Here is a 62,166-nt window from a genome sequence, read left to right on the forward strand (position 1 = left end):
CAATTATGGCTTTTGTTGCCATTGCTTTTGGTGTTTTAGACATGAAGTCCTTGCCCATGCCTATGTCCCGAATAGTATTACCTAGGTTTTTTTCTAGGGTTTTTATGGTTTTAGGTCTAACATTTAAGTCTCTAATCCATCTTGAATTAATTTTCGTATAAGGAGTAAGGAAAGGATCCAGTTTCAGCTTTCTACTTATGGCTAGCTAATTTTCCCAGCACCATTTATTAACTAGGGAATCCTTTCCCCATTTCTTGTTTTTCTCAGGTTTGTCAAAGATCAGATGGCTGTAGATGTGTGGTATTTTTTCTGAGGGCTCTGTTCTGTTCCATTGGTCTATATCTCTGTTTTGGTACCAGTACCATGCTGCTTTGGTTACTGTAGCCTTGTAGTACAGTTTGAAGTCAGGTAGTGTGATGCCTCCAGCTTTGTTCTTTTGACTTAGGATTATCTTGGCAATGCAGGGTCATTTTTGGTTCCATATGAACTTTAAAGCAGTTTTTTCCAATTCCGTGAAGAAAGTCATTGGTAGTTTAATGGGGATGGCATTGAATCTATAGATTACCTTGGGCGGTATGGCCATTTTCACAATATTGATTCTTCCTATCCATGAGCATGGTATGTTCTTCCATTTATTTGTGTCCTCTTTTATTTCACTGAGCAGTGGTTTGTAGTTTTCCTTGAAGACATCCTTTACATCCCTTGTAAGTTGGATTCCTAGGTATTTTATTCTATTTGAAGCAATTGTGAATGGAAGTTCATTCATGATTTGGCCCTCTGTTTGTTTGTTACTGGTGTATAAGAATGCTTGCAATTTTTGCACATTGATTTTGTATCCTGAGACCTTGCTGAAGTTGCTTGTCAGCTTAAGGAGATTTTGGGCTGAGATGATGGGGTTTTCTAAATATACAGTCGTGTCATCTGCAAACAGGGACAATTTGACTTCTTCTTTTCCTAACTGAATACCCTTGATTTCTTTCTCTTGCCTGATTGCCCTAGCCAGAACTTCCAACACTATGTTGAATAGGAGTGGTGAGAGAGGACATCCTTGCCTTGTGCCAGCTTTCAAAGGGAATGCTTCCAGTTTTTGCCCATTCAGTATGATATTGGCTGTGGGTCTGTCATAAATAGCTCTTATTATTTTGAGATACGTTCCATCAATACCGAATTTATTGAGAGTTTTTAGCATGAAGGGCTGTTGAATTTTGTCAAAGGCCTTTTCTGCATCTATTGAGATAATCATGTGGTTTTTGTCTTTGGTTCTGTTTATATGCTGGATTACATTTACTGATTTGCGTGTGTTGAACCAGCCTTGCATCCCAGGGATGAAGCCCACTTGATCATGGTGGATAAGCTTTTTGATGTGCTGCTGGATTCGGTTTGCCAGTATTTTATTGAGGATTTTTGCATTGATGTTCATCAGGGATATTGGTCTAAAATTCTCTTTTTTTGTTGTGTCTCTGCCAGGCTTTGGTATCAGGATGATGTTGGCCTCATAAAATGAGTTAGGGAGGATTCCTTCCTTTTCTATTGATTGGAATAGTTCCAGAAGGAATGGTACCAACTCCTTCTTGTACCTCCGGTAGAATTCGACTGTGAATCTATCTGGTCCTGTACATTTTTTGGTTGGTACGCTATTAATTTTTGCCTCAATTTCAGAGCCTGTTATTGGTCTATTCAGGTATTCAACTTTTTCCTGGTTTAGTCTTGGGAGAGTGTAAGTGTCCAGGAAATTATCCATTTCTTCTAGGTTTTCTAGTTTATTTGTGTAGAGGTGTTTATAGTATTCTCTGATGGTAGTTTGTATTTCTGTGGGGTCAGTGGTGATAATGCCCTTTATCATTTTTTATTGCATCTATTTGATTCTTCTCTCTTTTCTTCTTTATTAGTCTTGTTAGCGGTCTATCGATTTTGTTGATCTTTTCAAAAAACCCAGCTCCTGGATTCATTGATATTTTGGAGGGTTTTTTGTGTCTCTATCTCTTCAGTTCTGCTCTGATCTTAGTTTTTTCTTGCCTTCTGCTAGCTTTTGAAAGTGTTTGCTCTTGCTTCTCTAGTTCTTTTAATTGTGATGCTAGGGTGTCAATTTTAGATCTTTCCGGCTTTCTCTTGTGGGCATTCAGTGCTATAAATTTCCCTCTACTCACTGCTTTAAATGTGTCCCAGAGATTCTGGTATGTTGTGTCATTGTTCTCATTGATTTGAAAGGACATCTTTATTTCTGCCCTCACTTCGTTGTGTACCCAGTAGTCATTCAGGAGCAGGTTGTTCAGTTTCCATGTAGTTGAGCAGTTTTGATTGATTTTCTTAGTCCTGAGTTCTAGTTTGTTTGCACTGTGGTCTGAGAGACAGTGTGTTATAATTTCTGTTATTGTACATTTGCTGAGGAGTGCTTTACTTCCAACGATGTGGTGAATTTTCAAATAAGTGCAATGTGGTGCTAAGAAGAATGTAAATTCTGTTGATTTGGGGTGGAGAGTTCTGTAGATGTCTATTAGGTCCGCTTGGTGCAAAGCTGAGTTCAATTCCTGGATACCCTTGTAAACTTTCTGTCTTGTTGATCTAATGTTGACGGTGGGGTGTTGAAGTCTCCCATTATTGTTGTATGGGAGTCTAAATCTCTTTGTAAGTCTCTAAGGACTTGCTTTATGAATCTGGGTGCTCCTGTATTCGGCGCATATATATTTAGGATAGTTAGCTCTTCCTGTTGAATTGATCCCTTTACCATTATGTAATGGCCTTCTTTGTCTCTTTTGATCTTTGTTGGTTTAAAGTCTGTTTTATCAGAGACTAGGATTGCAACCCCTGCTTTTTTTTGTTCTCCATTTGCTTGGTAGATCTTCCTCCATCCCTTTATTTTGAGCCTATGTGTGTCTCTGCATGTGAGATGGGTCTCCTGAATACAGCAAACTGATGGGTCTCGAATTTTTATCCAATTTGCCAGTCTGTGTCTTTTAATTGGAGCATTTAGTCCATTTACATTTAAGGTTAATATTGTTATGTGTGAACTTGATCCTGTCATTGTGATATTAGCTGGTTATTTTGCTCATTAATTAATGCAGTTTCTTCCTAGCATTGATGGTCTTACATTTTGGCATGTTTTTGCAATGGCTGGTACCAGTTGTTCCTTTCCATGTTTAGTGCTTCCTTCAGGGTCTCTTTTAGGGCAGGCCTGGTAGTGACAAAGTCTCTAAGCATTTGCTTGTCCGTAAAGGATTTTATTTCTCCTTCACTTATGAAACTTAGTTTGGCTCGATATGAAATTCTGGGTTGAAAATTCTTTTATTTAAGAATGTTGAATATTGGCCCCCACTGTCTTCTGGCTTGTAGAGTTTCTGCCAAGAGATCTGCTGTTAGTCTGATGGGCTTCCTTTTGTGGGTAATCTGACCTTTCTCTCTGGCTGCCCTTAACATTTTTTCCTTCATTTCAACTTTGGTGAATCTGACAATTATGTGTCTTGGAGTTGCTCTTCTCGAGGAGTATCTTTGTGGCGTTCTTTGTATTTCCTGAATTTGAATGTTGGCCTGCCTTACTAGGTTGGAGAAGTTCTCCTGGATGATATCCTGCAGAGTGTTTTCCAACTTGGTTCCATTCTCCTTGTCACTTTCAGGGACACCAATCTGATGTAGATTTGGTCTTTTCACATAGTCCCACATTTCTTGGAGGCTTTGTTCATTTCTTTTTCCTTTTTTTTCTCTAGACTTCTCTTCTCACTTCATTTCATTCATTTGATCTTTAATCATTGATACTCTTTCTTCCAGTTGATCGAGTCGGTTACTGAAGCTTGTGCATTTGTCACGTATTTCTCGTGTCATGGTTTTTATCTTGTCAGTTCGTTTATGACCTTCTCTGCATTGATTATTCTAGTTATTCATTCATCCATTCTTTTTTCAAGATTTTTAGTTTCTTTGCGCTGGGTACATAGTTTCTCCTTTAGCTCTGAGAAGTTTGATCGACTGAAGCCTTCTTCTCTCAACTCGTCAAAGTCATTCTCCATCCAGCTTTGATCCATTGCTGGCAATGAGCTGCGTTCCTTTGGAAGGGGAGATGCACTCTGATTTTTTGAATTTTTTGAATTTCCAGCTTTTCTGCCCTGCTTTTTCCCCATCTTTGTGGTTTTATATGCCTTTGGTCTTTGATGCTGGTGACATACTGATGGGGTTTTAGTGTGGGTGTCTTTTCTGTTTGTTAGTTTTCCTTCTAACAGTCAGGACCCTCAGCTGTAGGTCTGTTGGAGATTGTTTGAGGTCCACTCCAGACCCTGTTTGCTTGGGTATCAGCAGCGGAGGCTGCAGAAGATAGAATATTGCTGAATAGCGAGTGCTGCTGTCTGATTCTTGCTCTGGAAGCCTCGTCTCAGGGGTATACCCCACCATGTGAGGTATGAGGTGTCAGTCTGCACCTAGTGGGGGATGTCCCCCAGTTAGGCTACTTAGGGGTCAGGGACCCACTTGAGCAGGCAGACTCTCCATTCTCAGATCTCAACCTCCGTGCTGGGAGAGCCACTGCTCTCTTCAAAGCTGTCAGAACAGGGTCATTAACATCTGCAGAGGTTTCTGCTGCTTTTTTTTTTTTTTTTTTTTTTTTTTTTTGCTATGCCCTGTCCCCAGAGATGGAGTCTACAGAGACAGGCAGGTCTCCTTGAGCTGCGGTGGGCTCCACCCAGTTCAACCTTCCTGGAGGCTTTGTTTACCTACTTAAGTCTCAGCTATGGCGGGCGCCCCTCCCCCAGCCTCGCTGCTGCCTTGCAGTTAGATCTCAGACTGCTGTGTTAGCAATGAGGGAGGCTCCATGGGCATGGGACCCTCCCGGCCAGATGTGGGATATAATCTCCTGGTGTGCCGTTTGCTAAAACCCTTGGTAAAGCGCAGTATTAGGGTGGGAGTTACCTGATTTTCCAAGTGTTGTGTGTCTCAGTTTCTAAAGGGATTCCCTTCCCCCTTGCACTTCCCAGGTGAGGTAATGCCTCACCCTGCTTCAGCTCTCACTGGTCGGGCTGCTCTAGCTGACCAGCACCGATTGTCCGGCACTCCCCAGTGAGATGAACTGGGTACCTCAGTTGAAAATGCAGAAATCACCCGTCTTCTGTGTCACTGGTGCTGGGAGCTGGAGGCTGAAGCTGTTCCTATTTGGCCATCTTGCTCGCATCCCCTGCCCCACCCTGCCATTTGTGTCTTTATATTTAACAAGTACCTTTTCTGTAAGCAGCATATAGTTGCATTTTTCTTTTTTGTACAGTCTGACCATCTCTGCCTTTTAACTAGAGTTATTAGACTACTTATATTTAATGTGATTGTTTATGTGTTAGCCTGAAATCTAACATCTTGCTATTTGTTTTCTGTTTGTTTCATCTGTTCTTTGTTCCCCCTTTCCTCTTTTTCTGCTTCTTTCGGATCAATTGAGTATTTGAATAATCCCATGTATTCTTCTCTTTCAGGTGACTATAAATGCAAAGTAGAGCTTGCTTTGATATTTGATGGCAGGATGACATTATGCTACCACCCTTCTGTGGACATTCCATATGAACATACCAAACTTATCCCTCTAAACAGATCCTGAGCATAATAACTAAGAAACACATGACCAGGTGCTCAGAACCAGATTAGAAGAATATGAGCACCTTGAGCAAGGACCCAGATAGACCAGCTTAGCAAAATGTTTGTTACTACTAAGCACTGTTGGTATCCTCATGGATAGTATCACAGAGTCATAAAAAATGGAACCCTCCAAAAGGCAGATGATTTTGAGATTCGTGGGAATCAAAGAGAAATGTTATTCTTTGTTTCATTTGCCATTTGTGAAAATGCAATCTGTTATATTCAATAATATGATATATCATAAAAATAATAACTATAAAATCTCTTTTCATATAAAAAAAGATTAAGATACAAAAGCTTTCTTCTTATCTTTTTCTGTAGAGTAGTTTGATTTCTTCCTTACCCTACATATTAGTCTGTTCTCACACTGCTATAAATACCCAAGACTGGATAATTCATGAAGGAAACAGGTTTAATTGACTTACAGTTCACCATGGCTGGGGAGGCCATGTAAGTTTCAAACTTACAATCATGGCAAAAGGAGAAGCAGGCATGTTCTTCACAAGGCAGCTGGAGGGAGTGACTGTGAGAGTGCAGTACCATTTATAAAACCATGAGATCTCGTGAGAATTCACTATCACAAGAACAGCATGGAGGAAACCGCCCCTATAATCCAATAACTTCCCTCCCTAGACACATGGGGATTACAATTCAAGATGAGATTTGGGTGGAGACACAGCCTAACCACTTCAGCTTGTGTCAGCTCTGTACGGAGATCTTCTGTTAGTGCCTCCTTCATGTAAGTTCTCTTTCTTTCTTTTTCTTTTTCTTTTCTTTTCCAGGATCTCAGTCTGTCACTCAGGCTGCAGTGTAGTGGCATGATCACAGCTCACTGCAACCTCTGCATCTTGGGCTCAAGAGATCCAGCCTCATGAGTAGCTGGAACTACAGTAGGGCACCACCACACCTGACTAATTTTTGTATTTTTTGTAGACACCATGTGGCCCAGGCTGGTCTTGAACTCCTGGGCTCAAGCAATATGCCTGCCTTGGCCTCCCAAAGTGCTAGGATTACAGGCGTGAGCCACCGTACCCAACCAGTTTTTTCTTTTTTAATGCCATATGAAACAGAAGTGTATCTTACAAGCAAAGGTGTCTCATATTAAAGGAAATATAATTTTAATATTTTCATGTTACAGATTAGGAAACTGAGGCACAGAGAAGTTAGTTAGCCAAATTCAAACAACCAAAAATTTGTGGTGCAGTATTGCAGATTGGGTTGTCTAGAAAAATTTGCGGAGACACAGTTTGGGATATAAGATGTTTATTAGGCATCAACACCCATGAAAGGAAGATATTGGAGGCAGAATTGGGCAGAGGAAGAAGTGAAACTGGGATGGAAGACTGACAAATCCTCAATCAACCTGACCGGGAGCTCTGTAGCATACTGTGCTCATCAGAGTATCCTGCATAGAGTTGACATGGCCCCAACTTTATCCCTAGCACAGGACACAAGCTGCTGGAGGAAGGCGTAACCTCAGAGGAAGCAGCTCTCTGTAGCCAAATTCATATTCAAATATATTCAAAATAAAGAGAATCACATAGCTAACAAGTGAAATACAAAACACCCAAATGACCTTTTTTACTTTTAGAATAAACTTTCGTGGCTTAGTTTCATCAAAACAATGTTAAATTAATGTTGTTTTATTATTATTATTATTATTATTTTGAGACTGGTCTCATTCTGTGGTTCAGGCTGGAGTTTGGTGGAGCAATTATGGCTTACTGCAGCCTTGACCTCAGGTGATCCTCCCACCTCAGTCTCCCAAGTAGCTGGGACTACAGGCTTGCACCATCACACCTGGCTAATTTTTGCTTTATTTATTTATTTATTTATTTATTTATTTATTTTTTCTTGTAGAGATGGGGCCTTGCTCAAGCTGGTCTCAAACTCCTGAGCTCAAGAGATCCACCCATCTCAGCTTCCCAAAGTGTTAGGATTGTAGGCATAAGCCACTGTGCCCAGTCTATTTTAATATTATTATTAATTTTATGCTTTTATTGTGCAAATTGATTTGGATTTTATAGTTTTTTAAAGGGTCTACAGTCATAAGGAATTCATAGCTTGTTTATGTTTAGTAACACTATGTTTATATTACATTCAGGTAACACTGTGGTAGAAATAATTTGTCAACACTGGGTGCCACATTGGTTTTTTCTTGAAAAGGAACCCACTCATTAATTTGCAGAGATGCTGTGCCAGGTCTGTGTAATAGGTGTAAATAAATTATGTCTAGCACCCGCATTTGTACAGTAATCAATTATGAATTCTGGTTTGCATGTGGGCTTTTGTAAATGTTTCTTTGTGACTAGGGATATAGGGTTGTGACAAAAGTTCCTGTTTCATAATTCACCTTTCTTCATCACTAACCTGTAGAAAAATAGGTTTTAAAGAAATCAGCTACAGCGGCATGTTTTCAACACCCTGAGTGATGCAAGCCATGTTAGACCCTACCAAAGATCACTCCTTACACCCGGGGCACACAAGGAAAGGAACTGAGAGGACTGAGAGGAACATCCGTCAACTTCTGCAAGGTATCAACAAGATCATCACCCACAGAGGCAGATGTCTCAAGGAAAGACTATCCCTTGAATCAGTGAGTTCACTGCTCAGACTTCAACCTGTTTACTCTGCCATTTTTGGTCAATTCATATATATATATATATATATATATATATATATATATATATAATTTTTTTTGAGACAGAATCTCACTCTGTCACCCAGGCTGGAGTGCTGTGGCATGATCTTGGCTCACTGCAACCTCTGCTTCTTGTGTTCAAGCGATTCTCCTGCCTCAGCCTCCCAAATAGCCGGGACTATAGGCACATGCCACCATGCCTGGCTAATTTTTGTATTTTTAGTAGAGATGAGTTTTTGCCATGTTGGCCAGGCTGATCTTGAAATCCTGACCTCAAGTGATCCTCCCACCTTGGTCTCCCAAAGTACTGGAATTACAGGTGTGAACTACCGGGCCTGGCCCAATTCATCATTTGAAACAACTTGTTTTTTGTGGTGCCAGTATTGTACTTTCAAATTTTCTTCAGGGTCATGGAAGTTTGCTAGCAGGCTATGGTCCATGAACTCACAGAAACTATAAACCATCCGTGAAGAAGGAAGGGGTCCATCTGAAGAGTGCCAAAGGGAAAAGTAAGACAAAGACATGGAGCAGTCTCCAGGGGATGAAATGGAGGAAGGGGAGGAAGAAGAGAAGAAAGCCAGATCTCAGCCCCAAAGTAAGGCTCCTTGGCGTGGAAGTTCAGAGTTTCTAAATAGATGGCACAAATTCATCTAAATGAACAGAATATGGCTGTGCAAATGTTTAATGTATTTATGAAAATTATACTTTTTGAAAACTAATTATTCCCATTCAAAACCAGTATTTCAAGGCTTGTGGCTAAACTATTATCTGTAAAAGCCATGGCTTATGTGTTACATTCTGTTTGTGCTTTTCTGTTTCACTTTTATCTGTTCTGCAGATGAAGGCAATGGTGCAAAAAGGAGTTTACCAGAAATAAGTATTGAGTAACAGTCTGATCTTAAAATACTTTTGCAACTTGTTATGCAAAATCACAGTTGCAGAAAAATTGGTTTCCATCAAGAGCTATTAAACGGATCAACTAGATTATCTCTAGCTCAGATTTTTTAAAAATCCAATCTCCTTCACAGAAAATTTTTGTTCTACTTGTATACATTAGAGCAACCAGTACATATCAAACTTCAGGCCTCTTACGAGTAAGCAAATATATCAGATAAATGTTTTTACTTAATTGAAATCTGGGTTAAAGTAAAGATGCAATAGTGTCAATTCAGGAATTGTAGGCACGAGGACAATTTAACAAATACCAACATAATACAATTTTTCGCCACATGTTTTCTACCCCTATGAGTGTACCAAGCTTGGAAAAAGAAATGATCTTAGTAAATAACAAGAAGTTTGCTTTTCTCTAAGAGTTATCTGTTGCATACTTTTCTTTTTTTTAGTATTTTTTCTAAGCTTACCTTGAGTTTCATATTACCCTTTTGCGCAGATAACAGGATGAAAAAAATCATTTGCTTTGGAAAGTCATTATTTTCAGTTTGTTGTTGTTGTTTTGAGACAGGGTCTCATTCCATGGCCCAGGCTGGGGTGCGTGGTGCAATAATGGCTCAATGCAGCCTCGACTTACTGGGCTTAGGTGATTCTCCCAACACAGCCTCCCAGATACACAGTATCTGGGATTACAGACACCAACCACTACACCTGGCTAATTTCTTTGTATTTTTTTGTAGAGACGAGGTTTTGCCATGTTGCTCAAGCTCATTTTGAACTTCTGGGCTCAAGCACTCTGCCCACCTCTGCCTCCCAAAGTGCTGGGATTACAGGCGAGAGCCACTGTGCCCAGCCTCTTCTGTGGTCTCTAACATTGTTCTTGAATTATTAACGGTGAAGAACCTGGATTTTTGTGTTGCACACTAGTATTTGAATCTGAAGTCTTCTGCTTGTTGTTTCCTGGACAGTGGACAGGAGGCTATATGGTTCAGTCTATTCCTCTCTTAAATAGGGTTGAGTTGTGTACATCTCACAAATTTGTGATGAGAAATTAAATAATACACAACAATGTGAACATGATACTTGGCACATTGTAACCAAAATAATAGTATTGGTTATCTTTAATATTGGTATCAGCATTATTAGGTTTATACTTTTTAATGATCTCATGTTTGCTAAAAATTGTACATTTAAAAAAAGCTTCAAGGGATAAAAACTGTGTTCTCTGGTATGTGAGTAATGACGACTTGTTTGCAGTACTGAAACCTTTGCAGATTTCATCACATATCTACAAGTAATTTAAAATATGCTTATTACATACTGAAATATTTAACACTTTTATTACATATTGAAATATTTAAAACTTTAACAATTAACTTGATTTTACTTTGTAAATTCCCATTTATGGGATAAAGAAAATGTGGTATATAAACACAATGTAATACTATTCAGCCACAAAAGAATGAAATCATGTCATTTGCAGCAAAATGGATGGAACTGAAGGTTATTATGTTAAGTAAAATAGGCCAGACATAGGCAGATTTCACATGTTCTTACTCATAGGAGCTTAAAAGTTCATTTCATCGAGGTATAGAGTAGAATGATAGATACCAGATGCTGGGAAGGTTGTGTGAGTGGAAAGGGGGATGAAGAGAGTCTGGTCAAAGGGTACAAATTACAGTTGCACAAAAGAAGTAAGTTCTAATGTTCTGTAACAGTTCATAACTACAGTTAGCAACAATGTATTGTATATTTCAAATTAGCTAAAATAGGGAACTTGAAATGATTCCAACAAATGGAAGTGATAAATACTCAAGGTGAAGAATGCCCCAAATACCTGGACTTGATCCTTATACATTCTATGCATGCAATGAAATATCATATGTACCCCATAATATGTTAAATATTAGGTACCAATTCAAAACACAAAAACATTTCTCGTTTGTATGTTTCCATAAATTACCTTTTATGTAGGAAAGCTACATGCAAAAAGATTTGCCTGTGAATCTGGGAATATATTTCTAGTCTGCTTGTACTGGAGAACAATTTATATGACATACAGTCTAGCTTCTTCATAAAGCTAACAAGTGGATTGAAATAATGATATGATAATATCACTAGGGAACATTTCTGTCAGGATTGTACTTATAAAATTTTCAGAGATGGGATTTAGAGACTATGCTCTAGCTACTAATTAAGAAAACTGTATTAGTTAAAGTCCCAAAGGGAAATGAATGGCATATTCAAATTAGGATAATTCAAGCAGAGGTTTTAAATAAGGGGTCTATCATAAAGATATGGACAGGGTGGAGGGGAACTGTAATGGAACCTTTGACTGAGAATCACGAGTTTGGAAAAGTGTCTGAAACCAGGAAGGGAGAGAGAGACATGTAGAGGAGACTACCTTAGAGGAATTGGGATGTTTTCTTGAGGGGCACACACGAACTTCTATTTGGAATAAATTTCCTGACCTCATTCCCTGTCCCTGGCTTCCTGTCAGAGTTCTCCTATTGGCAGGAAAGCTATGGGGCACAGGCAGCTGTCAGAATAATCCATTCAGATCAGACTCCCAAGTCAGAGAACAGGTAGGAGGGAGGCAGAAAGTGGATTGGAGGGGCAAAAGGAGATCTCTGCACACATGCTGATGCTATACAAATCTAGAATTTATTTGTTCTCATTATTATATTCACTTATGGTAACAGGTGTTTACAAATCAGAGTAGTAGCTTTATAAGCATGCATTAGACAAGATCCTTATAGGAATTAAATTTTAAGTCATTTTTTAAATAATGGGGAAAAGACCCTAGCTTAAAAATCTATGCTCTGTAAGAAAAAACATCTTTTCTAACTATTAATATATGAGAGCTAGATAGATATTCCCAGGTCTTGTTATGTCTAGGTGCCTCCCTCCAAAAGGCTGTATCAGGACCTTCATCTCAGTGCTTACTATGGTCATTCATTAAATTATCTTTCAACAAATATTTATTGAGTGTCTCAAATGGTCTAGGTATTGTGCTAGGCTTTAGGTAAAAAGGAGTAAGTGAAACAGACATAATCCTTGCCTTCTTGAAACTTATGATTTAGTAGGTGAGTTGAATGATATAGACAAAGCTTTAACTAGTTTTGTAAGTCTGCATTCACAGAGGTAATAAAGAGCAACAGATCCACATGACCACTGAGTGTCCAAATACAATGTTTAAACATGAAAATTAGAGAGTTTACAGAGCAGCCGTTGAGGTACAAAAAAGTCACAGAGTTTTAAGCAGCATATTTTTTCTCTCCTGAAAGAAAGATCTTAAACTTAAATTTAAAGTTGGCCAGTTCTGGAAAAGCTTATTCAAATATTATTTGTAAGATGAGGAGAGGTGGCTACCAGAATCTAGAAAGTGCTGTCCAATATAGAAGCCAAATATTAATAACTGTCTACAATAATGGAAATATTATATTCTGCACTGTCCAAAATAGTAGACACTAGTTATGGTGGCTGTTAAGTTCTTAAAATGTTGCTAATGTGGCTGAGGAACTGAATTTTAAATTTTATTTAATTTTAATTCATTTTGATTTAATTAGCCACATGTGGCTATGGTAAAGAACAGCGCAAATCTAGAACAAGGTGTACTAACTGAGACTTGCTGAGCACAAGTTGCTTCATTTAACCTCATTTCCTTTTTGACAGGGTTAATAACAGGGTCAATAATTTACTCATACAATATCATGTGTCCTGCAGGGTATGAAATAGAAATCAAAGATAGCCTAAAGAAAGTAAGCGTTGGCAAGGAGGTGGAGACATTGGAACCCTTGAGCATTGCAGGTATAAATGTAAAATGGCTTGGTTGTTGTGGAAAATGGTATGATAACTCTACAAAAAGTTAAACATAGAGTTATCATATGACCTAGCAAATTCATTTCTGGGTATATACCCCCAAAAATGAAAGCAGGGACTCTAAGAGATATTTGTACGTTCATGTTCATAGCAGCATTAGTCACAATAACCAAAGGGTGGAAGCAACCTAAGTGTCCATTGACAGGTGAATGGATCAACAAAATCTAGTATATACATACAATGAGATATCACTCAGCCTTAAAAAGGAAGGAAATTCTGACACATGCTCCATACGGCATGGATAAACATTAAAGACATAATGCCAACTGAAATAAGCCAGTCACAGAAGGACTAATATTGTATGATTCCACTTATGTGAGGTAGTATGTGAGCAGTCAAATTCATTAAGGCAGAAAGTAAAACGATGGAATCTAGCAATTTCACTACTGGGTATACATCCAAAGGAAATGAAATCAGTGTGATGAGATTTCTGCACGTCCATGTTCATTGCTGCATTTTACAATAGCCAAGATATAGAATCAACATAAGTGTTCAACAGTGAATGAATGGATAAAGAAAATGTGATATACATATACACACAATGGGGTACTTTCAGCCTTACAAAAGAAGGAAATCCTGTCATTGCAACGACATGAATGAACCTGGAGGACATTATGTTAAGTGAAATAAGCCAGGCACAGAAAAACAAATACCACATGATGACATTTACATGTGGAATCTAAAAACGATGAACTCATAGAAGCAGAAGTAGAATTGTGGTTATCAAGGACTGAGAGAGATGTTAGTAAAGAAAAAAAGTAGAATGGTGGTTGCTAATGGTAAGAGGGAGGAGAGACTAGGGAGTTAGTGTTTAACGGGTGCAGTTTTAGTTGGCAGGATAAAAACGTTCAGAATGGTGGTGATGGTTACACCACAATGTGAATGTACCTGATTTAATGCCACTGTACACTTTAACATAGTTACAATGGTAAATTCTATGTTGTAAATATTTTATCACAACAAAACAATAAGTTTAAACACATTCTTTGTCTGCAAAGAGTTCTCGAACTAGCATGAAAAAGAGAAATAGTAGTTGATATGCAATGACTATTTGACTGACAGCCGTGAAGGAGTTGCACCTCAGAAGGGTGGCTGTGTTAGAGGACCTTCCAACCCTAGCATTCAATGGGTTTATGAGCTCTGTAAATTAGGAACGGCACTAGTGTGCAGGATGATGGCCGCGGCTGACAGACCTCCATGCGATGGCCACACCCCGCACCCAGTGCCAGCTCTGCTTTATCTGAGCTTCACCCTAAAGTCCTTATCAGTCATCACCTCTGAAAAACTCCAGATTGGAGGGGAGAGCTAAGGTTTCCAGAAAATCTGTAAAACAAGAATAACCCAAGAATAAGCTGGGGTTTCAGCTGAGTGTGGGCAGATCAACTGCAGAAGATAATTTAGATTGGCCATACGCTAAACCCTGTCATCATGCGCCACCATGCCCAGCTAATTTTGTATTTTTAGTAGTGACAGGGTTTCTCCATGTTGGTCAGGCTCGTCTTGAACTCCTGACCTCAGGTGACCCACCCACCTCAGCCTCTCAAAGTGCTGGGATTACAGGCCTGAACCACCGTGCCCGGCCTTTGCTTTTAATTTCATTGATAAAATATGTTATTGCCTCCACATTTACCAGCATCTCTGCCACACTTTCCGAGTAGCTGGGACATCAGGCATGCACCACCACACTCGGCTAATTCTTTGATTTTTAGTAAAGATAAGATCTCCCTATGTTGCCCAGGCTGCTCTCCAACTCCCGGGTTCAAGTGATCCTCCTACCTTGGCCTCCCAAAGTGCTGGGTTTACAGGCTACCACACTCAGCTGAGATTAACATTTGAATCCATGAGGACGACTGCCTGAAAAAGTAAATTGCGGATGGGGAGGGAAGGGGAAGATTGCCGGGAATTAAGAGTGGCATTTTGGACATGTTCAGTTTGGAGTTGTTTTCTCCTGTTACCAGGGACGAACTCTTTCTTCTATTTTACCCCAAATTTCCATTTGTGCATTGGATTGCACACCTGCTCATCTACTCAAGAACATTGCTCCAGTATGTAACCCATATTTTCACTCCTGTATTATCCCTCTTTGCTTTCCTTTTGGTTCATGCTGGTGAGTGTACAAACATGTATAACTTCTAATTTAAAAAAAACGAACAAACTGCTTTGACTATATGATTCCTTCCAGTTTCTACTCCATTTCTTTGTCTTCATCTGCCATTTTGATTCTTTCTGGGGTCACTCCAAATAGGCTTTGGTCATCCCCCAGTAAAACTCTTCTTACCAAGCTCACCACTGACTTCCATGTGGCCAAGCCCATTGCTCAGTTTTGCATCCTAATTTTACACACTGTAGCAGCATTTGAAAGTTAATCATTCTTTCTTGCAACATTTTTTTCATTTGGCTTCTGGGAACATGTTCTCTCTTGGTTTATCTATCTCACTAATCAGAACTTCTCATTCTCTTTTTTTTTGATTCTCTATCTTCCTAACCTCGGAGCATGCCAGGACTCAGATTTCAGACATCCCCATCCTGTCTGCACACCATCTATATGCTAAAGAACTCCAAATATATACCACCATCCCAGACTCACCTAACCAACCACCTTTGTGACAACTTGACAACTCCAAACTGAAGGTGTCCAAAATGCCACTCTGAATCCCCAGCAATCTTCCCCTTTTTTCCCCATGCACAACTTAGACTCTTTTTCAGGCAGTCTTCTCCATGGATTCAAAGGTTAATCTCATCTGAGCATGGTAACTGATGCCTGTTAACCCAGCACTTTGGGAGGCCAAGGTGGGAGGATCACTTGACCTAAGGAGTTGGAGACCAGCCTGGGCTAAAAATAAAAAATTTGCCAAGTGTGGTGGTGCATGCCTGTAGTCCCAGCTACTCAGGGGGCTGAGGCAGGAGGATCACTTAAGCAGGGGAGGTCGAGGCTGCAGGGAGTCATGATCATGCCACTGCACTGCAGCCTGGGCAACAGAGTGAGACACTATCTCAAAAAAAAAAAAAAAAAAAACAAATAAAAATAAAAATGTCATCAGCAAGCACCCTCACAGACACACCCAGGATAATGTTTTACCAAATATCTGGGCACCCCATGGTCCAATAAATTTGACACATCAGATTAACCATCACAGCTTTCTAACTCGCTGGCCTCTTTTCATCTTTGTCCTTTAATCTATCCTCAGCAAAACGGTAGATTAAAAAAACAACCAGCCACATCATTTAGCTTCTCTGTTAAACATTCTTCAGTCTTCCTATCTCAATCAATGTAAAATTTAAAGACTATCATGACTACCAATGCCCTACATGCTCTATTCCCCACTCCTAGTCCCACCACCATAACTCTTCCTGGACTCTGTTTTGCCCATGCTGATATTTCTCCCAGAAGCCAAGCATGCTCCTGCCTCAGGGCGTTTACATCCACTGATTCCTAGGCTTGAAATGATCTTAATCCCAATAGCTGCATTGTTTCCTCCCTCAATGATTCTCCTATCACAGAGGGCTTTGCAATATACCTATTTTTACAAATATAACATACCTCATCCCTCTTATTTCACTTTCTTTTAAAATAAACTATTTTTTAGAACAGTTTTAGAGTTACAGAACAATTGCAAATGTAGTACAGAATTGCCATAGATTCCATTTCAGATTTCCCTATGATTACCATCTTACATTACATTCCTCACAACTCATTAATCAACCTTGATTCTTATTACTAATGAAAGTCCACACTTTATTTAGATTTCCTTAGTTTTTCCCCAAGTCCTTTTTCTGTCCCAGGATCCTATCCAGGATACCACATTACATTTCGTTTCACATCTCCTGAGTTTCTTCTAGGCTGCAGCAGTTTTTCAGACTTTCCTTATTTTAATTTTTTTGTAGAGACAGCATCTCGTTATGTTGGCCAGGCCAGGTCTCGAACTCCTGGCCTCAAGCAATCCTCTGGCTTCAGCCTCTCAAAGTGTTGGGATTACAGGCGACAGCCACAACGTCTGGACTGTACTTTCCTTACTTTTGATAACCTGACAACTTTGAGGAATATTGGTCCAGTATTTTGTAAGATGTCCCGCTGTTGGAAGTTGTTTGATATTTTTCTCATTATGATACTGAGGTTATGGTTTTCGGGGAGGGAGACCACACAGGTAATATGCCATATTCATCACATCATGTTGACTACACGCCATCAATATGAGTCATGATTGTTGACGTTGACTTAGAACATCTGGTTGGGGTAGTGTCTGTTGGCTTTCTCCATTGTAAAGCTACTCTTTTCCCCTTTCCACATTGTACTATTTTGGAGGAAGTCACTGTGCACAGCCTAGGGTAGATGATCTGCATAAATTATTTGGAATTATTCTGTATAGGAGATTTGTCTCCTCTCTGCCATTTATTTATTTATTTATTTATTTATTTATTTATATCAGTGTAGACTCATGGATATTTTTTACTTTGGTTTGTAATCCAGTACTACCTTGTTCAGTTTACTTCGTTGCTCAATGGTTCCATCTTTGGCAACTGGGAGCTCTTTCAGGTGGTTCCTGTGTTTAAACATTCTCCCATCAAGACAGGATTCATTTATTTTTATTTTTTATTTTTTTTCTTCTCATTCAATTGAGGCAGCGTCTCATTCTGTCGCCCAGGCTGGAGTGCAGTGGCGCGATCTCGGCTCACTGCATCCTTGACCTCCCGGCCTCAAGTGATCCTCCCACCTTAGCCTCCCGCGTAGCTGGGCTCACAGCGCGTGCCACCACGCCCAGTTAATTTTTTTTTATTTTTTGTAGAGATAGGCTTTCACCATATTGCTCTGGCTGGTCTCAAATTCCTGGGCTCAAGAGATCCTCCCCCTTCGGCCTCCCAAAGTGTTAGGATTACGGGCATGAGCTACCGCGTCCAGCCCGATTTTTCCTTTCTTGAGTATCACTTCCTTACTTTTCAGCCTCAGCCTTGTTTTTCAAGGTGCTTTACCATCACCTGACACAATCCACACTTTATGTTTATCTCTCCCCGTTAAAGTGCCGGGACCTGGAGGGAGGGTCTTGGCAGTGTTTTTGAGCGCGGTGTTATCCTGGGAATACAAGGGGCCGCTCAGTTGATATCCAGGGAATGATGAGCCTGGCGGGTGTTGAGGCCGACTGGAGATGGGTTGGCCGGCCGGGTTCTGGGAAGGCTGTGCTCGGCCTCTGTGTGACCGCAGGCTCCTCGCCCGCCTCCTCCAGGGTCCCGCGGATGCAGGACCTGCTGCAGCCTCCGCAGCCACACCCACGCTCAGAGACCGCTTCCAGCGTCCTTGCCGCAGAAACGCACCGGACTGCAAATGTCACCGGCGCAGCGGGGATTCCCGGGGAAAGTCCATCGCACTCCCTGACCTGGGGACCAGAGGATGAGCGGAGGAAGTGTCTTGGGCGGCTAACATCCCACTCCCTGCGCCGGTCCGCGCCGCCCCCGGGAACGCCCCGGGGCTCGCGGGAGGGGCTGGAGCGAGTCCCCGGCTCCGGGCGGTCCCGAGCGCACGGACTCCGGGTGGGGCGGGAACCCGTGCTCTGTGAGCCGGCTGCTGCCGCGCCCCGGCGCTGTCATCCCGGGGCGGGGCCTGGTCCCCAGCTGTGGTAGCTTCCTAAGCGGCGGGGGCTGAGCCGGCGGCGCCCAGATGCGGCCGCGGCGGCGCGGAGCTCGGGCGGCTGTGGAGGAGCCCAGCCTCGGCCGCAGGAGGCGCCGGGAGCAGAGCAGCCGGGAGTCGCGCAACAGGTTTCCTTCCCCATCGCGGCGCCCACAGGGGACGCGCGCCCTGCGGGGAGAGAGGCTTCTCAGTTCGCGCTCTCCTTCCGGGTCCAGGTTTGTTTTTCTCTCCCTGAGCCCCCATTTCTTTTTCTGACCCCCTATTTCTCTTCCTGACTATTCCCCGTGCGCGGAGAGATCCGGGAGGCGGGCGGGGGCACTGTCTGGGCTCGGGACCCGCGGCTGTGCCTTAGTTGGGATTTTGGATCTGGCGCAGGTCCTCACGCCGCCTCTGGGCACCTTCGGAAACACAGGATTGGGTTCCTCATATAAAGCGGAATGATTTTTTAAAATTACTTTTAATTTCAGAGACTGAGGGACTTAGGATTTAGTGCTTCACAGGAATTATTTTAGGGATACCTGTCGGTAGGCTGCCTTTTTAAAGTGTTCACCTAAGACTACTTTTATTTTAAATCGAAAGACTGAAGTGTTTTTATGTTATCACCTCTTCACTTCCTATTAGGGTGACTGTGTCAAAAACACCAGAATGGGTACTTCTTGACTTGAACTTGGCAGTGTCACTCAGTAGCCAAGAAAGACGGAGAAATTGATAGAGCCTTGGAGCAGTCCCTTCGCAGCCCACGTAAGACTTTGTTTTAGAAAAATGGAGAGAAGTAGTGGCAATGCCTGCGAGAACCACGCCGTCCTGTGAGGGAATTCTGCCTTTTTCTAGACTCCCCTGACACCAGCTGAGATCTGTATTACTTCCTGTGGTTCTCACGCGCTTGTTTCAGCCGTTTCTCAGCAAAGGGAGGAGCTGTTATTTACAGGTATCCAAAAATGAGTCACAGGGCTGCTCTCTTAATTGTGAGACTTTGTTAATGAACTTTTGAAAAGCGAGGCTTGCTCTATCTGTATTTAAAATGAGACTCTAGATGTGAAATGCCTGCCCTGCTGACCTGGGGCAGTGGTATGGGAAGTGACGATTGAGTTTTCAGTTTCCTAAGGCGCCTGATGTTACAACATGCCAGTAAAGGTCACTGGGTTGATTTAAGATAACCACTAAAATCATGTGCTTTGCCTCAGAAGCCCAGGAGAAAATTAATTTCATTATTCAATGACCATTTTGCTACCATTTTCACTGAATGGTAGAAATGTATCATTTAATGTGGTGATTGTAAGTAACTCTCTAAAATCAAAATATTTCAGACAGTTTGTGTTTACTAAATTGATGCCAAAACCACATGGTGCTTTTTGAAGCGGGTGGGTCCCAGCGGGAGCAGAGAAATTTAAAAGTTGAAGCTGACAGGCCCCACTGTGGTGGGTAGCAGCACTTAGGAAGGGACTGCACACTATCTCAACACGGTAGAGAAGGGAGCACCATCTCTACTGGAGCTGAGTTGAGCTGAATTCAGTCCCAAACAACAGTTAACAGGTACTTTCTCTGTGCCAGCCTCTTCCCCGAACCTTGCTTGTACAACCATGAATAATAGGATCCTGCTGACAAGGTGCTAGGGTAAATCTATACCCAGAGTGAAGTTTCTGTCCCAATATAACTCAATCTGCTGGGTTCCAGTGTATTTAAAGCGTAAACTCAGCAGATTACCATCCCTAGATAATTGCAGTCACCTTTAGTTAGCAGCGTGACTTTTAGGAAATGGTATGACTAATTAATAGGTTGTTTTGTTTTGTTTTTTGAGACAGAGTCTTACTCTCTTGCCCCAGACGGGAGTGTAGTGGTGCAATCTTGGCTCACTGCAACCTCCTCCTCCTGCGTTCAAGCAATTCTCGTGTTTCAGCCTTCCAAGTAGCTGGGACTACAGGCACCCACCACAACACCCAGCTGACTTTTGTATTTTTAGTAGGGACAAGTTTGGCCCTGTTGACCAGGCTGGTCTCGAACTACTGACCTCAGGTGATCTGCTTGCCTTGGCCTCCCAAAGTGCTGGTATTGCAGATGTGAGCCACCATGCCCCGCCTAATACTTTATAAATTTGGAATACTATATTGAAGCAAGTTTTTGATCATTGTTTTTGTAGTTCAAATCAATGTTTTTTAGCACATTATAGCCTTGTGAGCCAAAATGAATAAATCTACCATATCACAGTTTACTGTTGCAATTGAAATCTGCTGAGACACTTTTGAACTTGATGCCCAAGTATCAAGGTTTCCAAGTTTCCACAGTTTGCTAAGATATCCAACTAATAAAGGCAACACTGCTAAATTTCAGACAACTTTACCTTAATTTCCAAACTGTATTCTCCTTTGAGAGCCCTAAAGTTACTTTTTCTATGAGAAAGAAAAGGTTGAGTGTGTCATTCAGCATTGTACTCCCTGAACTTGTCCCAGGCTCGACTCATGAGAAGTGTTGGAAGGTGTTTATTGATGAAATAATGAACCTTCATGTAGGAGGATGAATTGGCAGGCAAGTGGAAGGCTCGGTGACCCAGCAGAAGGAACAGCGCCCATAGAGAAGTGAAACAGCACTGGACATTCAGGAAACTCCAGCCTGTTTAGTGACAGCACAGAGCGAGGGCTGGGGAGACAGGAAGGGCCAGATCACAAAGGCCCCATGAGGGTTTATAGTACTGAGCCCTTTGAACAAGTGAATGATATTGTCAGGTATGTGTTTAAAAAATTATAACAAAAATTGGAATTTAAAAAATCTTAGATTAGATGACAGTGGCATTGACTTTAGGGAGACACCTGGGAAACTGTTGTCATATTGCAGATGGGACATTAAAGAAGGCCTGAATCGAGCAGTGACAGTGCAGACGGGAAAAGAGGAAAGGGGCTGGTAGAGGTTTAATAGGTGGAACCCAGTCGGGTGTATATTTAGAAGTGGGCAATGAGGAGGTGGGAGAAGTTAAGATGACTCCCACATTTCTAATGAATGACTAGGATAAGAATATCCTACTCAGTGGAAGAGTAGATTTGGGCTAAAGGGTGGTGAGAAGCTCACACAGTACTTGGCACATAATCAGTGCTCATTAAGATTTTTCAAATGAATGTCAGTAATAGCTAAAATTTGTTGAGTACTTATTATGGGCCACACACTATCCTAGGCTCACTATGCGCATTAAGCCTTTTACTCCTCAGTACAATCCTGTGAGATAGGCACTCAAATTAACTGCTTTGACTGGTGAAGAAAGTGCAGTGTTAGTAACTGACAGAGCCAGAAATGGATCCCAAGCACTTGGTTCCATAGCTTGCATTCTGAAGCACTCTGCTGTGATGTGCTGTCTTGATGAATGAATCAATGAGGATTTGGACTTTGTGGTAAGCTCAGATTGAAGTCACTTTCCTGCCCCTAATAATTCTTCCTTATCCCAAGAATGGCCTTGATGCATAAGATGGGCCCTCAGTATCCCTACTGTGCTACATGACATCCCACCTCCAACCTTCACTCCAAGAAATACCTGATTCATCTAGGAAGAAACCTGAAATAATCAGACATTTTTATCCTGGGAATTGAAACGTCTTAATGGAGACTCACAGTGTCTGAAGGTTCCAAGTGCTTCAGTCATTGCGTCTCCAGAGCTGCCTTGGTTTCCACCCATCCTAAACACTGAATGCTCAACTTTTCGTATTTCTCAGATGCACTCAATGTTTTGTTGCTAAGATCTTCCATAGGGAAGCAGAAAGGCTAGCAAGGGAGGCATTAATCTACAGAACAGGGTCAAATGGTGGAAGAACCACTAACAAATGCAGACAGGTACATAACAACTCCAGATCTTACATTCCTGACTTGTGATCTGCCTTCTGAATCCAATTTTGTTCTAATTTTACCTTGAAGCAGGTGCCTTACCTGCCTCTAACTTCCAGAATCTTACTAAGTGAGTCTGGCCCTGCTGTGTCTCCTGTCCTCTTGACTTTAGCTTGGCAAAATAATTAAAGTATCTTGCATTCAGAACTTGCTTTCTATTTGGGGCACCTGGGTGCATTATTTAGTCTGAACAGAAGTATTTTGACTAACAACCCTGTCCACCCGCCCCCTGCCTCCCCAAAAAATGATCCCAACTCTTAACTGTTCTCTTTGTTTGATGATTCAACCTACCCTGACTTGGATTAATATCCTGATTTTTTGTTCAGCAATCAGGGACTAAGAATTGATCTAGGAAGAAACTGGAACAATCAGACCTTTTCTCCTGGGAATTTCCATTTTAGTGGAGACTGTCTGAAGGTTCCTAGAGCTGAAACCATTGTGTCCACAAAGCTGCCTTGGTTATCTTTTCCTCAAAGACCTCTACTTTGGACCATGTAAGGTTTAAAACGCCCAGTTAATGTTGTACCCAAACTGAATCAGCAAACTCACTTATTGAAGCTTTAAAATGTTCAAATGTCCACTTTGGGAGGCTGAGGCAGGAGGATTGCTTGAGCCTGGGGGCAGCCGCAGGGGCAGGGGAGAATGTTCACATACCTAAAACTTGAAGTTTTAAAATATGTTCTCCACACATCAATCACATGAATTGAATGTTTTGTTCAGCATTTCTTCAGATTGATTGGCAAATCAGCATATTTATAGTTGCCCATGAAATGAGAGTGACATGAAGCCTTGCAGGGTAATAGAGCCCACATGTCTGCCCCTTGGTCTGAGCTTTTATGTGCCTGCCTATAATTCATTCAGTGCTCAGATCACAAGAAAGGGAAGGGTTTTGGTGAATATTTCATGTGGGTTTGTCTTGGCTGTTCAATTCAACTGTGGTTTCCCTGAGAGAAGAGAATAGCTAGAGTTAGGGGCTCTGTTAAGCCACCTCTAAGACTCCTCCCAGTTCTAATAACCATTCTGTGACTTTTACTAATAATGAGACCGTCTGTCAGAGTAAGCCATTTCTTGGCACTCCTTCTAAGTTTATGGATACCAGATATTATCTGTGTATTTCATTCAACTTCTTTGTAAGGCTCCGTAATTTGGTAATTTTTAGAATGATGTAGTTTTAGAATTGGTAATTTTCAGTTGCCCTTCTTGAGCTAATTAAATGTGTTTTAAAATTTAATGTTTCTTTCTTTTATTCTTTCTGTCTTTCTTTCTTTCTGTCTTTCTTTCTTTTATTCTCTCTCTCTCTCTCTTCCCTTCCCTTCCTTCTCTTTCTCTCTTTCTCCTTTCTTTCTGTCTGTCTTTTTGTCTTTCTTTCCTCAGAGTTTTCGCTCTTATTGCCTCGGTTGGAGTGCAATGGTGCGACCTCTGCTCACCACAACCTCCGCCTCCCTGGTTCAAGCAATTCTCCTGCCTCAGCCTCCTGAGTAGCTGGGATTACAGGGATGCACCATCACGGGTGGCTAATTTTGTGTTTTTAGTAGAGATGGGGTTTCTCCATGTTGGTCAGGCTGGTCTCCAACTCCCCACCTCAGGCAACCCACCTGCCTCGGCCTCCCAGAGTGCTGGGATTATAGGCATGAGCCACCATGCCCGGCCTCATTTCCTTCTTTTCAGTGTATAGGACATCAAAATAATCCAGAAAATACTAAGTCTTCTAGAAAAGTATTTCCCATTTTGTATACTTGTTTTATTTGTTCCCTGTTCAAGGATGCAAAGAGATATTCCATTACTCCTTGCAGAACTTATTGTGTAATCAGGTCACTTTCAGCTTTTCAGAATAGTGACATAGCTCTGTTTTTATCTTCCTATGGAAACAGTAAGCAAATAGTTCTGTCTTCAGTTTCAGTTTCAGGATTGCAGCAATGTGCATCTCTTTTCATGGTTGTATTTCTAATTTTCTATTATGTACTTCGTTATGTTGATTAGTGATCCAAATCTGTTGATTTGAGGTAAGTAGGACATAGTGTATTAGCTAAATTCTGTAATACTACAACATTTCCCACCTCCTCCTCCCCTCTTCCTTGACTACTTCATGCTAAACCAACATATAATGATATTCAGTTGATAATATTATTTAGCTGTTTATTGTTTATGAAGTACTGTCATATATATTATTTCTGTTAATTCTCATAACAGCCAGAAAGAATGGAAAAATAAGAATTCGTTGTTGCTGTTGCCATTATCCACATTTTATAGATAAGGTGGGAAACACTTGGAGAGATTAAGCGACCACCCAAGATTGCCCAAGAAGTTAAGTGCAGAGTACTGCTACATTATGCTGTCAGGACTTGACTGAAAGGCGCAAGTTCAGTGTCTCAGGTCAAGTTGCCAGGAAACAGACCCCGAGACTCGAGATTTCCATACAGGAGGTTTTTATTGGGAAGTGCTCTGCGGACAGCACACAGTAGGAGAGAGGGAAGCGGGATTACACAGGGGGAGAAACTGAACTGTGGGGCGTGCACAACAGCGGCCTCAACAGTGAGGAACGTGGAGGCTGAGATTGTTGTTCAGAATTTTTCTGCCTCCTGAGGCAAGAGGCTCAGCATTCGTACCCACATCAACTAATCGTTGGATGCAGGCAGCAGCTCCCTTCAGTCCAGGGCAATTTCTGGAACTGGGAGCCTTCAGCAGCCAACCTTCCTAGTACCTGGGGGACCGAGGATCTTGATCCGGAAGGGGATCTGGATACCACATCATTTACTACATTTGTAGCCAAGAGAGCATCCTCCTCTGCAACGGCCTTGCTTGTGTCTGATGGCCCAGACCATCACCGTGCAGAGTGGAGCCCAGAAAGTTGTCATTTTTGTCCAAGGCCCTTAAGGATTTTAGAGTAACTGACCAGAGAACAAGACAAAGTAGTCTTAATCCCAAGAAGATTAGGAGCAGAAGAGCCAGGGAGAGTAGGCCGTGGCGAGGGCAGTAGTGGTGTTTAACAAAGAAGGCTAAACTCTGGCATCCAAGTAGCAAACAACTGTGGCTGTCCAGACCCAGAACAAAAGTATGACACACACCAGTCCTTGCTGTAATGCTAGGCTTTAACATTGTCAAATGTTAAACAATTTTGTGATAGTGGGATTCCCCCCAATCTCTCTCTCTCTGTCTTTCAAGCCCTTGAAAGTCCTCAAACCAGTCCAGTGTGTCGTCTGTAGATTATAACCTCAGAATCTCACAATCTTGGTATGTAGTCTGTAGATTATAACCTGCAGAATTACCAAGGATATTTCAGTACAAAAAAACAGGGGTAAAAGGAAAAAAAGAAAAGAAAAATAAAAGTCCAAGGTCCCATTCTAGATCCACTGGAATAGAATCTAGGGGTGGAACTCATGAACTGACATTTTTAACACATTTTCCCCAGATGATTTCGATACATGCTATAGTTTGAGAACCTTCACCCTAAACTCTTAGGCCTTTCGTGGTGACCAATTCTATTGAGATTTTTTCAGATTATCCAGAAGTCATGGGAACCATGAAACAGCAGAGGAGCACCGGAGCCTTAGTCCCAGCAGGCCTGGTATAGTGAGAGTCATTCCTTGTTTTTCATTTAAATTCCTGATGTGGCCAACAGACAGCACAGCCCAAATTCCTTTGCTGGCCTCTGACCAAGATTGCAAGAGGGAGAGAGGTGTCCCTGGCTTGGCCTTATACTATCTTAGATAGCAGAGTGAGAGATGCCAAATTTTTTGAATAGTTGCAGATGGGGGACGGGCATCAGTGAACTTAGAGGAATCAGTAAACTTTCTAGGAGAATAAAGAGGGTTTCAGGAAATCTTATGCCAGAGGAAGCTTTGAGGTGCTGTCTTAAAACTTTAATAACTGTCTAATAGGATCAGAGATAACTTACAGGAGAATGTTAAACATTCATAAATGTGGGATAGTATATTATCTGATTCACTGACCTTGGCAATGACTTTTTCTTCGAAGGGAAAAGCACTTTTAAGCTTACCAATTTTTACTCCTGAAACATCAAATTGCTGTGGTTCCTACACATCCCATGCTTCGTGCCTTCGCTGAAGTTGTCTGTGCCTGGGTCCCTTTCCTTTCTCCCTACCAAGCTAACTCCTTTTAAACCTTTTAGGGTAAGCTCAGACACCACCTTCCCTCCCCTTTGGCCAGACTGACTTCTCAAAGTATTCCCATAGATCCCTCTATTATGGCATTTATTATCATTATTCTCTCTAACAGCCTGTAAGAGCAAGAACAGTCTTCTTCATTTTCGTGTACGAAAGACCTAGCCTCATCAAAAATGAGGGAAAAAAATAACGATTCTGGTGAGCATATTTATTCAACAACTATTTATCGAGGCTTTTCTATATGCCAGGTGCGCTGGGGTACATGGTGCAGATACAACAGGTACAACTCCTGGCCCCATGAAGCTTATGGGCAAGCAGAGAAGATAAGTAACAATTGAATATGTTATCAAACAACTAGCAATAAAATATGGTGAGTACCAGAAAAAGAGAAGTGAAATTATAGAGCTGGAAACCCAGCCTAGTCTAAGGTCAGAGGAAGTGTTTCATTTTCCTGAAATATAATTGATATCAAAATAGAAGTTATGGGGTTGGCTTTGGTTACAAGAGACTACTTTTTAACAAAGGAAGATCTTTTGGTTGAGCTAGTTCAAAATTGATCGTGTGTGTGTGTGTGTGTCCAGTATGTGAAAAAAGAGAGTACGAGAAAACGACACTTTCATTTAATGAGGTAAAATAGGTAACAAGGAACGGAGAGGGAAGTTTCTGTGTGTCTCATTCAATGCACCATTGCTAGAAGGTACTTTGTTAATATTTTAATGTGTAATATACAGTGGAAGAAAATAAATGTAAAGCTCTGAAAATCATGAACTTACATCACAGCCTTTTAAAAATTACTCTCAAGGATCTGATTACTACAGCCTAGGAGTGTGCTTGACAGGTTTGCTTTTGGGTCTTGTTGGAGACCGTGGGTGAAGTGCATTGCCCCAGAAGTCCATATGCACTGAGGTTTCTTATCTTTGCAGGTCACTTTTGAAGCCCTGGGTGAAGAGGCCACAACCCCAGTGTTGCAATTTTCAGCCTCCACCCAGCTTGGTGGGTCATGCTGGTCCTTTTTCTCCTTTTCTGGCCTGTTCTTGTTTTTTAAAAAAAATTATGATTTTTGAGAGACAGAGTCTTGCTCTGTCACCCAGGCTGGAATGCAATGGCACGATCTCTGCTCACTGTAACCTCTGCCTTCTGGGTTCAAGTGATTCTCCTGCCTCAGTTTCCCAAGTAGCTAGGACTACAGGTGTGCACCACCACGCCCAGCTAATTTTTGTATTTTGTTAGTAGAGATGGGGTTTCACTATATTTGGCCAGGCTGGTCTCAAACTCCTGACGTCAGGTGAACTGCCTGCCTCAGCCTCCCAAAGTGCTGGGATTACAGGAGTGAGCCACTGTGCCTGGCCTTTTTAAAAATTGTTTTTGTACCTGCTTATTTCTTCCCATAAATTGTAAGCTTAGGGTAGGGATTGAGACTTCCTGATTTTTAGCTTTTGAACCTTTGCAGCTCTTCTGCTGCAATTTATTTACATTTATTATATTAAATAGATAAAGGACCTTAAGTTTAATATATAAGTTAGCAGGCAAATCTTAGGTTGAAAAAGTAACCAGATTGGTTCTCTAGTGAGAACCTATTTCTTGTTTAATCTGACATCACAAAGCAAATAGGCCAAGTGCTAACATGTGCATATTTAACCTATGAACCTCTACGTTAAGTACTAAGAATACCAACCATTTGGCTGACTGCAGGGAGGGAGGGATTAATTCACCATAAAGCAGCACTTATAGATGTAGGTGGAGTTATGTAATGCTCCGCTGTGTCCCATTTAAGTGGATAAACATATACATACCATTCAGCATCTTGACCACACTGACACCAAAAAAAAAAAAAAAAAAAAAAAAAGGAACTAAAAATTTTAGTGCTAGTGAAAATTTAGCTCAGGCTTGAAGTGTGACTTCACGTGAATGGATGTGTGAGGTCCTGTGATGACCATTTGCCATGTATTTTCATATCTTTCCTCACCTCCTTTGGCATATTCCTTGGTTTATCTCAAGTATAACTTGATTCATGTTCTCATTTTTTGTCTTACTTTTACCATAAATATTATATGAAGGAGCATATGAATGGTAAGGAAATAATTCTAGACATTTGTTCTTGCACTTTTTATTTTGTATAGGTTGAACTTGGTTCATTGCTGAAGTGTAGGTAGTGATTTTAACCACTGTGAATCCAGTTGAATACTTTATTAACTGCAAATGAGCTCCATTTTTATATTTTCATTAAGAATTTGAATTTTTAAATAAGAAATGATGATGGTAAAATGGAGCATTTTCTCTTTTTGAAAGTAAACTCGTTAGAGGATGAAACGTATTCCTTAAGGAATCAAAGTTATAATAGCGTCACTTCATCTGAAAAGATTAACAGTTAGTGGAGGAAAATCCTGTTTAGTCAGCATATTTTTGGTATTGTTTAATTGGAAAATTTACTTTTTTTTCCTTTGAGACAAAGTCTCACTCTGTTGCCCAGGCTGGAGTGCAGTGACATGATCTCAGCTCACTGCAACCCCCGCCTCCTGGGTTCAAGCAATTCTCGTGCCTCAGCCTCCCTAGTAGCTGGGATTACAGGCGCCTGCCACCATGCCTAGCTAATTTTTGCATTTTTAGTAGAGATGAGGTTCCACCATGTTGGTCAGGCTGGTCTCAAACTCCTGACCTCAGGTGATCTACCCAGCTCAGCCTCCCAAAGTGCTGGGATTACAGGTGTGAGCCACCGCGCCCGGTGGCTTAAGAAAATTTCTGAAGTTATTAACTGCCTTTTGCTGCAACTTCAAGTGCTGTGGATAGTTTGCCTTTCTGCTGACATCTAGATACCTGCACCCACCACTGTTAACAGCAGCATAAACACAATAAATATTTTTATTCATAGGATGTTTTCTCTCTGAAATTCCTATTATTTGGAATTTGAATGTAAAGGACTGGACCTGTAAGCTCCTTATTTTTACTCTTATTTTTTCACCTCTTTTTTCTTTCTTTCTCCTTTATAGAAAAGGATCTTCTATTTTTCTGCCTGTAAGATATAGGTCAGTGTGCTGGAAAGTAGGTGAAGGAGGAGGGTTTGAAGGTTCAACATTCCATGTAAAAATATTCACTGAATCGTCCTCTTTTCAGCTGGGTACCTCTACCGCAGTCTAGATTCTCTTTTACCCTGTTCAGAGTCTAATCTGTCATCTGTCTATTCTTCTGCCCAGGTGGAACAGAGGATGGAGGGCACTTCCACTTCTTTAAAAAGCTTCTTATGTCCTTTGTAGGGACATGGATGCAGCTGGAAACCATCATTCTTAGCAAACTATCACAAGAACAGAAAACCAAATACCACATGTTCTCACTCATAGGTGGGAACTGAACAATGAGATCACTTGGACTCGGGAAGGGGAACATCACACACCAGGGCCTATCATGGGGAGGGGGGTGGAGGGATGGATTGCATTGGGAGTTATACCTGATGTAAATGATGAGTTGATGGGTGCTGACGAGTTGATGGGTGCAGCACACCAACATGGCACAAGTATACATATGTAACAAACCTGCACATTATGCACATGTACCCTAGAACTTAAAGTATAATAATAATAATAATAATAATAATAAAGAAAAGAAAAGAGCACACACACACAAAAAAGCTTCTATCCAAACCCAACTTGTTATTACCCCACCATCACGCCCTTTTCCATAGGTACTCAGCCTTTTATTATGAGTTCTGAGTCTTGGACTTTAGGAGTTTATTTGATGGTGTAACTTTAGTTGCTTCTTGTACTTCTCCATTGTTCACTGAGGATTTAACTTTCTTAAATCTGCTAGACCAACTTTCGTTTTTCTATTTGCTTCATAATTTCCAAAATTGTGTTGCTGCTTTCTTCTCTCTTATTTATCCTAGTTGGCTTATGCCTTTAGAAAGTTCCTTTAGTGGAGTTTTGGAAGGGAGCAAAAGTAATGTTCAATTTGCTCTTTTATCCAGAATATAGAAAGCATCTTCAAAAATGCAAATATGTTTTCTGGATGGAGGAGTATATTAAGCTATTAGCACTTACAAGCAGATATATTCATCAGAACAGTTGTTTACTGCCTTAAAACATAGAGGATGGATTATAGGCTTGGGATGTTTTGATGGACAAATTTGAATTTGGATAGGGGATGGGAAAGGTTGAGGGACATCTCTGGTTGGAGAACATCTCCAGAAGGAAGGCAGGATAAGGTGGCATGCCATGGTGGAGTTTCTGTAGTCCAAGACAGGTTAAGAGCAGGTAGTAAAAAATTACTTGACTATTATTTATACATTTTCTGGTTGATGTTCATAGAAAGTGTGTATGTTTACCAACATGAGTGACAACGTAAGTATTATCTAAGAAAATACCTGCATTTGTTGAGAACTCATTCACCGTGTGTAAATACTTTTTGAGGTTCATTGTCTTATTCTAGTTTGCTCAGTGCTAGGAGTCCCATGCAGGCTTATTCGATTCTGCATCCTTATTTAAACACTAAGCTAGTCTTTGTGTCATAGTTGATACCAGTGATTGAAATTAATAAATTCGTTGTACGTACATAGAAAACTTTGGTTTCAACTGTGTTTATGTTTAAAATATCTCATCAGTCTTTCAAACTTATAACATTTTAATTTATTTCTTTAAAAATGCTTTATGGGTTAGGCATCATGGTTTATGCCTGTAATTCCAGCACTTTGGGAGGCCAAGGCAGGAGGATTGCTTGAGCCCATGAGTTTGAGACTATCTTAGGCAACATAGTGTGACCACATCTCTACAAAAATTTTAAAACTTAGCCCATGGCGAGACACCATCTCTACAAAATATTTTATTTAAAAAATATTTTTTTTAATCTTTGGTTTTTGAGATGGAGTCTTACTCTGTCATCCAGGCTGGAGTCCAGTGGCGCAATCTTGGCTCACTTCAACCTCCGCTTCCTGGGTTCAGGCGATTCTCCCTGCCTCTGCCTCCTGAGTATCTGAGATTACAGGCACTTGCCACCATGCCTGGCTAATTTTTGTATTTTTTTTTTTTTAGTAGAGGCGGGGTTTCTTCTGTTGGCCAGGCTGCTCTTGAACTACTGACCTCAGGTGATCCACCCTCCTTGGCCTCCCAAAGTGCTGGTATTACAGGCATGAGCCACTGCACCCAGCCCCAAAATTTAAAAATTAGCTGGGTGTGGTGGCGCATGGCTTGTAGTCCCAGTACTCAGGAGACTGAGGTGGGAGGATTGTTTGAGCCCAGCAGGTGGAGGCTGCAGTAAGCTATGATTGTGCCACTGCACTCAAGCCTGGGTAACAGAGCAAGACCTTTTTTCTCTCTCTCATAAAAAGGTTTATGTTAAATTTTTTTTTTTTTTTTTTTTTGCTTATCTAGAAAATATATTTTAAAAGTACTGGGACCACCTATCTTTTGTTCACCAAGCTAACCTCATCATATCCCATGCCTGGCACATAAATACTCAATAAATACTTGTTGAATAAATTCATGAAAGTCCCTGTCAGAGTAGCCTATGCAGACATGTGTCCTGAAAGATGTGGATAAGAATATCAATCACATAGTCTACTTTATAAATATTACTTAAAAGCTCATTAAAAGGCTTCCCAACTTGGTTTATAAAAATAAAATAAAGCTAATGGATGCTATTGTTTCTATGCTGTTGTGTATATTTTAGCTAATAGAATTGAGGTATTTTAATATTATGTTAAAATCAAATGATAAAGAATACTCAACAGGAAGTAAAAGTGAAAGTTACGGTATTGAAAGTTGTATGCATTTCATGATTTCTGGGAATTATTCTGCACGGATACTGACAGTCTGTTCATGAGAGAACAAATTATATTACTCTTTACAGAATTTTCTGCACTTTTGGATGTATAGAAAGATATCTACTGATTCCCATGATAAACATTACCAGTATCACTGCAAACATGCAACATCCCTTTTATCCAAATTAGAAGCTCACATATAAGGGAAAATTAAAATTCTGTTAGTACTAAAAAATGTTTAATATTTTTTCAATACCTATAGATGTTGAGTCTATATAACTTTATTTTATTTTATTTTTTATTTTTTGAGACAGAGTTTTGCTCTTATTGCCTAGGCTGGAGTGCAGTGGCACAATCTCGGCTCACTGTAACCTCAGCCTCATGGGTACAAGCGATTCTCCCGCCTCAGCATCCCAAGCAGCTGGGATTACAGGTACATGCCACTATGCCTGGCTAATTTTTTTTATTTTTGGTAGAGACAGGGTTTCACCATGTTGGCCAGGCTGGTCTCGAACTGCTGACCTCAGGTGATCTGCCTGCCTCGGCCTCCCAAAGTGCTGCGATTACAGGTGTGAGCCACCGTGCCCAGCCTATATAGCTTAAAAGAGCACAGTTGCTACATGGAACAGTTTTCATTTGAGGTAAATGTATAAGAAATTTGATTGACTGCTTTTTAGTTGGTTTTGTTTTGCAAGGAGGTATTGGTTATTTGTCTTCTTTGACAGGTATAATGCAATATATTCACTTTGAAGAAAAATTTTCTTTACAATAAGTGAGTTTGTTTTCTTAGACCCTTTTATATAGTGAGTACAGAGCACCTAACTCCTGTCTTCCTGAAGTTTAGGCTGAATAGAGCATTAATATGCTGTCACTTGAGTCATAGGAGTAATATAAAAACTAATAATAGGATCATTCTTTGATTTTATAGAATCATTTTAGATCATATGATCTGCACATGCTTCCAAAGGAGTAGTACTTATAGTATCTTCAAGAAGCTAACTGATAAATTAACTGATTATGGATGGCAGTAGTTCAAAATAATAATTCCTAAGACTGTGTTTGTAAAATACTTTAAAGTTTATGAAGTGCTTTTAGGTACATAACTTATGTTACTTAACAACCAAAAAGTAACCCTTGTGAGGTAAGTAGAGTTATCACCATTTTACAGATGAGGAAACTGACAGAGATGTTAAATGTCTTGCTCAACTTTATGCAGCTAGAGATGGAAATGGGAATAAGCCCTCGCTTACCAGGCCAAGTACCCTTTCTCCTACATGGCATTTGCTTTTCAAATGATATTAGCAGCAGTAGGAGTATCTACGCTTTGCTTCTTGTTTGGAAATAGTGCTTTTAAGGCTTCTATCTGTTAGATGAAGAAAAGATCTTTTCACTACTTGAATCTAACTAAAAAACTAAACACAACCTACCACCACTAACAATGAAGCCTTATTAATTGGTGGTGGGGGTGAGGGGAATACAGCTTACCTTTATGAGACACTTATGAGGAAGAGATGTTCAATGTATATGTGATGCATTGAAATTGTTAACTTGTTTCCAAAAGAAAACCTAGCCACTAATTTTATAAACATTAAGTCTTAAAGAACATCACTTCTCAGACTGGCTTAGACACTTCAAGATTCTTTCGCAATGTGTGGAATTGGGGTAAACATCTTAAGATTCTTAAACATGAAAGCACACATGAAGATTTTCTTGTATTCTAAAATTTCCTTTTCCAAGTTTCCCTCAGTCTTCCTTTCTTTCTCTTTTCTTCTCCGTTGTTTTTTTTTTTTTTTTTTTTGAGGTGGTCTTACTCTGTTGCCCAGGCTGGATGGAGTACAGTGGTGTGATCTTGGTTCACTGCAACCTCGGCCCCCCAGGTTCAAGTGATTCTCCTGCCGCAGCCTCTCAAGTAGCTGGGATTACAGGCATGTGCCACCATGCCCAGCTAATTTTTGTAGAGATGGAGTTTCACCATGTTGGCCAGGCTGGTCTTGAACTCCTGACCTCAAGTGATCCACCTGTCTTGGCCTCCCAAAGTGCTGGGATTACAGCCATGAGCCACGGTGCCTGGAACCCCCGTCCCCCTTCCCACTTCCCTTCCTTTCCTTTGCCCCTTCCCTTCCCTTCCTTTCTTTCCTTCCTTTCTTTCCTCTCTGTCTACCTCTCTCTTTCTTTCTTTTTACCTGACTTTACCTGCACAAAACTTTTGTTGATGGAAAGTACGGTGTGACTTGCCCTGTGGCCCTGCACCTCTGAGGGATGCCCCTGGGAAGAAGAAATCCTAGAGAGCTCCTGTGATTTTCCAGGCAAACAAACTAAATTTCACAGTAGCAGTATTGGTTCTTCTGAACACTGTCTCTTAAGTGTTCGCAACCTTCTGGCATTGAAAAGAATCTGGAAGAATATGTATTATATTTTATCATTGGTTATTTTATAGAGTTATTATATACAGTTGTATTAGATGATGGAAAATTTTTGCTTTTCATGTTAAACAATTCTGTCGTATTTGATTTATTATTACAGGTTGAGTATCTCTTATCTGAAATGCTTGGGACCAGAAGTATTTTGGATTTCAAATTTTTTTGGATTTTGGAATATTTGCATATATATCATGAGGTATCTTGGGGATAAGACCCAAATCTAAACATGAAATTTATGTTTCATCATTGAGAACACTTGGACACAGGGTGGGGAACATCACACACCAAGGCCTGTCGTGGAGTGGGGGCAGCAGGGAGGGATAGCATTAGGAGATATACCTAATGTAAATGACGAGTTAATGGGTGCAGCACACCAACATGGCACGTTTATACATATGTAACAAACCTGCATGTTGTACACATGTACCCTAGAACTTACAGTATAATAAAAAAAGAAACGTATGTTTCATATATACCTATCCACATAGCCTGAAGATAACTACATACAATGTTTTTAATAATTTTGTGCATGACACAGAGTTTATGTACATTGAACCATCAGAAAACAAAGGTGTGACTATGTCAGGCACCCACATGGACCATCTGTGCTTGCTTGGTATCACTATCATTCCTGACTCTGAGTTTACATGCTACTGATAAGCAATCATTTCTCTCTCTTTTTTTCATTTCTTTTTGATTGTCTTTTTTTGAGACAAGAGCTTGCTCTGTTGCTCAGGTTAGAGTGCAGTGGCACGATCACAGCTCGCTGAAGCCTCAACCTCCTGGGCTCCGGTGATCCTCCCGTCTCAGCCTCCCAAGCAGCTGGGAATACAGGTGTACACCACTGGTCTCAGCTAATTATTGTATTTTGTTGTAAGGGTGGGGTTTCACCATGTTGTCCACAGCTAGTCTTGAACTCCTTGACTCAAACAGCCGGCCCGCCTCAGCCTCCCAAAGTATTAGGATTACAGGTGTGAACCACCATGCCTGACTACAGTCACTTTCTTAGACTTATTCACACATAAGTACTTAATGGTAAAAAAAAAAAAAATAACATACCATTAATACAGTGAAAAAAATAATGTGTTCAGGGTAACTAAGCCCAGTAGCATCACCAAATACCTGTATCCACGTTAACAGCAACAACAATGGCAGGCTTTCAGTCTCCATGTGCAATTATGTATTTTGATTAAAAAGTTACTGTACACTATATTTTTTTTAGGTGAGAAGAAACATCAGTAATAGTTGAGGGACCAGAGAGTGGGTCCTCTGAGGATGAGGAGGCATCCTGCTGGATGGCCTTTTAAAATGTTCCCTCCAAAGTCATTTGCCTCATTAACATTGATTTTTGTCTTGGAAGTCTCTTTGACTTTATAAACTGACATCATTTCTTGTTCTGTTATACATGCACACTGCTCTAGTCCTTCAATAAGCTCTTCACATATCCACTATGTCATCTATAGGCACTTTTTCTGCAGTGTTAATGGTATCTTCCTTGTCAGTATTATCACAGTCATTTTCATTGAGAACCATTTCAGCGATTTCATCGTCAGTCAATAAATGAAGAACTGTAGCCTCCTTGTTGATGTTAAAAAAAACTTCATTGATACCTTCTTCCAGCTTACTGATTGACTCTGAAGGTATATTTTTTGCATTTGTAAGGAGGTCATACATCATTTTTTCTCTCATCTGATATATGGAATTCCTTCAAAGTCACCACCTTGTTCATCATCATCACTGAACATAGTCACACACTGGAGCTTGTGCCAGGTATGCACAACTGTGTCTTTAGTCACGTGTTCTAAACATTGGCAACAGGATATATGGCATCCTCTCATGCTAAACTCCTTTTGAAAATCTTCTACACTCATGCCTCTGTTCACTGCTGCTAGCGTGCTGTTCAAGAAAGCATTATTTACTCCTCATTGATCTAAGGATGCCTTGTCACATGGATGAAGTAGAGAAGTCACGTTTTAGGGAAAGTACATGGCATAAACATTATTTTTTATGAGAATTTCCACTGGAGGATGAGCAGGACAGATGTGAAGGAATAACAAATTCTTGCAGTTGTCATCCAGTCTAACTTCCCTGCAGTGAACACAAGCTCCTGGTACTGAGTGCTTATGAAACTAATCATAAAAGATACCCCTGGTGATCCAAGCCTTTTTAGTAGCATGATAATGGGTTGATAAGAAATTCACTCCTTGGAAACAGCAAAGACACAAGCTTTTGCCTATCAGCCAGATTACACTTATGCATGCCTGCTGCATTAGTACGTCCCAGCACAGTTGTTCTGTCCTTGGAATCCTTAATTCCTGTAGGGGCTGTCCCATCAGCTCTAGTCAGTGTCTTTCCGGGGCAGTAACACCAAAACGGTGATGTTTTATCAGCATTGTAAACCTGTTTGGCGTCAAATTTTCATCAACAATGACCTTGGCAAACTCATTAATGAATTTCTCTGCTGCTTTGTGATCAGCAGATGCTTCATCACCACACCTTTGAAAATTTGATGCTGTGTCTTTTCTTAAATTTCTGCAACCAGCCTTTTGATTATTTACAGTTTCCTTCAGTTTTCAGTTCACTGTGATAGATCTTGCATGTTTATGATCAGTATACCATTAAGTGGCATGTGTTCACTGTGAGGCTGATGGATCCACCCTTTCAATACATGATCAAGATCTTCATTTCTAGCTTTATACAGTGCTTTCCTCCCTCCCCCTCTCTCTCTCTTCCTTTTTTCTCTCTCTTTTCTTTCCTTCCCTTCCTTCCTTCCTTCCTTCCTTCCTTCCTTCCTTCCTTCCTTCCTTCCTTCCTTCNCCTTCCTTCCTTCCTTCCTTCCTTCCTTCCTTCCTTCCTTCCTTCCTTCCTTCCTTCTTCCTTCCAATGAGGTCTTGCTCTGTCACCCAGACTGGAGTGCAGTGGCACAATCATAGCTCACTGCAGCCTCAAACTCCTGGGCTCAAGTGATACTCCTACCTCATCCTTGTGAGTAGCTAGGACTGCAGGCACACACCACCACACCTGGCTTTTGTTTGTTTTTCATAGAGCCATAGTCTCACTATGTTGCTAGTATTGAACTCCTGGGCTCAAGTGATCCTCCTGCCTTGGCCTCCCAACACTGAGATTACAGGTGCGAGTCATCATGCATGGAGTGTTTACTATTTTTTAACATTAACTTTTGTTCATCATTTTCAGCATGGAACTTCAACAATTTATCTTTTTGTTTCTTCAGGTCATATAAGGTGGTCATTCCAACACCATATTTTTCTGTCTGGTTTCCCCAGTAGCTTGATTTTCTTTGCTACAGATAAACATAAATGCTTCCCCTTTTTCTTATCACTGTTACTCATAGAAGTATCTGCAGGCCTTTTTGACATTTTCAAAAATGTCAGAGCAGAGTATAAGCAAAGAGTCATAGTGATTAATACATGAAGTTCTTGGTGCCATGTGGGGCATGGTGGCGAATCTGCTGTTGGTGCATCCAGCCTGCTGTACATGTGCCATTTTATTGCCCTTTGTGTGTGTGTGCCCTTGTGAAGGGGTATCTGGGCATGTGCAGAAAAGATATACTGCAGCTGAAGGGGGATGGGAGGGTCTTTTTTCCCTTGGGAACACTGAGTAAACTGTGTGTTATGTACTTACTTGTGTTTTGACTGCGACTTGTCACATGAGGTCAAGTGTGGAATAGTCCCCTTGTGGCCAATGCTCAAAAAGTTTTAGATTTTGGAGCATTTCAGATTTCAGATTTTCAGATTAGGAATGCTCAATCTGTATTATTATTATTATGATATTTTACAAAGAGCATGGGTTGCTTTCATAATCAGAAAGAGATATTTTGCAATAAAATAGCTGGAAGAAAGGTATTTCAAACCTCAAATAATTGAGTAATGCACAGGTATTAGTGTTCACTTATGATCATAGATGAGACAGAAAATAAACTGTTAGTAGTGTAATTAACAAATGCATCATTTACACAAATAGTTACTACTCTACATTAGTTATTTGAGGGAATTTAAATCACAGGAATACATGACCATAGGTAACATATACAGAGTGCTCACTCTCTGCCAAGTTCCAGTCTAAGAGCTTTACATGGCTTACCTCATTTAATCCCCTCTACTATCCTATGAAGTAATTATTTATACATGGGGAAGACCAGGTATAGAGAAGATGGCCTACAACAATACAAAACATAGCAGAGGCTTGAAAAGTACTCATCAGTTAAGAATCGCACTCATCTGTTGAGAATTGCCCTAACTGTTGGGAACCCTGAAACCAGTGAGGAAACCCAGGCACGACCAGGTAGCGTCAGAGGTGAGATGTGGATATGTCTCCACATAATTCCCCAGGCTTGAACACTTAGCCCCTCTCCTGTACGTCCCTGAGTAGATGTGGAGTTCTAAGCTGATCCTACAGCTTTGAAAAGAAGTATCCTGATAGCCGTTAACATTTTGAAGGGGGTTAGTAAGGCCATAATAAACTTCTGAAATTCCTTAGAAACCTAGTTCACATCCCACTAATTTTTGCTGTTTTTGGCATGGCAGCAGGAAACATCTCTGGTCCAGTCTTTGATGATGAAGGAAACTTTGGGATGTGGCAGTGGAGTTGTGTTGTTTGGGAAGTTGCACTGTGCCTACGTACTGTTTATTTTGGTGAGCTGAATGATAGACTTGTGATATACTTCAAACTATCCACTTCCATTTAAAAACTGGCTGTTCAGGTTCTCAAAACCTCTTATGAGACTGAAACTCAGCCAAGGTTAAAACTGCCAAGTATCTCTGTACTTTCCTGACCCCGCTGCTCAAGGACTCCTATTTAGCACACTGTATTATCGAACAGCTTTTGCAGAGTGTTTGTGTGGAAGCTGTGTGTGTGTGTGAGATAATCTTTTTTTTTAGCATATTTTTTTTTCTCCACACCATGATTATGACCACAGTCTTCAAAAAACAAACAAACAAAAAAGAAGCGCTGTCTTCAGACATGTTAAGAAACATGTGCTTTTAAAAAATGTGTATGCTTTACATTAACTTTTGCATACAATATGAGTAGAATATCACAAAGGTCTACTGAATTAAAATCAAGATATTAATATATACCTTAAGTCACAATTATTGGATAGGTGGCATACTTCATAAGGACAACTATTTGGTTCATGTTGCTTATGTTTGTGTTTTAAAATCATAGTAATAAACTTTTGTTTTAAATGCATGACAATTTACTTTCCAGAAATTATAATTTATCCATGATTCACAACAGCCTCCAAGTCTTCTTTAAAGAAGAATACACCTTAAGGAGCATAGAGAAACACAAGGAGAGGTGTATCACGTAGCTTTGTCAGTATAACAAGCCACCCCCAAATAACAATTTTCTGTTTCTCATGGATGCAAGGATTAAATGAGATAATCCATGTAAACCTTCCACAACAGTCTCTGGCAGATAGTAAGCACTAGTGCTTCTTCCACGGATCTCCCCGGGACTCAGTCATGCAGCTGTAGAGGTGGGTTAGCTGGGGGCTGGCCTAGCTCTCCATGCGGTCTTCATCCTCCGGGAGGCTAACCTGAGCTTTCTCACATAATGGTTTTGGTGTGCCCAGGGCGGATAAGCCCCAAGGTACTAGTGCTGTTGAAGCCTCTGCTTGCTCCATGTTTCCTCCCATCCTCTTGGTCAAAGCAAGTCTCATGGCCAAGGGTAGAGAAACTGATTCAAAGGGCAGAGAGACTGACACCACTTCTTGATGGGAGGTGCTGCTAAGAATTTGCTGCCATTTGTTGTAATCAAGTATAGTCTGCCGCTGACAAAAATTATTCACATTTCTCTTGCAAGAAAAATATGCTCACTCCCATCCCAGGATTCCCCGAAGTCTCATCAGATTATAGTATTAGCCTCGAAGTCTAGAGTCTCACGCCTGATCTGCATAAGATCTAGATACAGTTCAAACTCCTCAGAGATAGCTCTTCTTATGCTGATCCTCTTGATCCCAAGACAATGAACAGGCTGTCTTTCCCATACACATTCAACATATAATGATGAGATAGGAAAAGGATAACAAAAGTAGACACCCCATTAAAAAAATAAATAAATAAAGCCATTAACAGGATTCATATGACAATCACTGGTCCATAGCAATTCTGTCCAAGTACATGTTACCAGGTGCTCCTGCTCCTGGACTAGGCCATGTTCCTTGATTAGGACCCAGCTCTGCTTTTCAGAAGTGGTTTCCTGGTTTATAGTCCTCCACTGCTCTTGGCTCTACCCTCTGAAACTCTTCTTTTCCCACAACAAATGGCTTATTTTTGTTCCTAAATAGCTTCGTTGGCCTAGATCCTGATCATAAAAAGTTGGGGACCCAGAGGCCTCTTTTCCTTTGAAAAGTCTTTGTATTTTTAGGCCAAGGTTGTGTGTGTGCTTGTTAGTAAAATTCTCTTAAAAACTTTATGGATTTCCAAATAATCTAATTAGGCTCCATTCCCCTAAAACCTACGTTCATAATTGTTTTCATGTTAGACCTCTGTCTACTTCAGACTGAGGATCAGATTGAGACAACACACTTAGAGTCTTAGAGCTCACTTTGTCTAGCTGAGAAGGTCTTCGAGCCACCTTATTCAATTTTACCAAGGTCTTTAAGGCCATTTCTTACTTAGAATTGTTTCTTCCAGTTGAAGAAACTGGAGAGATAAAAAGTTTTTATTTTCCTATCTTGTGATAGGAAAATAGAGAGAAACCAGAAAGGTTTTCTCTAAATAATGCTTGCAAACTAAATGATTCAATTTTTAGTTTGTCTCTATCTTGCAGAACTTCTGTGTAGTTATAGACACACTCAAACACTTTCAATTGTCTGGAGATCTTTGCAGCGAGATGCAAAATTCATACCAACATTTTCAGCCTTTGGAGCTGCCATAGGCAACAGTGTTGTCAAGTGTTTGGCTGCCTGTGATATGGGCTGCCTTTTCCCCTGACGGCTCTCGCAGTTTCCTCACCACTGCCACCCTCCTCTGACAGTCTGCATGCCGTCTTTCCAGTTTTCCTTAACAGTTACATCACTGCTTTTTGCCCGCTGTCTGGTGCCAAAGCCAAGGCGGAATGTTTTAGGTTTCTGTTCTGGCAGCGTGCCACTTCTAGGTACCAATTTTTCTGTCGTTTAGCTTATGCTGCATAAGAAACTGCTACCCATTTTGGTGGTTTCAAATACAACGATTTATTATTTCTCACTTTCCTGTTGATTGCCTGAGCAGTCTTCTGTTGGGCTCTCCTCGGCTTCTTCATTTTCAATCTTTTGGTGGGTTAGCTGGTGGCTGTGCTCAGCCTCGAGTACTGCTCAGCTGGGCATCATCTTCCTGCAGGCTATCCCAGGCTTCGTCATATAGTGGAATTAAGGTAACCAATAGCAAGCCTTTTTGCACAAGTGCTTTTCAAACCTCTGCTTGCATCATATTTGCTAATATCTTAATACTCAAAGCAAATCTCAGTCTCATAGCCACCCTCAAACTCAAGGAGTTGAGAAATAGTCTGTACCTCTTGATCAGAGAAGCTGCAAAGATTGTGTAATAAGAATATTTTTATTTTTATTTTGAGACAGGGTCACGCTGTCATCCAGGCTGGATTGCAGTGGTGTGATCTCAGCTCACTGCAACCTCTGTGTCCCAGGTTCAAGTGATCTTCCAGCCTTAGCCTCCTGAGTAGCTGGGACTGCAGGTGTGTACTACCACACCCAGCTAATTTTTGTGTTTTTGTAGAGCTGGATTTTGCCGTGTTACCCAGGCTGGTCTTGAACTCCTGAGTGCAAGCGATCCACACACCTTGGCCTCCCAAGCCAGGATTACAGGTATGAGCCCCTGTGCCTGGCCAGAAATTTTTTTTTTGCAACCTTTCACAAAGAGTATGTACAAATTCAAGGGGAAAGAATGGGGCCACCTAGGAGGTCAGATCAAGAATGTGGGATGAGAACAGATGCTCACCACATCATGGAAATAATCTTGGTTGATGCTTTCATGGTTCAGATACTATCTGGTACTACAATACTAAAATTAGGCCAGGCACAGTGGCACACATCTGTAATTACAGCACTTTGGGAGGTTGAGACGGAGGGGGATCACTTGCGCTCAGGAGTTGGAGACCAGCCTGGGCAACAGGCAAAACCCCATTTCTACAAAAAATATGTAACTTAGCCCGTAGTCCCAGCTACCCGGATTTGCAGTTTCCGAGTGGATCACTTGAGGCCAAGAGTTCGAGACCAACCTGGCCAATGTAATGAAACCCTGTCTCCACTAACAATGCCAAACATTAGCTGAGCGTGGTGACGTACGCCTATAGTTTCAGCTACTCAGGAGGCTTAGGCATTGCTAAACATGTGAGGCAGAGGCTGCAGTGAGCCATGATTGTGCCACTGTACTCCAGCCTGGACAACAGAGTGAGACCCTGTGTCAAACAATAATAATAATGATAATATAGTAAAATTAGTAGTTATCATTTGTTGAAGTCTCAATATATGCTACTCTCATGAAAATGCTTTATACATGTTAGAATTTTATTGCTATAAATGGAAATGGCAATTACATAAGAGTTTTTTCCACTTCACTAATAACATTTTTTTTTCTTCTGCCTCAGCCTCCCGAGTAACTGGGACTACAGGCACACGCCACCACACCCAGCTAATTTTTGTATTTTTAGTAGAGATGGGGTTTCACCATTTGGCCAGGCTGATCTTGAACTCCTGAACTTAGGTGATCCACTCACTTCAGCCTCCCAAAGTGCTGGGATTGCAGGCATGAGCCACCGCATCTGGCCTTAATAACACTCTTTTAATCATTATTTGTGTGTTAATATAACGAGCCTCTCTTTCCTCATCTTTACAGTGAAGGCACTGTGCAAGTTCATCATTAGTCTTTTTCTGCTCTCACTTCCTTTGATTTTACTTAACATGGTTGTTGGGTTGATTAAGGGAGGAACACAATAAGTAGCTGCTCCTTACCTGCCCGACTTCCACCCCCGTGGAGAAATAAGAAAGGAAAAGCAGGCAGAGGCCAGAGGGTCTCATTAGTGACGATAAAGACAAGGTTGGAAGATGTTGCTTACATCTGGGGGACTGTGCTTTCTGATCTTGAAGCCAGCATTAGCTGGATTTACCCTCCCTGGCCAGAGCTGATTTCACCCACCCCACCCAAGAGTACTGCAGAGACAACACAGTTTCTCTGGTAAACCCACTTTCAGGAAAAAGAAACAAGCAGCCAGGCTACTGCAGACAGGTTCTTCTTTTAGATTCACTAATTAGATAAGCAACTCCATGCCCCTTTGCAGGAGTAGGTGGAGAGGGATGCCAGAGAAGGGAAGAAACAGAGCAGAGAATATTGCTCCTTAACAACACTAGCGCCTCCCAACCTAGCACCTCCCCACACTATCACCTCCCATCCTAACTCCCCCAACAGCTTCAATGCAGGATTGAGTGGAAAGGGCATGAACTCAGGACCTGGACAGATGTGAGTTTAAATCCCAGCCTTCTCTCTTACTCATTGGGCGAACTTACCTTTTCTGAGACCCAGATAGTAGTAAATTGAAAATGATGTTACCCTCCTCCCAAGGTTATTGTGGGGATTGTGGTGGATTTTATGTCAGTTCTCCAGCACAGTGACTGGTTTGGGGTGCACACAGTCTGTCACTGAGATTCATTTTTCTTTCCTTGCTTTACGGAGCGGGCTGATTCTAGAGGGCTGCAGACCCACGCAGAAGCTTACTATTATTGAATGTTTGCTTCTCAAATTTCTTTGCTTGCCACAATCTGCAAAGGGAGTGAGACGACTGTCAGTGGTAAGTGGAGACAACTGAGGAAGGGTTTGTTATTTTAACTCCCAGGAAAGAGAAACATTTTAAATCAAATAAAACTGTATCACTACATGATTCAAAGATGTTAATAATGGCCATTTGAGTCATCAATAAATTGTGTCCAATACCCTCTTTTTTAAAAAAGCAAGGAACTGTGTCCATACATTTTAGAAGAGGATTTCCAACAAAGATAAGTAGATGCCTTTGACATTTGAAGGGAGAAACTTCAGTTACTGTAAAGATTACTTACATGGAAAACCCTCATGCATTGATGATGTTAGATAACTCAGATATTTCTGTACCTTCTGTAAAAGATATCAGCCATATATAAGAATATTTTTTTTCTGGAAGAATTTAACAGGAGTAACCAGGCAATGAGACTAGAATAAGTGGCTCAAAGGACACTGTTTATGAGAAGGGGGAATAGATAAAGGAATGTAAAAGTTCTGTGAACTTTTCCTTAACTGGTGTTATAAGCTGGAAAAGAAAAGTTCATTGATGATTCTGGAAGCTCCATGGATTTCTCCCTTTAAAAGATACTTCATGGAATAGTTACAAAATATAAAGGAATTACTTAAAGGCATATACATTTTCCAGCTGGACTCAAAATCTATTCCCCATCATTTTTTAAACATAGATCTTCAGTGTGTTTTCCAGGCAAAATTTTGCTTCACATTCTAGGGCCAAAGGGAAATCAGATGTAAGATTACAACAACTGTTTTGGTTTGTAAATACTAATAGAGATACAAGTGGAAAAACTTGCATAGATGACTTGAGCCCTGAGCCTTGACCCTTGAGTGCCCCTGTCTTTATCCCTTAGAAAGCTCATCTACTGGCTGGGCGCAGTGGCTCATGCCTGTAATCCCTAGCACTTGGGGAGGCTGAGGCAGGCGGATCACAAGGTCAGGAGTTTGAGACCAGCCTGGCCAATATAGTGAAATCCCAACTCTACTAAAAATACAAAAAAAAATTAGCTGGGCATGGTGGCGCACACCTCTAATCCCAATAGGAGGCTGAAGCAGGAGAATTGCTTGAACCTGAAAGGCGGAGGTTGTAGTGAGCCAAGATCACATCATTGCACTCCAGCCTGGGAGTCGTTTTTTTCTTTCTCCAAAAAAAAAAAAAGAAAGAAAGAAAGAAAGCTCATCTACTGTCCTTTCCTGTTGTGGCTTCTATGCACCCGACTGTAAACTTTATGTCTCCAAGTATCTGTGCTCTGTTATTTCACAGAGTTAATAATTTTATGGATTTTTGGAAAGTTGTGGTGACTTACTCCCTGTTTTTAGGGCTGTAACCACTGAAGTGTTGCAATGTTGGGGAAACTGATATGAAGAAACTTGTGTGGGAAAGAAAGTAGTGATTCTAGTGGTGACAATATTTCCACGTGTTAATCCAGATCTAAGAATTAGATGCTAATAATTGTTCCTAATAGAAAAGCTCAATTAGGGAATACGTTTTCTATTAGACTAACGATTTTAAAAGAAACTTGTGGTGAGTTTAGGAAAAAGAAGCTAGTGTAGCTTTGTGGATTACAGATGGACCCTCAAGTCACACTTTTGGGATTTCTATCTCAACTCCATAACTGTGTGACTTTAGGCAAACTGCTTAAACTCATTAGGTCTCAAACCTGTAGACTGGGGATGATAATACCTCATAAGGGATAAATGAGTTAATACCTGCACATTGCTGGCACAGCATTTGGCATTTTACAAATACTTAATAAATGTTTACTGTAGAGCAGAATATATGAAACCTACACAGGAGTAGCTGCTTTGATTTCCCGTGCATTTCTACAGAAAGCATCTGAAAGCATATTGCTAAAAGTGAAATCCCAACTGCCCACTGGCTGTTTATCAACTGTGCAGATCAAACTGCCTTTTTCTGTTCACACACCGGCAGAAAATTCTGATTGAGGAAACTGAAAAGTGAATTATGTCAGAGGGCATCAAATGAGTAGAGTGATTGAAAAGTAGAGACTATCTCCTCCAGAAATGCTTTGAATAACTCCTACCTGCTTTCTGCTTTAGAGCAAAGACAAAGCAAGAGACATTTAAAAATGATTTCTCCTAGCCTCAGACTTTTATCGTTATTAAACCATTTCAATTAATACTCTTCAACCTTTCAAATTTTGCTTTGAATGAGCCCTAAGACAATATTAAACGTGTTCTTACCCAATGCACTTTAAGATACGATACAAGGTTTTTTTGTTTTTGTTTTTGTTTTTTTTTTTTTTAATTAACTTTGGAGCAGCAAGAAAACTAGAACTATTCATTAGGAACTTTTTAGTTTTAACCTGTAATGTTTAGATATTCAAAGAATAGTGTTTCCCTCTGTTTCAGTCTGTTTTCATGCTGCTGATAAAGACATACCGGAGATTGGGCAATTTACAAAAGAAAGAGGTTTAATGGACTTACAGTTCCACATGGCTGGGGAGACCTCACAATCATGGTGAGGCAATGGTGAGGCATGGTGAATGCAAGAAGAGCAAGTCACATCATATGTGGATAGCGGCAGACAGAGTGAAAAAGACGCAAAAGCAGAAACCCCTAATAAAACCATCCGATCTCATGATACTTATTCACTACCACCAGAACAGTATGGGGGAAACCACCCCCATGATTCAATTATCTCCCACTGGGTCCCTCCCGCAACACATAGGAATTATGGGAGTACAATTCAAGATGAGATTTGAGTGGGGACATAGAGCCAAACCATATCACCCTCTTAGATGTGTCATTTTAAATATCAAGAAACAGAGCACCAGTTTTACTCATTTGAGTGAAATTATTGTTTGTGAACCTGTTGGGGAAAGTCCGTTTGTTGTTCTTTAAGGGCTGTGTTACTATGGGGTATGCTAGAAAGGAACTGCTAAATTACAATGACACTGTACCTGTAGAATTTCCAGGTGCCTCTGGTGGCGGGGATTTGTGGGCAGGAGAGACTGGATGAGGTGGTTGAGAAAGGTGTACACAGGGCGACCCCATGGGGCTGTGCAGGTTGTGATCTCACCATGGATGAGAGAGGCTGGCAATCCAACCATGCTCAGCTCACCAGGCCACATGCCCTGGAGCAGGGCTGCATCCACCCACAGAAAGGGGCCCTTTCCTAGCTTTCACAAAGATACTATATAAGCCGTACACAAAGCCTCATTAAGGCACCCGATAGACCAATAGTGGACCTTCTGATTTGTAATAGTCACTTTAATCATACTTTTACAATTGGTATAAAATTAGGACATAGGAGATATGTCATAGAATCTGAAAATCAGACCTTGGGTACCGTGGGGAAGTCCTGTATGGAGTGTATATCTTGGGGACAGGATCTGTTTTGCTTCTGAAATAACTGAATTCCATTTGCAAAGACTCTCTCTCTTTCTTTCTCTTTCTGTTTCTCTCTCTCTCGGTCTCTCTCTCTCTGTGTGTGTGTGTGTGTGTGTGTGTGAGAGAGAGAGAGAGAGATGTGTGCGTGTTTCTGTATCTATAAACTGATCCCCATAATAAGCGTCACAAGGTTTGCTGTGTGCCTTGAGCTTGTCTGTATTGCATATTCCCATATCTGAAAATTTCTCACTACTTGTAAAACCATTTTAACATCTTGCTGTGAAACGGGAAAAGGTTTGTTTCCTGGTTTTGGCAAAATTTGCTGAATGCATATGTTAGTCTTTTGGGGCTGCCTAATAAAGCTTCCCCTTTATGATCGGAGAGATACTATATATTTCATTTATAAATGATTCCCTTAGAGGCATGTTGGGAACAATGACTTTCACAGTTGTTCTTTGCAGCATCCAGTGTCTTCATTATTGATATGTGATATGGTGTGGCTGTGTCCCCACCAAATCTCAACTTGAATCGTATCTCCCAGAATTCCCATGTGTTATGGGAGGGACCCAGGGAAAGGTAATTGAATCACGGGGGTTGGTCTTCCCTGTGCTATTCTTGTGATAGTGAATAAGTCTCACGAGATCTGATGGGTTTATCAGGGGTTTCTGCTTTTGCTCCTTCCTCATTTTCTCTTGCCACCACCATGTCAGAAGTGCCTTTCACCTCCCACCGTGACTCTGGGGCCTCCCCAGCCATGTGGAACTGTAAGTACAATTAAACCTCTTTTCTTCCCAGTCTTGGGTATGTCTTTATCAGCAGTGTGAAAACAGACTAATACAATGTGGTTGTCATCTCCACTCTTTGGTCTTCTGAGGTAGGCAGAAACCTGCTTTCTGAATTGTTCCTTCCTGATATGACAGAAAATTTTAAGATTCTATGTGCCAAATATAGTAGGCTCTTCAAAGCAGGATCTAAGTCTCAATGGCTAGAACATTTAACTAATAGAATATCACCATCCTTCCTTGTTCCCTGTGAATGCTATCAGAGAATTTATTCATGTACCTGAGGGTGCCTCATCATAGTAAGCTCAGTTTTCTATTTTATTCATACTCTCCTTTAGTCAATGCCTGCAACAATTATAATTTTCCATCATAAAATGAAGGGATCAGAATAAACTATTTCAAACATTCTTGATTCCTTTTCCTTTTGAGCTTCAGAGATTGTTTTTATGAGAATGAGTTTTCAGCTGACTTTCTTATTTAGCCTCCATACCAGGGAGCCAGAAGGCAGTGCTTATGAAAGCTACCATCTTTCCAGTGGGGGAGAGAGGCCAGTAGCTACCCCTTTTCCTTCCCTATCAGTTTTTTGCTCATCGAGACTGCCCCCAAGCTATAGGAATTATTATAAGTTTTCCAGAATCGCATGATAATTATGAATAAAAAGCTGATATGGGTCAGGTGCAGTGGCTTATGCCTGTAATACCAGAACTTTGGGAGGCTGAGGCAGGTGGATCACCTGAGATCAAGAGTTTGAGACCAGCTTAGCCAGCATGGTGAAACCCTGTCTCTATTAAAAGTACAAAACTTAGCTGGGCATGGTAGTGCATGCCTGTAGTTAAAGCTGCACAGGAGGCTAAGGCAGAAGAATCACTTGAACTCGGGAGGTGGAGGTTGCAGTGAGCCGACATTGTACCACTGCACTCCAGCCTGGGCAACAGAGCAAGATCACCTCAAAAAAAAAAAAAAAAAAGAGCTGACATGATAGGTAGGTATCTATGGAATGGGTCACAAATTTGGGTATGCATTACAATCAGCTGGAGATCATCCTAGGCCTACCAAATCAGAAACTCTAGGTGCCCAGGCATCTGTAATCTTTGAAGCTCTCCAGATGATTCTATCACCTCCTGCAGACTGAGGACCACTGAGCTGCCATCATCTCTTTGTTCCTTTGTTTTCTCTTACGCAAAACTTCATTGCTCAATGAAAAAAGGCTTAAGCAATTCCCCCTTCCTTCCTTATTGGATCTAGTTTTCAGTACAGATTATATGCATGCCTGAAAAGAAAATTAGGAAGCAGAAGCAGATTTTTGGTAGTCGGTTATCAATTTTCTTTTGAATCCTTTACCTCCATGCAAATCGAAGCAGGACTTATTTTTTAGCAACTTGATTAATGCAATTTACCAAAGTTTATTACACTATCCTTTATGATAATAGGACAGGAAGGTCGGTGGAATTGTCTTATTTTTCTTTCTCATTTACCATAGTTCTCTTTCTAGGAATTCATAGTACAGAATCAAGCTATGGGATATATAGGTTTTTTTGATGCTCTATTTGTGCCCACTTCTATATTTTTGTAAAACTTCAGCAATGTGTACACTTTTAACCTTTTAGGAGACATTCTTAGGAATAGCAGTCTCTTCATTGACTCTCTGTTGTACTTTTCCTAATGTTTGCTCCCTGGTGACCAGAAGACCTTCTATGTCAGTGCAGGCAACTCATCTGAGGCTGGCTGAGCCAAGAAAGGTGGGCAGGAATGCAAGGTGAAGGCCCCCTTCTCTCCTTCTTGACCACACCTCAATAGAGAATCTTTACATCTCCTGTACCCTTTCTTTTTCTCTTATTAGCACATTATGGACTTGCGCCTTCACATGAGCTTGGTCCCTTACCTGTTTTATAATTTGTTATCTATGAATTTATGGTTGTTCAATCTTGAGAAGGAATGACTGTCCCTGGACATCTTCCAAAACCATTTTCTATATGGTTGAATTGTATTCGACTCTTCATATTGTGATGAGATGATTTCCCCTAATAGCTTTTTAATGGCGCTAGGAGAGCAATACAGAGCACAGGACCTGTCTAGGATGAGCAGGATACCTACAAATGATCCCTAGTGCCCCAGGGCATGGCACAGTCCCTTATCTCTACCCGTTTCCTTTCATTGAAGTGCCTTGTAAGGCTTGGCCAAGATGTAAGGAAGGAAGGCATCTGTCACCTATTCTTGCCTTGTTCATCAAAATGCATCCATTCCATCTCATCCACTTGTTGCAAGGTAGACTATATTGGGTACTAACTTAAGCAGATGGGTACAGCTCAACTCTATGCAAACTAGCTAATGTGCTTTCCCCAGGTAGCACAAAATGTTAACTTGATTGCAATGCATAGACTAAGTTGCTAAGGAGTTAGTCTTTTAAACAAATAGTGTTTATTGTTTTGTATGGGTTTTAAAATTATGAAATCTGTATAGACATTATAAAAATTTTGGAAAATACAGAAAAGCAAAAGGAAGCAATTTAAACCATGTATAATTCCACAACTGAAAGAAAACTATAGTTAACATTTTGATGTGTATTTTTCAAGTCTCTGTTTCAGAATGCTGCACATTCTCTTTCTCCATAACCACTTTTTCTGCCTAACAGAGTATAAATGCTTTTCATGCCATTAGATAGCCTTCTAAACTCTGTGAGTCATGTAGAAGCCAGGACCTCATTATTGTGCATTCAACTTATTTCTGAATTTCTGTAAAAACAAGGTGGTAATTAAAATATTTAGAGCAATGAGTTTCATACACTTTTGCATTATATCTTTAGAATAAATGCACATGTCAAAACAAATGCACACTTGAAAAGCTTTTGATACATATTACTAAACTCTTCCAGAAAGATTCTATCAATTACCAATTTTTAAAAATAATTAATAGACTTTATTTGCAAAATCATTAAGTTGCAAAAACAAAGACACCACAGGAGTTTTAAATTAGACTATTTTTTTAATCTAGAAGAAAATTTAATTTAATTGCTTAGTTCAGCAGAACCTGAGAGAGGTCTCAGGACCCTGAATGATAATATTGATTATATTATTTTATTTTATTTCATGTTTTTAAGTTCCGGGGTACAGGTGCAAGATGTGCAGGTTTGTTACATAGGTAAATATGTACCATGGTGGTTTGCTGCACAGATCATCCCATCACCTAGGTATTAAGCCCAGCAAGCATCAGCTCTTTTCCCTAATGCTCTCCCCTCCCCCGCCCTTCCCCGACAGGCCCCACTATGCGTTATTCCCCTCCCTGTGTCCAGGTGTTCTCATTGTTCAGCTGCCATTTGTAAGTGAGAACATGCAGTGTTTGGTTTTCTGTTCATGCATTACTTTGCTGAAGATAATGGCTTCCAGCTTCATCCATGTCCCTGCAAAGAACATGATCTCATTCCTCTTTATGGCTGTATAGTACAGTCTAACATTGATGGGCATTTGGGTTGGTTCTGTGTCTCTGCTATTGTGAGTAGGGCTGCAGTGAACATTCACATGCATGTGTCTTTATAATAGAATGATTTATATTCCTTTGGGTATATACTCAGGAATGGGATTGCTGGCTCAAATGGTATTTCTGGTTCTAAATCTTTGAGGAACTGCCACACTGTCTTCCACAATGGTTGAACTAATTTACATTCCCACCAACAGTGTTAAAAGCATTCCTATTTCTCCACAGCCTCCACCAGCATCTGTTGTTTCTTGACATTTTAATAGTCACCATTCTGACTGGCATGAGATGGAATTACTAGTATGTTTTAAGAGTTCCCAGAATGCTTACCCATTTGAAAAATTATTGTTTTTAAAAAACTCATGCTAACTCTGTGGGCAAAAAAATTATCAGCAGTTTAATTTGCATTTCCTTGTTTAATACAGAAGTCTTTTGTGACTATATTTTTATACTTTTGCTAAGGATTATTTCGTGCAGTGGTTAAGTGGTGCTGTTCTAAAGCCTGAGTGTTCACTTACTGGTGACCTTGAGTAAATTCCTTGATCTCCCTATGGTCACACCAACTCTGATAATGGCAGTACCTACTCATAGAATCTGTGTGAAGACTAAAGAGGGTATCACATGAAAGATGCCTAGAAAATATCAGGCATATATAACATACGTTTATGTTCTCTGTCATTTATATCTTCTCTGAATTGCCCTTTCACTGTCTTGGGGTAAGTAGATTTTTTGGTAGCTTAGAAATATCTATATTAAGTATCTTAACCCATTGTCTGTCATATATTATAATTTCTCCCCAGTTGGTGGTTTGTCTTTCAATTTTGTTCAAAGTGAGGAAACAGCTGAATATCAAAAAATTCAGACCAAGTGAAGGCATAGTTTTGGTCCTGGATCTTTATTCTGCCTGTCAACCATACTGCTAGGAGAATCATCTTCCCCATCATTGAGAACGTCTGGTATTGATTATAGCCACCAGATATCAGAAATGGTGGCACTTTAAGCAGCTTATATTGTTATATTAAAAATCACCATCATAGAATAAAACTTCTGCTTAATTTATGTAAATGATGATCACGGTAGATGAAAGGCCATGGTTAATATTTCACCATTTTCCATTTATCACCAAATCCAACTTGTCAGCATTCCATTAGTGGTGATATAAAATGAATTACTTCAACTTGAAAGAAGCTTTTAATTTGAGACCAGGAACCCTGATAGACTGTGTAACCATTAAGTGTTATTACTTTTCCCCTCTTTGCTGCAAATTGTGTAGTAGAAAAGGAATCTTTCTCATCATGAAGTCTCATGTATAAACTCAAGATGTTCCCTATATTAGCATATATACATGCTACTAAAAATGGAAGTTTTTTACTTCACTGAAAAACAATATGGACATAGAGACTATTACTTTGCCTTATTAAGCAGAGGAATTACCAGAACCATCCTTGTAAAAACATGAACATTCTGCCTGAGCTGCCAATTTGTTTCAAAAAGGTATTAAAAGTGGGCAAACATTGCTGCTACATGATGAATGAATGGGAATGTGTTATCTTATTGCTACTAGGCCACATATGATTGGAATTTTCCATATAAAAGCATTTTAAAAAGCAGTGTTATTTACAATGATTATCATTAGGGAATGATACTGAAAAGAGGAGTCAGGAAACCTCAACTTCTAAATTTCACACTTAGATTTCTGTATTTTGTTGTTGTCATTTTACCTTAAGCATGTTTTACTTTTACAACATCTTTAAGAGAAAAAAAATTAAATCATGATTTGCATGGTAACTATTTTAAGAGTTGTTAGTATGTACAGGAGGGGATGCTTACCAGTGCTGAAATAGACACAAAATAGGCAACATTTAGATGTTGGCCCCAAGGCCTTGTAGATTGTCCTCAATTAAAAATGCTTAAGTTTGCAAGTCTTTCTTCTTTTTTTTTTTTTTTTTTCTGTGTCTGTTTTAATTTGTGATGATTGAAAAACATAAAGCAAGAAAAAGACATGGTTTCCCAATGCAATCTAAAATTTTAAATTGTTGATTGAGTTCTAGACGGCTATGATACTGAACTGCAGGTGCATATGGGCCTTAAAATGCAACTGTTTCATGTTGTCCAGTCATCTGATTTATTTCCTTGTAAGCAAAATGTCAGAACATTTAGCTCCTTTAGTGCACTTATGTCCCACACCTAGGAATAAAAAATTGGGACTGCTGAGTAAAATGTTAAGTTTCAATCCCTTGAAGGCAAATACTTGACTCTCAGTAGAGAAATTTAACTGAATTATCTCTACTTGCAGGCAAAATGAAAGACCGGCTAGCAGAACTTCTGGACTTGTCCAAGCAATATGACCAGCAGTTCCCAGACGGGGACGATGAATTTGACTCGCCCCACGAGGACATCGTGTTCGAGACGGACCACATCCTGGAGTCCCTGTACCGAGACATCCAGGACATCCAGGATGAAAACCAGTTGCTGGTGGCCGACGTGAAGCGCCTGGGAAAGCAGAACGCCCGCTTCCTCACGTCCATGCGGCGCCTCAGCAGCATCAAGCGCGACACCAACTCCATCGCCAAGGCCATCAAGGCCCGGGGCGAGGTCATCCACTGCAAGCTACGCGCCATGAAGGAGCTGAGCGAGGCCGCCGAGGCCCAGCACGGCCCGCACTCAGCGGTGGCGCGCATCTCGCGGGCGCAGTACAACGCGCTCACCCTCACCTTCCAGCGCGCCATGCACGACTACAACCAGGCCGAGATGAAGCAGCGCGACAACTGCAAGATCCGCATCCAGCGCCAGCTGGAGATCATGGGGAAGGACGTCTCGGGCGACCAGATCGAGGACATGTTCGAGCAGGGCAAGTGGGATATGTTCTCCGAGAACCTGCTGGCCGATGTAAAAGGCGCGCGGGCCGCCCTTAACGAGATCGAGAGCCGCCACCGCGAGCTGCTGCGCCTGGAGAGCCGCATCCGCGACGTGCACGAGCTCTTCTTGCAGATGGCAGTGCTGGTGGAGAAGCAGGCCGACACCCTGAACGTCATCGAGCTCAACGTACAAAAGACGGTCGACTACACCGGCCAGGCCAAGGCGCAGGTGCGGAAGGCCGTGCAGTACAAGAAAAAGAACCCCTGCCGGACCCTCTGCTGCTTCTGCTGTCCCTGCCTCAAGTAGCAGGCCGGCCCCGGCCGCCACCGCCCATCCCAGACCATGGAGCACACTGGGAAGGACGCACCATCTCTGCCCTGCAGGGAGTTGCCCCAACTCTTTCCGGAATTCAGTCTTTAGAGAAGAAACATGAGGTTCAAGAATTGCAAACAAGCCCGTGCTTGGAAAGATGGTTAGTTGATGCGGTCCAATGGTTCTTCAGTAAAGATAGATTCCTACAAAGTTGTGCAATGTCATTATATGTCACCTTGCACTCTTAGCCTCTAGACAGAAGCCAAGTAAGGAACTGACGCTGTATCTAACTGTAAGGTGAATGTCTGAGGCCTGCCTCCTAATAAAGATTCAAGGAAGGAGTCAGTTGTTCATCTGCTAATAGAATTAACTCATGATGGAAACTTCAGTTCATTTGCTTTGTCCTGAAAATTCCCTGGTTCTGTTCCATTCTGAGCGAAATTGGCCTTGGGAAAAACCACGTTCTTCCTTTCCGATTCTTCATCCGGTCTATGCTATGCGATTCCTCCCCAAATATGGATCTTATTTCTGCTCATTTCCCCTACTTATTAAAATCACACCAAACACTTACTATTTTCTTATCTCTTTCACTTTTTAAATATCTTTCACCAGGTTATATTTTGGGATTATTTTTCCAAATATTTTTAAGCACTGAATCGAACAAGCACTCAAATTGAAGTATTAGTCATGTTTTATGTATTTTTCACTGATAAAAATTATTTAACATTTTTCTTTTTACTTGATTACATATGCACATGTATTTGTAAATGTAAAATACTAATATTCACTAATGTATGTACATAATGATCAATTGGTTTAACTTCTTTTATGTAAGTATGGTATATAAATTTCAAGAAGAACACTTTTTTGGCTGTTGGTGTTGGTTTGCTTGTTTTGAGTGTGTTTCACTCCAGTTTGCCCCTTCATAGTCCAGTTTGGGTCAAAACTTCATGTTAAACAACTCTGCATTGGTTATGGCGGTAGACATATGACGGTAGAAAATGTATACAGAGCTAGAGACAACTAACATTCTTGGAAATACTGCTTTTGTTTTACTGTGGACCATTCCTTTCATGCATTGAAATGGAGAAATTTAAAGTAAAAGAATTCTGTTTTTCAAGCAAGCTTAATAAACATTACATTACACATATATTTTTATACATCTGTCTTGATCATTTAGTTTACTTTCTCAATTATTGTCAAAATTTTTCTTTTTCCTTTTTTTTTTTTCTTTTTTGAGATGGAGTCTCACTCTGTTGCCTCTGGAGTGCAGTGGCGGGACCTCGGCTCACTGCAACCTCTGCCTCCCAGGTTCAAGCGATTCTCCTGACTCAACCTCCGGAGTAGCTGGGACTACAGGCACATGCCACCATGCCTGACTAATTTTTTGTGTTTTTAGTAGAGATAGTGTTTCACCATGTTAGCCAGGATGGTTTTGATCTCCTGACCTCGTGATCCGCCTGCATCGGCCTCCCAAAGTGCTGGGATTACAGGCGTGAGCCACAGTTCCTGACCTTTTTTTTTTTTTCGCTTTTGAGACAGGGTCTCCCTTTGTCACCCAGGCTGAAGTGCAGTGGCATAATCATGGCTTACTGCAGCCTTAACCTCCCAGGCTCAAGTGATACTCGCACCTCAGCCTGCAAATAGCTGAGACTACAGATATGTGCCACCATGCCTGGCTAATTTTTGTATTTTCTGTAGACACAGGGTTTGCCATGTTGTCCAGGCTGGTCTCAAACTTGCGAGCTTGAGCAACCCGCCCACGTTGGTCCCAAAGTGCTGAGACTACAGGCCTGAGCCACTGCTTCGGGCCAAATTTTTTTCTTCTAGCTACTTGAGGCTGCCACATCTGGATGGAACTGAGTGGAGGGGGAAAGAATGAAAAACTCAAAAGAGTTCCCATGAGGGTGTCTTGCTTTCTCTCCTGAGTTACAATACTTCAGCAAAATCATCAGGCTTTAGAGATATGGTGTAGTCTGCTAACTTTTTAATGCCCTTACCCACATTTACCATGTTTCCTGGCCTTCCTCTGTGTCAACTCTTAGCTCTTCCTAATCATTATTTAATACACTAGTGAGTTTAGTAGTGATCATATTTCTCAGGTCCTTCAGAAGGTGGAATTTTAAAAGAAGTAGAAGGAAGAGTATATGAATTCTTTGGCGCTCACTCCCTGACTTGCTTATGGCCAGGACAATCTATCCCCTGTATCTAATTTTAATTTCATGGTTAAATTTGAGAATTGTGGAAACCAAGTTCCACAGTGCTATTCTCAGATTTCTTCCCATTTCTTTTTCAGCTAACTCCAGGGATATGTATCACCTTTGACTTAATTCCCTTTCTCTAAGGGAAAGGGGAAAAAGTGTTCACATAGTTCCATTGCAATGTTTTTTATAATGGAGGAGAGATATTGTAAATAGAGACTGCCAGCCAGTTTCCACAAAAAAAAAAATTGAGTTCGGCCGGGCACGGTGGCTCAAGCCTGTAATCCCAGCACTTTGGGAGGCCGAGGCGGGTGGATCACGAGGTCAGGAGATCGAGACTATCCTGGCTAACATGGTGAAACCCCGTCTCTACTAAAAATACAAAAAACTAGCCGGGCGTGGTGGCGGGCGCCTGTAGTCTCAGCTACTTGGGAGGCTGAGGCGGGAGAATGGCGTGAACCTGGGAGGCGGAGCTTGCAGTGAGCCGAGATCACGCCACTGCACTCCAGCCTGGGAGCACAGCGAGACTCCGTCTCAAAAAAAAAAAAAAAAAATTGAGTTCATAAATTTGACTTGTTTGAACCCATAGAGCATTTTCCTTGCTTAGAACCACTATAAAAGTGAGTGAGTTTTCAGGCTCTGTATACGTTTTAATTCCCCACGTTTTATATTGGAGAGTTCAGTACAGACTGTACATCACTGCACCAAAAGAATGAGTGAACTGTTGCCTATGGAAAAGGAACACTTCTTCTTCCTGCTGTCTGGGAACCATCTCAGTGTGGCATAATGGTTAAGAGTACAGATTCCAGACCCTGTTTCTTAGATTTAAATCTTGACTCTGCCACATACTAGCTGTCTGACTTAACCTTAGTTTCTCTGTGCTTCAGTTTCTTCATCTGTAAAATGGAGATAATAGTACTTACCTCATAGAGCTGTTGTGAAAAGTAATGACTGAATATGTAAAAGCACTTAGAACACTGCCTGGCACATGCTAAGTGCTTTGTTCATTATTGTTGTTATTATGTAATTTTCTCTTAGACTGAGAGCACTGTTAGTGACTCAAGTAAATTTATAGTTTTTAAGTTCAGAGGAAAAAAAGCCTTATTTTTTGTTAACAGTCTTAACAAATAATAACATGGAATAAAGAAACCAAGACCCCATCTTCTGTGAATATTAGGGCTTTTTTTTTTTTTTTTTCTGACAGTGATAAATCTGTTTTCACTCTGGCATTTCTATTCCCGTGTATATCCAAACATGTCCTGAAGAAGAAATGAGATGTTCCAGCAAAAACACATAAACAGGAAGTAGCTGTTCTTTTTTTTTTTTTTTTTTTTTTTTTTTTTTTTTTTGAGGCGGAGTCTCGCGCTGTGTCACCCAGGCTGGAGTGCAGTGGCGCGATCTCGGCTCACTGCAAGCTCCGCCTCCCAGGTTCAGGCCATTCTCCTGCCTCAGCCTCCGAGTAACTGGGACTACAGGCGCCCGCCACCACGCCCGGCTAGTTTTTTTTGTATTTTTAGTAGAGACGGGGTTTCACCATGTTAGCCAGGATGGTCTCGATCTCCTGACCTCGTGATCCGCCCGCCTCGGCCTCCCAAAGTGCTGGGATTACAGGCTTGAGCCACCGCGCCCGGCCAGGAAGTAGCTGTTCTGCTCAGCTTGGCAGGTGTTCTTTCCTAATTCTTCCCAAGCTGTGAGTCAGAAAGTCCTGGAAGGAGTTGTAGGAAGTTGTAGAGACTGGGTCACAGACCTAAGGAAAGGGATCATTTGGATCACCGCACGTCCTGGCATATTCACCAAAGCCCTTCCTGGCTCTGACTGCCATGCCAGGCAGTGGGTGAAATGCTGGCTTTTTCCTTAAGAAAGTGTGTTCTAGTGCCACCAAGAGATGCGATAGAGCTGGCTTTACCAATCTCATGATGCTTGCTTGGCAACTCTGAAAGGTGACATGGGCCAAGGGCAATTCTGCCAATTTCATACGCTAATATCTTTTAGGGTACAAAATGAAAGAACAAATCACAAAGAACAATAGATCCTTCCCGGGCTGAAGGTAAGAATCTTTTATAGCTATTTTAACATATACAGTGACTACTTTCTACTAGCCAAATATCAAATTTTACAACTCCAACCAAGCCACAGTTAATAGGTGGTGACAACTCCAGAAATGTCATAACTAGGAAAGGTGCTCATCTCGGGAGCATTGCTATCCAGGATGAGTTAGAATTTTTAAAATGTCAGTCATTCAAAAATTTTGAGCTGTGACATCACAGAAGTAATTTTAAGGCCTTTTAAGGGAACAATTTAGAAAGAGAACAGTGCTCTTTTTATATCAATGCCTTTACATTTATTTAAAAATAGTCCTAATGCTTTATACTGAAATGTCATATGCAAATATGTTCAGGCTCTAACATATAAAGTTCTAACATATAAAGTTCAGGAAACTGCTGAAGATTGTGTACAGCTTAAAAATAATAAAATAGGGTAACTATAGTGTTGATTTTATGTATAAATGCTATCATACTATATTTTGCCATCAGACATATTTCTACTCTTTTCTTTGAAATATGCAAAGTTTCTCCAACAGCAGCATGCAACTCATTCATTTGTAATCAAGATGATAGTTTGAAACATCCAATTGTAATCAGAGCAACAGTTGACTTACTTTTGATAGCAGAGTTGAAAATCATTGCAAGTAATAAAATGGGGCTATTAGAAATGGAAAATGAATAGGATCTAGAATGTAACTTCATCATATAAATGACGAGTGTCTTTATTATCAACACATGTTATTAAGAATGGGCAAGATGTCCTTATATACTAGAAGCTTTTGTAAAGTCATGTATCTATTGGTAATAAAGATTTTCTGAACTGATGTTCTGAGTGAGACTACAAAGGATGCTTTAAAACCAGTGATATCTGGATGGGCATGGTGGCTCACACCTATACTCCCAGCACTGTGGGAGACCAAAGTGGGCAGATGACTTGAGGCCAAGAGTTCAAGACCAGCCTGGCCAACATGGTGAAACCCCTTCTCTACTAAAAATACAAAAATTAGCTGGGCTTGGTGGTGCATGCCTGTAATCCCAGCTACCCTGGAGGTTGAGGCATGAGGATCACTTGAACCAACGAGGCAGAGGTTGCAGTGAGCTGAGATCATACCACTGCACTCTAGCATGGGCAACAGAGTGAGACCCTGTCTCAAAAAACAAGCAAACAACAAGAACAAAACCAGTGATGTCCTGCATAATGAGGATTGAGAGACAAGTCCCCAACACTGTATTTTTAAATTCGTGATGTTTCTTTTTAAGTTCTATTTTATATTCTATTTGAAGCATCCATAGATACTTCTTGGACCTCTTCTATTTTTCTTAATCTATATTTCTACATTTTCATGGTCCTATAGCCAACTCTTCAGACATATCCACCCTTCTGTATCTCAGCATGCCATAATGTTTGTTAGAGGGTAAAAATAATAGAGTATACACACACACACACACACTCACACAGAATCTACCATCGTCCCCATTCCCTGCTCCTTCTGTCTACCTTAACTTGCAAATGGCAGCATCAATCAACTGCCACCTGCCCAGATCAGACAATTATCCTCTCTTACTTCCATTACTTCAGCAGCTTTTAATTGGCCTCTGGCCTCTAGTCTTATCTGCTCCAGTCTAATCTCTGTACAATGCTGTAGTACAGTCACAGTGCCTTTTTGTTGTTGTTGTCATTATGTTGCTGTTTTTAATTGCAGCTCCCTTCCTCAATGTTGGGAATTATAATTTGACATGAGATTTGGGTGGGTACACACAAAAACTGCTCATCCTTCCAGCCCCTGGCAACCACCATTCTACTTTCTATCTCTATGAGCTTGAATACTCTAGATACCGCATAGAAGTAGAATAATACAGTATTTGTCCTGTTGTGTCTGGCTTATTTCACTTAGCATTATGTCCTGAAGCTTCATGCATCTTGTAGCACGTGTCAGATTTTAAAGCTCAATAATGTGCCATTGTAATATAGAGCACATTTGGTTTAGTCATTCACCTGTCAATGGACACAGGTTGCTCCCACCTTTTGGCTGCTGTGAATAGAGCCGTTCATCTGCTTAAAACTCTGTAATGGGCCAGGCGCGGTGGCTCACGCCTGTAATTCCAGCTACTCTGGGAGGCCGAGGGGGGGCGGATCACGAGGTCAGGAGATCGAGACCATCCTGGCTAACACGGTGAAACCCTGTCTCTACTAAGAACACAAAAAATTGGTGGGCGCCTGTAGTTCCAGCTACTCAGGAGGCTGAGGCAGGAGAATGGTGTGAACCCGGGAGGCGGAGCTTGAAGTGAGCCAAGATCGCGCCACTGCACTCCAGCCTGGGCGACAGAGCAAGACTCCCTCTCAAACAAACAAACAAACAAAAAACAACAAACACTCTGCAGTGGCTGCCAATTGCTGTTGGGATAAAATCCCATCTCCTTAATGAGGTTCTTCAAGGCCCTGCAGGAGCCAGGCGCCGCTTACTTTCAGCTTCATCCCCGACACGTTTCATTTCCTTCCTTCCTTCCTTCCTTCCTTCCTTCCTTCCTTCCTTCCTTCCTTCCTTCCTTCCTTCCTTCCTTCCTTCCTTC

The 62,166-nt window shown here is 40.9% G+C and overlaps 1 protein-coding gene across 1 annotated transcript; it reads left to right on the forward strand.

Moving 5' to 3' along the window:
* Positions 1-18,530: 18,530 nt before the first annotated feature.
* On the forward strand, positions 18,531-56,506 carry STX11 (syntaxin 11). The gene is made up of 2 exons (XM_025381312.1): positions 18,531-18,847; positions 54,475-56,506. The coding sequence occupies exon 2, from the start codon at positions 54,480-54,482 to the stop codon at positions 55,341-55,343; it is 864 nt and encodes a 287-aa protein (XP_025237097.1). The 5' UTR covers positions 18,531-18,847; positions 54,475-54,479; the 3' UTR covers positions 55,344-56,506.
* Positions 56,507-62,166: the final 5,660 nt, after the last annotated feature.

This window comes from Theropithecus gelada, chromosome 4 (assembly GCF_003255815.1).
Source record: "Theropithecus gelada isolate Dixy chromosome 4, Tgel_1.0, whole genome shotgun sequence".
Lineage (NCBI taxonomy): Eukaryota > Metazoa > Chordata > Mammalia > Primates > Cercopithecidae > Theropithecus > Theropithecus gelada.

Excerpts from the sequence above, each read along its gene's own strand:
- STX11 (XM_025381312.1), top strand. The coding sequence starts at position 54,480 with ATGAAAGACCGGCTAGCAGAACTTCTGGACTTGTCCAAGCAATATGAC.